At 41.8% G+C, this 70,799-nt stretch overlaps 5 protein-coding genes across 5 annotated transcripts; 2 read left to right on the top strand and 3 right to left on the bottom strand.

The window, feature by feature from the left end:
• The first annotated feature begins 21,962 nt into the window (after positions 1 to 21,962).
• Positions 21,963 to 30,377, top strand: LOC133005228 (prickle-like protein 2). Its single transcript, XM_061074837.1, has 8 exons — positions 21,963 to 22,106; positions 25,278 to 25,391; positions 25,494 to 25,631; positions 26,296 to 26,499; positions 27,470 to 27,656; positions 28,233 to 28,387; positions 28,515 to 29,316; positions 29,410 to 30,377. The coding sequence occupies exons 1-8, from the start codon at positions 21,975 to 21,977 to the stop codon at positions 30,357 to 30,359; spliced, it is 2,682 nt and encodes an 893-aa protein (XP_060930820.1). The 5' UTR covers positions 21,963 to 21,974; the 3' UTR covers positions 30,360 to 30,377.
• A 2,719-nt stretch (positions 30,378 to 33,096) lies between these two features.
• LOC133005227 (periphilin-1) lies at positions 33,097 to 43,576 on the bottom strand. The gene is made up of 7 exons (XM_061074836.1): positions 43,350 to 43,576; positions 41,533 to 41,613; positions 41,312 to 41,415; positions 41,006 to 41,211; positions 38,657 to 38,715; positions 34,849 to 35,007; positions 33,097 to 34,046 (listed from the first exon to the last, which is right to left on the bottom strand). The coding sequence occupies exons 1-7, from the start codon at positions 43,386 to 43,388 to the stop codon at positions 33,864 to 33,866; spliced, it is 831 nt and encodes a 276-aa protein (XP_060930819.1). The 5' UTR covers positions 43,389 to 43,576; the 3' UTR covers positions 33,097 to 33,863.
• Positions 43,577 to 49,560: 5,984 nt separating this feature from the next.
• On the bottom strand, positions 49,561 to 56,858 carry LOC133004915 (transcriptional regulator QRICH1-like). The gene is made up of 12 exons (XM_061074472.1): positions 56,673 to 56,858; positions 55,471 to 55,763; positions 55,280 to 55,375; positions 55,049 to 55,189; positions 54,183 to 54,959; positions 53,911 to 54,088; positions 53,655 to 53,809; positions 53,443 to 53,557; positions 52,466 to 52,574; positions 51,976 to 52,124; positions 51,793 to 51,883; positions 49,561 to 50,645 (listed from the first exon to the last, which is right to left on the bottom strand). Exons 2-12 carry the CDS (start codon positions 55,726 to 55,728, stop codon positions 50,459 to 50,461), a joined length of 2,256 nt encoding a protein of 751 aa, XP_060930455.1. The 5' UTR covers positions 55,729 to 55,763; positions 56,673 to 56,858; the 3' UTR covers positions 49,561 to 50,458.
• An 822-nt stretch (positions 56,859 to 57,680) lies between these two features.
• Positions 57,681 to 66,352, bottom strand: qars1 (glutaminyl-tRNA synthetase 1). Its single transcript, XM_061074437.1, has 23 exons — positions 66,172 to 66,352; positions 65,604 to 65,754; positions 65,040 to 65,149; positions 64,875 to 64,950; positions 64,375 to 64,439; positions 64,214 to 64,267; positions 63,906 to 63,969; positions 63,744 to 63,818; positions 63,520 to 63,605; positions 63,277 to 63,363; positions 63,085 to 63,184; positions 62,928 to 63,006; positions 62,607 to 62,846; positions 62,430 to 62,522; positions 62,197 to 62,334; positions 61,893 to 61,980; positions 61,643 to 61,789; positions 61,425 to 61,526; positions 61,225 to 61,317; positions 60,606 to 60,733; positions 60,456 to 60,522; positions 58,456 to 58,581; positions 57,681 to 58,314 (listed from the first exon to the last, which is right to left on the bottom strand). The coding sequence occupies exons 1-23, from the start codon at positions 66,280 to 66,282 to the stop codon at positions 58,264 to 58,266; spliced, it is 2,331 nt and encodes a 776-aa protein (XP_060930420.1). The 5' UTR covers positions 66,283 to 66,352; the 3' UTR covers positions 57,681 to 58,263.
• Positions 66,353 to 67,370: 1,018 nt separating this feature from the next.
• On the top strand, positions 67,371 to 70,157 carry ogg1 (8-oxoguanine DNA glycosylase). Its single transcript, XM_061075045.1, has 7 exons — positions 67,371 to 67,590; positions 67,693 to 68,021; positions 68,122 to 68,301; positions 68,836 to 69,014; positions 69,098 to 69,245; positions 69,338 to 69,387; positions 69,466 to 70,157. Exons 1-7 carry the CDS (start codon positions 67,481 to 67,483, stop codon positions 69,682 to 69,684), a joined length of 1,215 nt encoding a protein of 404 aa, XP_060931028.1. The 5' UTR covers positions 67,371 to 67,480; the 3' UTR covers positions 69,685 to 70,157.
• Positions 70,158 to 70,799: the final 642 nt, after the last annotated feature.

Raw genomic sequence — 70,799 nt, 5'->3', positions numbered from 1 at the left:
AGAATAGATTGCAATCATAGTGATGATGGTTAATTCAATCTTAATAAAATCTTATTTCATTGAATAAGTTATATTTGATGAATTACTATTCAACAATTCCTCAACCAGTCTGTCGCACTTCAAAAGCTTTTAGCATTATAAAATATTATAACTTAAAGTTGGCCCTGCTATTAAAACTGAAAAGACAGGATTGTTACCAAACTGTGATTATTGATGTTAAATTATATTTCAGTTATTTGAGAAACATTGTTTTGTAATGTAATGTGACGCTAAAACACACACACATTTTTATTGTTTCACATTTAAGAAATATTCAAATATTGAGATTGTAGCAATGACAGGGTTTACTTACAATCCTAAAATTTCAAATATATGCAGACTATTAATTACAAGGGTTTTGAAGGACCTTCCCTTGCTGGGAGCCTGGGCTCTAATGTCAATAATCTCCCCCACTCCCCCTGAGATGGAAGAGAGTCCTCCCTTCCTCACTGTCACACTGCTTCAGGTGCTAGAACATAAAAAAAAAGAAGCTAATTAAAAGGACGATTAAACCTACATCATAGAGAACGATTGAGAATCACCATGGACAAAATAAAACTGTCTTCTTGAAGATCTACTGTAGGAAGTCAAGACACGATCCTTCAATGACACAGACCATTGGTTTGTATCAACCTGAGCTACGAGGGTAATATAAAGGCACAAAAAGCAAACCACAGCACCTTCGACAGTAACCTGCGTTACGATAGATAGCCATGATATTTCTGTTAATGTTTTCTGATTCCAATCCAATGTTTCCCGTTCCTCCCACGTTCAAGAAATGAGGTAAAAATATCCCAGATACGCACACTGCCATTTTGTTAATTTGTCCCCGGATTGGAGACGCACTGGCGAGGTCCTGCTGATACAAGCACTTGACCAATCAGTCTCAGTTGTCAATCATGATGCTACCATGATAGATTTCTCCAATAAGGTGGCCCTGCCTCTTGCCTGAGCTGTTTCTGCTGAAGCGGTGATGTAGAATATCTTAACACGTTTTGCTACGAGGAATTAATACAGATAACTTCTTTGATAATCCGCCCAGATGCTTGGAGGGAAATCTAAAATACACTGAGAGTAAATCCGATGAGTCATGCACTGTATAATATTTGAGGTGCAGACGTTGTGATTTGATTTCAAACGTGAAAAGAAAGGTGAATATTTAGCCTCCAACCGGTCGTTATCTCAATCAGGCTTCTCTTGAAGTGGATCCTGGATGATTCCCTGCAGCTGCCCGCTGCCTGATGACTAATGTTCTCCCAAGTGTCATATTAAAGCCCCTGAATTATTTTAGACTGAGCCAATCATTAACTTGCTCATTAAATATTATCGTAGTAATAATACTGAGACCCCTGTGACTCCGACAAAGCAGAGTTCTGTAATTGTTCCCAAAGCGCGGTCCTGTCCGCGACATTCTTCAGGACTCATCAACACCAGCGTCCTGACTCACTTTGGTTCTTTAAAGATTCCTCGGCACTTAGTGTCGGGGTGTTTTTGCACTAACCTCGCCGTTCTGGCCAAAAATTCCCATCTGGAGCCGGTCTCTCTGCCATCTGCTCCCCTGCTCTCTTATTGGACAGCCCTTTCGACAGTTGTGAGGGGTCTGCTTCAAAATGGCCCCCACACACAAGGATAAAAGAGGTGAACTGGGAGAAGAGAGGACAACAAGGAGGAACCGAGATTCGTAAAAGGTTGGGGATTAAATGGGATTCATCACGACACAGAGGCTCTGTGCGACCCGGCAGCTTCAACCCAGTCTCTGACTGACTTATGATCGGCTTCACCGGGAAAACAACATCCCGTTTTTGCTTAGTCAGAGAACGACAGTTTTCTTAAATTAAAACTTTCAAAGCCAAAGAGAAACAGAGGCTGCAGCCATAGTTCAGGTGTATGGATTATTGCCAGGGGAGAGTGACAGCCTGATGTAAGTGCTGCTGCTGCTGCTGCTGCCGCTGCTGGTGTTGATTATGGTGTGTTGGTTTGGCCTCACTGACGAATGATGAATATGAGGAAAGTTAACTCCAGGGGAATCGTCTGTGGTGCTGCTGTGCCCTGAGGTTCAGTACTCACTCCAGCCTCATACTAATGGCATCATTACTGGGCCTGTGAAACCAAAATGTGTGTACATGAACACGCACACACGCCACCGCGTAAACACATACACATACACACAGTGGATACAGGGAAGCAGACATTCACATGCAAAGAGTCACTGATGCACAAAAAATGCCAAACTTAATCAGACAGTATAAGAAATGTATGCGTCCCGATTATAAATGCACTCGTAATGAGATTTTACTCCATCCATTTTTCATTGATATGTAAAAACCAAGCGCTCCTCTGCTCTTCTGATCAAAGAACCAAAGTACAAACCATCAGTTCTTCACTTCTCTCTCTCTACGAAGCCTCGGCCTCTACCCATATCAAGATGACAGGAATGACATGACAGGGATGAGGAACCAACTCAATGTGCATCTGTCAAATAGGACATACGTGCTGAGTCAAGTGTCATCTGAAGTGATGCCATTTCGGTTAACAGTATACAACAGTATCTTTACATAGTAAACGTTGGTGTAGAGGCCTGTTACCTTCGTCGTGGAGGTCGTTTCCATATGCGATTGTTTGTCTGGTTGTTTGTTTGCTGACTTACGCAAAAACTTCTGGACTGACTGCAAATACCCCTCACATTCTGTAACTGATCTACATAAACAAGCATGTATTTTAAATTTCTTTTACATGGCGAGATAGGGCATTAGCCTTGGTGGAGGTATACGCTGTTTAAGCACCCTTCTAGTTGTACATTGATTTGTCAGGGCTTAGTAATATGATGATATTGTAAAGGGTCTCGGTAGATCTATGGGTGCATTGTTTCTTTCAGGTTGACGTGACGGATGTGAAAATAAGATACAAACTAGTACTGACATAGTTTTTAACAAACTGCTCTGACAGACTTTACCATTCATGAATCAGGGATTCTACTGCTATAATTAAAGGTTTGTGTTTTAACAGTAGAATATATGGTTTTGTCTTGCATTATTGTATAAATCTAATTTATCTTCAAATCAAAAAAGAAAATCTATTTTTTTCTCCGATGTATTGTTTTCACAGCTCCATCTGTCTCATGACTCCATCTGCAGTTCAAACTCTATACGTAAAACTAATAGAGTTCACAATGCATGAAAACAATGTAAAGTTTATTTTCGTCCCATAGCTGAATAGGTTTTCCATCTTGGAATAAAAAAACTGTTTACGATCGGGATGGTAGGGCTGATAATGTGATGCAATAAACTATTTGCATTAAGCGGAGGAGTTCATTTCCATCCAGATGATGAATGAATAATAAAAATAAAATGGCTCCACAAGAGGAGAAAGTTAACACTGCATCTGATCTTTCACTGTAGCTGCGGGTTTCAAGTGGCTGTTCAGTGCTGATGCTATTGCTGTAAAAAAGTAACATCGTAGTTAAGTCTAAATTTTCAGTGCCTTCATGATTTTGTTTTAGTGATTTAGGGACCAGCAGGAGTCTACTCTGCTAAAATTCACTAAACAAGCGCAGGGTCCGCTCTAAACCAGTCAGTTTGAAATGGGCTGTTTGTTTGACCTGTGGTGATGCTGGTTGAGGCTTTCTTTCTGAAACTGTAAAAGTGCAGAAAAACTGCTTCAGGACTCGGTCCACAGAAATCTGATGTCTCGCCAGCCCTGCTGCACAAACAGCTGTTCACCCGTTTATTCAAACTTCAGTGGAGCTTGACTCCCGAACCCGAGAATCAGTGGATGTTGTTGTGAAAGTGCTGATGTTGTGATTAACAGCATCACCTATTATGCTGAGTCCTAGCAGCTGCTGCTACAGAGCACTGGTCGCTCTTTTTGATAAAATTGTATTAATACAGAATGTACTGTACCATGTGCCCGAATCCCAACAAATTTGAAGCTGCACTTCCATTGCCCCTTATCAACAGCGTAAAGGCCGATAAAGTGAACAGTTCTCCGGATATGCAAGAAAAATACAGGGAGACAGAGATTTCTGGAATCACTAAATAGACGGTATGAAATGTAAAGTACAGTAAATGGTCACACGACAAAATTTAAAGTTTTGCACTGATGGTGGTGCCAGATGAAAAGTCAGAGAATTATCAAAATCATTCAGAAACCTTCTTTAGTGACCATGAAAGCCTGTGTATAATGTAATCAGCCCAGAGTTGTGTTCTGACCGACTAACCAACGCTGCCATCCCCAGAGCTTTGCTAAAGAAATAGTGAGAGATGTTTTCCACTCATAATTCAAGTTGATTTAATTTAGGATTTTCTAACAAGGCAAATTATGTTATGTATGTAGATGTAAAAGCAGCACTGCACGCTGGAGAGGATGTAGAAAAAGTCAACAATGTGTGTGTGTGTGTGTGTGTGTGTGTGTGTGTGTGTGTGTGTGTGTGTGTGTGTGTGTGTGTGTGTGTGTGTGTGTGTGTGTGTGTGTGTGTGTGTGTGTTCCATTACATCTTCTTTTCCCAAGAGGCCACAGTGGAATCACTCCATCACAGATCGAAATTATTTGTTTCATGTGAACTCTGCGTCACTCTAAACAACTTTGATGAGAATGTGACACGGGTGAAGCTGTTAACCATTACACCTTCTTTGTAAAGAAACAACACACATACACAAATACTCCTAACCAACAGATTATCCGTGTGTTACTGCACCACCTGGCTCCATCTCCCCCCTCATCAAGCAGAATCACATCACTGTTAATCCGCTCGTCTCAGCCCATGGCTCAGCTGCTCCCTCAGGGCTGCCCTGAAGCCAGGAGTACAGAATGGTGTTCACGTCCTACATATTCCCTTTTCTACCTCTCCCACTCTCACTTTATTTCTCCATGTGTTAGACACATGGTCTTTGCTCTTCACTCATATTCTGCTTTGTTTCTTTTTCTCTATAAAGACGACGTTACTGGACTTTGGAAAGTCAGGCACTTACAGTCCAGCAGTGGAAAGTACATTCGCTACGGGTTTTCACACCTAAAAGTCTCAAAAGTACAGACTTGTCGATTCAGCTATTGAGTTCTGAGTGCTTTGAATGGAGACCTCCTCTTTGATTTTGGTCTGTTGGTCCGGACCATGTTCCAAGACATTTTGTACACTTGTTATTTTTTTTTTAAACTGAAAAGTCGGAAGGTCTGGACCAAACAAGGTAGGTGTGAAAACGGCCTTAAGTAGCCTATTTGTACGGTTTGAGGTACTTGTACTTTACATTACTATTTCCATTTAATGCTATTGCTTGAAGTCGTTATTTGACCAGTAGTTTCAGATTTTACAAACAAAAATAACATTGAATCCCAAAATGGCTGAATTCATCTAAATAAACATTTTAAACCCATAAAGATCCAATCATCCCATGTTTTCTCAGATTTAATTAAAGTGCCAGAAATCAATACAGATTTTTGTGTAAGAGTTATTATTTTCTCAAATCCCGACACCGTTAATCTTCTAAATTACCCCTCAGATTAATCTTATGACCTTTTGGAAGCATTTTAATGCAGAGCAAGTAAAAACTTCTACAAATACTTTCCTTTTATTTTGCTGATAATACGCCTTCGTAATGGAAAAGTTTTACTCAAGTAAAGGGTCTGCGTGCTTTCCCTCAGTTGTTGTGGGTTTAATTTGCAGTGGCGACCATCCCATGAAAACCTGAGACATGTTTCCGTGTGCGCCCCCATCCAGCTGTGTGGTCACTCAGTCCTGTGGCACAACAAACCATTACCCCCCTGCATGTTCGTGTATTTGTTTACTTCTACCGCTCCCCACTGGCTCCCCGAGTGGTTTCTCTCAGTGTTTTCAAATTGTTGTGGTTTTGTCGATGGCGGCTTCTGATGCCGGCTCTTTCATCCTGCGGAGGGAACTTACGAAAGTGGGGGAGTTATAGAAGCTATTTTGGTGGCGAAACTCTCTGGAGGACCATCAGGGGAGATCCAGTACCAAGGAGGTAATTGAATTTGAGGTTTGAGCTAATGATTTTTCCAACAGCGGGATGTTCCCCTGTTCTCCTGGGCTCACAGTGTCATGCATGGCCTGCGCCGAGCCTCGCTCAGGCGAGCCCTAAATCATCCAATAATGGTTTTGGAGCTAAGTACCTCTTACTCTTATAACAAGCATGATTTAATGGTGCTTGATAATCCAACAACATATACAGAGCTCTTCAGTTGGTGTGTAGCCTTATAGGCTTCGCTGAACAGATGCTACACTACATTCATTGCCTTTGGAGAGCTTGATTGTTAAAAAACAAAACAGTTAGAGGCTAATTAGCTTAAGGATATTTTATTCTACCTCCACATATGAGTCGTCTTATTTAGATGATTGTGTCTTCAACTCTTTAGGGAATTAGTTCAGCTGACATTTATCAAAGCAGTTGCAGACGAGAACTTTCATCTTTCTTTTTAACAATATCATTCCTGAAGTGTCAGATATTGACATCTCTCCCTCAGGTCATGAGGTAATAATTGTAATTAGATTAAACATCTATAAGAGAAGATATGAAGGTTTTTATTAACTATCCTTTAAAGTCCTATCAAGGGTAAACTCCAGACAGATTGACAGATTTGAAGCTGCACTTTAATAAATCTTTTCTTCATTTGTATTTCAGTCAGGAACAGATACTCCCCACCCCGGACCCCTTGTCTCCTCACCTCCATTGTCATCTTTCATCCTTTTTAGGTTGCTCTACATAATCTCCATCTCACACACACCGTCTCTGCTCTTTTACCCAATCGGATTCAATTATCGGCCCGCTATTAAGCCGCCTAAAATATGTATTTCTGTTTCCAGCTCAGTCGTAGCTCTTATCTCTAAATGAGAGGGTCTCATAATTGTTCGTCTTATCCCATCCTGGCTCACTACACACACACACACACACACACACACAAACACACACACACACACACACACACACACACACACACACAAGCACACAGTAATGGTCCCTGGTGCTGTGCTCTAACCCATTTAGAAGCGACATCTTGCTTTTGCCCTTCAGTTGCACAGACTCACTGCTAATGGCCATCAGATTCTTTCTCATTAGTTAATCGTGTTTTTTGATAATGTCTACAGCTCGGAGCTGTTAGCTGAACAGCTTTTGGGCTAATGGTAACTGATCCCCTCTGCACACAGGCCAACACTGACCTTTTTTTCTTGCACTTGTTGCGTAGTCGAAACACGTCCATTATGAGCGATCATATTCTCCATTCAGCCACAAAGACAAGCTGGTGTTTATGTGGCTGAACTCTTCTCCAGCGTCTCATCACACTGGGGCCGTGGTCAGAGGCCAGTAAAAATACAGCCTGTGTCAGAGATAATGGCAGCGCCCACCTGTCTATATGTAATCATACTCTTACCGGCAGTCGCCGAATATAATTTTCCTCTGAGCGTGTCATTCCGGTTTTCCAGTCATGGAGGAGTAAGCAATTCACAGATTTACAAATTCAGTGGGAACACACAGACACACACACCCACACACGGCAGCTTCACACCGTCACACACACAGATTTGTTCTTTTTAAAGTCTTTGTCAGGATTTGACCTGATCCGCTGAGATTTGATCGATGTGTCCCATCTCATCATCTGCATCTTTTGTACTGTCACAGTCAATTTATATTTCTTTGTTCGCTTTGGAACGACTCTCGCATGAGTCATTACTTGTCCATTGTTGATTCGTCGCGGCACAAAACCACCGCTTTTCAGACAAAAAAAAGAGGAGCAACAATGATGAAGGGTGTCAAATGAATCATTCCTTCAGCGGCTATACTCTCGCCACTCTTTTGAATTTGGGCTGGTACCAAACTCTACATAGTAAGTATTGATTCCTTTTCTTTAAACCCAGTACTTAAACAGATGTTGCAGGTTGTTGATTTCCCACTAGAGAATCTCTCTCTTGATTTGCATGATTTTTTCCACGTCGCAATATTTAAACCAACATTCCGCCCAATTCAATCCTTCCGGGTCCATCTGCTGTTTCTTAGAATATATAATGTGAATATTTAAGAAGGCAATTGCTCCTTCACCAATGCTCCACTTATACTTTACTGCTACATGACAGAGGAGTCCAGAAGATTCTCCAGACTGAACACCAAAAGACATCTCTTTCTTCATACGCAGGGCACTTTACACATGCATGGGGAGCAGTAAATGCTTCCCATATGGGAGCATCCACACATTTGTCAGCCCATCTGCGTTGGTTTAAAAACAAAACGTTTGTGGTTCGTGCGCTGCCAGTAAAAGGGAGATTATGGAAATATATTAGGATTCATAACATTATTTCTGGCGAGAGTGCTGGGATTGGGAAATTAACACAGCGCTGTGGTATCCAAGCCAAATTCTGATCATAGATGTCAGATAAGAGAGAGGATTTCTCTGCTCAGCCCTAAATAAGTGGCCGTTTAATAATTTATCACAGGAGGAGACTGGTGTTGCATGTGTGTGCCATTGTCAGAGCTGGACACAACCCATGAGCATAGCTGTAGGTTGCATAACAACTCTGATGCAATTAAACTTGCCAAAGGAAGTAACCTGATTACTTCTTAAAATGTTCCAAAATAAAATTAGCTCATGTTCATGTTACACATAGTTCCCTTTAGGATCAAACAGTATTTGAACTGCAGTGTTTGATGCTGCCTTTTTTCAAAAGCCAATAAAACCATCAAAGAAGCAAACCTGTGTCTTAGAAATTAAGTTTGTGTACAACTACACTGCAACTGCAATGCATTTCACACGATTCATACTCACTGGTTGAGATGTGTTCAGAGGGAACACGTTTTTTGGCAGAACAAAGCACTAGATTTATTAATGCCAGTGGAGCAGCCATGTGGTGGCTCTCCTACAAATAGATATTGTACTGCAAGTACTGCAAGTAAAAGCCTCAAAGAAGCAATCAATTTAGTCCAAATCACAATCTTTTCGCTGACCATAACTCAGAACCGATATTAACCAAAACCATTATCTCTCCCTAAATCTAACCAAGTGTTTTTTGTGTCTAAACCATTGTGTTGTCAGGTTGTAACAGAAATGTCTTGTGAGTCTCTTAGAAAACTCTTAGAAAAAGGTTTCATGCTTGGTTAGGTAAAAAAATTAAATAAAGGGTTATTGATAAGTAAAATGCAACAAAGTGCAATGGAAAAAGACTTGGTTAATAAATCATGCTGCACTTAAAACATGTGACCTAAATGTCCACAGAGGTGAAAACATCAGATAAAAGGGATGGGAAGATGTTTCCATTTACATGACACAAACATGAATTGCCATTCTCCACCATTCTAGCAAAGCTTTTACTGTTTGACTGGTGCTCTTCCTCTCCAACGATTTGTTCGGAAACCTAGCACCCCCTACTGTTGCTCTTGATCAACCACCTCCTAATATTGTAAGTGGATGGATTCCCACCCACTGACACATTTTATAAATTACATTTTTGAGAACTTAGAGCATATAACTAGAGAGATTGTTAGATGGTTTATTTCTGCAAACCCTACATTTTACTTTATTTACAGTGTGTAGGAGAAAGGAGGAAACCAGTGTGAACCTGGTTTTTGATCCATTACATAATTCAAAAGTTACATAATAACCCTTAAAGTAGAACCCATCACCGTGGGATAGGCTGATAAAAAGCATAGTGCTTTGATTCAACGGATAAAACTTCAACGGACTTCCCTGGCGCTGTAACCCTGGAATCCATCGGAGTAATGGAACAATCTTGCCAAACAACAGGCAATTTGAGGGGGTTCAAGCCCTTGTCCCTCGCAGCATTGAGACGATGCAGGAATATGACCGAGTTCAAATCCTGTGCTGAGGCTCTCAGGGCTGTTATTGCTCAAGTGTTGTTGATCACCGGGAAATGGCTCAGCTACAGTATATACGTGTTCAACTCCTTTCTGCTGTGATGCTTCATGTGAGGAGACCAGTGGGAGGACATGCACAAAAAAACAACGCATAGCAACAGACTCTTTCTCTTCTGTTTCGCTCTCTCTCTCTCACACACACACACACACACACGGCACATTTACACGTATATGCACATGCAAAGACAAATAATTAAACCCCTCTATAGATGTGGCATGCATGGTACTCTCTCATCACCACCACCACCACCACCACCCCCCATACCAGCCCACCCCCACAAACACAAGCCACTGTGGGATAATAATGGTCCCATATTGAAGATTTACACCCTCAGGCAAGTGATGTAAATGGCATCTCACAACAGGAATTAGCCTCAGTTTGTGAATCGGCAGCAGCAGCAGACGAGGAAGAACATCCACCACTGCCCGCCCAGCTGCACTCACAAAGGTCATGGGCTCAGTCTGGAAGCTGATACACTCCGGGGTGTGTGTGTGTGTGTGTGTGTGTGTGTGTGTTTGTGATGCCATTATAGAGTCACACTCCCGTGGCAGCCCACTGCCCCGTGCACAGTCTCCCCTGTCATCATACCTGATCACGCCTGTCTGTCAAATCAGTTGGTGAAATTCCCACACCGATCGGGGAGGCTTACGAGTGCAGCCAGTATCTGTTTCCCCCCCTCGCTGAGACGCAGGATGGTTGCCCGTGCAGCGGCATGGCGCGCTATTCGCTTGTTGAAACCCTGCAATTCTATTTCAGGCCATCCCACACACAGTGGGAGAGGAGCAGGAATGTGTCACCCTTTAATTGCAGCTTTTCAAGTCCTTGTGAAATTTGGTACATCTGTAGGTAAGAGAGTCGTTCTTTGGGTTTCAGGAACACACCTCCAGCAATTAGCACATCAGGGAAGTGAACAGTAGCGTGTGAGAGAGTGTGTGTGTGCGTGTGTGGTTTGAAGTAACCATTTTCCTTTATCTGTTTGTACCTTTGGGAGGCACAGCTTCTGCACATGAAAATAACGTCCTTCCAGCTATTGATGACAGCAGCGCATGAGTAATGCAGACGGCCAATTTGAGTGCGTGTTATGTTCCCAATTATATCAACAGTATTGTCACCCACTCCGAGCGATTCCCAGTCTGTTCTGCCAGCTGAGCCACGGAGCTTTATTCCTATAGAGTCAACCCCTTTCAATTAATTTCTTGTTAGTCCTGATCCAAATAAGCTGCAGTAAGAATTTAATCCTCATAAATGGATTATGAGGTGATTGGTGCTACAAGAGCACTTGTTTGTTATTGAAATGAAGGGTTATGTAATTCTGTATTTGAGGGCGTATCAGCGGCCAATCAGATCCGATCGGTTACTGAGCAGCTGTGTCGTTGAAATCAGAAAGGGAGAGGAATACGATTCGTCCCCTCTAACAGGAAACGACATCTAACAATGTATTGGCTGTTTTCACGAGTGTGTCCTTGATAATGATTTTCCATGCACACACACACACACACACACACACACACACACACACACACACACACACACACAAACACACACCTCCCCTTCTGTACACATTGGGATTAAGAAACAAGATGGAATGAAGATCAGTAAACCTGCTAGAAATCTATTATATTCAACACACACACACACAGACTCACACATTTAGCTCTCATCTCCTGCATCTATTTCGTACACTTAGCTAAACAAAAAGGAAATTTCCTGTTGAGCCCGTTGCTTGATTGCCTTGCAGTTGTTACTCACTCCTCTCATGGATGTATATCAGAGAGAGTTGGGCACATGTTACCTGACTCCATGGCAACAGGCTCCCGTGCCTTTACCCTGTACAGAAGGTTTCTGTGCTCTGGCTCACTCGCTCCTTGCTGCGTGAGATCCTTCTGCCTCCGTCACTGGTGTGATGGAGATCTTGTGAGCTGCTGGGGGAAGTTTCAGGGGAACCGTCTGTCTCAAGCAGAGGCATTAACGATTCATCGAGGAGAGAAAAGAGAGAGACGGGTGAGTTGATGCTGTTTAATGTAAGTTTGTCCTCTCTGCAGGAGCGTGTTTGTCACCTATTCACACAGGTGTGGCAACAAAGCGTGAACCTGTCCCTGAGCTGTAAGGCTGCTGGGTTATGATGAGATCCGGCCCAGACTCTAGTCTCGGTCGATGATTTCTTTATGACCTCGGTTGCCATGCCAACGGCCGTGGGGGATTGGGCCAGGTGGATTCCACAGCAATTCTAGAGACAGACAATGATCAATTACTTTTAGTATGTGACCTGCCTGTTACTACCTAAGGATATAAAGAATACGATTCTTACACAACTGAGGGACAGACTATAGGAATGCTGAGAATGTTTGAGGACTGAGAGGTGTGTGTGTGTGTGTGAAGGCAATATTTTACTATGTCTGTTTATTTATTATTGATAAGCGATGACTGTGAGTTCAGCAGGGGAGGGGGAAAGGCCAGGGGTTGACATTTTGATCTGTCGTGACACACCACTGTTAATGTGGCAGTAGGTGACCACTTCACTCCTGCCCACATTGCTTTGTAGTGTCCCTGTGAAACTGTGGAAATGTTCGTAAAATCACAAAATGGCTGAAATATCATCAGCCTTTTAACCTCAGGATTAATCAGTGTGCTTCCCTGTCCGTGCCTGGCAGTGTTACTGGATGTCTGTCCAGACTGTACAGGCCGGGGCATCTGAGAGCCATTTTCATCAGGAAACTGATGGAGGTGAAGAGGACGATGCCAGAGTTCCTCCATCTGTTGTACAGCAAAATTGATTATATCAGTTGATTAGTGTGGAACGAGATGAACCAACAAATTAGATCCGTAGTGTAGCCCTGGGAGGCCGCACATATCACATATCAGCTTAATCTACCATTTTGTTTCGTAAAAGCAAAACTATAATCTGATAAATATCCAAATCCTCTTGTTCTACTTCAAAACGCTGCCAGGTTTGTCTTTGCAGATGTCAAAGGCAGATAATTACTATTAGAATCATGATTAGAGGAATATTAAAGGTACAGTTTTTAAATGTCTTCCACATCGCGTACATTGGAGAAACACATCTGAACTAGAAAGAGCTGTCTCAGTTTTGAATGATAGGCAAATGTGCACGACAACTACACAATTTAATAACAACAAATATAGATCTGGATCTTTATTTGGATCCACACTTAATCGCACACACTCATCCGTAAGTTATTCACTGAGAAATCTGTGAAAATGTTTTAAAACATCTAATAATATGAAACAAAAAATCCTGGATCTTTCCCCTGAGCTGGATCCGAACCAAAATGTAATGATATTTTCTCTGACTCGTACCACATCTCTCCACTAACTTCTGTCTTTTTCATTTTTGTGTAATCCTGCTAAGAAACAGATTCAATAGGTTTCTTCATGAAAATCTGATCAGTAATCCTGCTTAAAGACAGACAAAATTATCAAAATAGCAAATATAAACTGCTAATTTTGTATTGATATGTATTGGTTGAGTATGCTGATGTCTGTGTATAACTGTATTAATATGTATTTTGTACATTGGCAGTATCTGTAAAACTAACAAACAGATAAATGGGACAACTCATTGCAGAACATCAAAAAACATCCCTTTTCTCAGTCTCCCACCAAGCTACACTGCTTCTCCCCTGAAAAATAAATAAAAATTAACATTTCAAATTTTCAGTGACTGACCTTTACTGGATGAACCGTGTTGCATCATGTATTTGTGTGCCACAACTCTCCCAGGGGAATATTGTTGAAGTGTTTGATGTTTCGCAGAGAAAGCCCGGGGCCAAACTAAACCACTACCGCTTCTTTATTATTTGGAGCATGTGTTTAACCACTACACATAGGAGAGTGAGCAGAAAATGTATTGCCTAAAAAAAAACATCTTCAAACCTCCCACTGTACTCTGGCTTTAATATTTCATCAGATGTGCTTAGTCTTTGAGAATGTGATGGAGTTGAAAGTGGTAAAGTGCAGCCATTAACAGTGGGCAGGAGTGAATGATATCTCTCTGTTGCATCTGATTTCCCATGTTTCAGGCGCAGAGTGGATAGTTTAACAGCGTTCACATATCCTGAGGAGTTCCTCTGCCATGTTGCTCCTCACCATGCGGAGATGATTAATTACACAGTGTTTGTTTACGATTAAATAATTGCATATTAGCTGAGAACCGAGAACCTGTTGAGACGATTAGTTTTCCTCTTTTGTTGCACTTGGGCCAATTGGAGCAGATGCAATTCAAGACTCTTCACTGGCTTTTTCAGATTACAAATTAATCTGATTTAATGATTAAACTCAAGGCATCAATTTTTCATGTTAATTTGAAATATCAGTGAAGGATTTCGGCCAGTGAAATTGGGAATATACAGAGCCAGGGAATTTTTCAGCTAGAGGAAATTGCAATTACCCCTGACACACTGTATAGAGGTAACAGATTAAAAGTTGGGTTTGCCCTATTTTTGCCGTCGTGTAGAGCTGATGTTGGTTTCGATTGGTGCTGCTCTCACTGTGAAGAGTTAAAAGAGCCCTGGTCAGGCTCTGTGCTTCAGCTGAGCACCTCCTCTCATGTCAGCTTTTACATAAATAAGAGCTTTTTCTCTCCATCACTCCCTCTCCTTCTCTTTCTGTTCTGCACACCCACACAGAGCCTGTCAGAGGCACATGAGGATGGGAGGAGGAAGGAGGGAGGTGGGTGAAGCATGACACGTGAAAAAGGAAACGCGCTGCTCTTAACAATGCATCTACAGCCCTCTGTCTATTGTTTCTCCATATTTTCTCCCTCCGACGTTTTTTTCGGAAACCGTATGTATCTGCCTGAGCTAGGATCTATTGTGAGCTCACACTCGGAGCCTTTTCTCTTTGTTCTCAAAATTACCCCATTTGCTCTGAGGATCTTCGCTCCCCGCTCCATTAATCTCAGTTAATTTATGTGCAAATTAAGATACCTTTAATTGGATCTAACCGAAAGAGAAGCAAATTGTGGGAAGACTAAATTCAGATTCAGTGATGATTTATGATCTGTAAAACATGATATGCCTTCAACATAATCCATTACATAACTCTGTCATAGTGTGTGTAAAAAAAGAAACAGGTCGGGCTTCTCAACAAAGACGGTGGTTGAAAGAAAATATATTCTATAGGTGTCTCTGCCCGTATGTTATCGTTTACATGTGATGATGCATATTTACTGACAGTCAGAAACGTGTGTTGTTTGGGACTTTGGACACTAATCAGTTACCATGGCAACTCGCTGAGTTTTTCCAACTGACCTACAGTTGGGTGGGTGCTGCCTCACCAAGGTTGGGGCTGGATGAGTCGTCTTCTCCCCTGTATACTAGTCACCCTGCAGGGTTAAAATAGCATCCTTGAAAAATAATTGCATTTCTAATTAAGTAAAAACTGAGCAAACCCGAACTGAGCTCATCAATTATCATGGACTCTGACAGCAGCAGGCTGCTTCCAAAGAGGTAAAATGACATGAAAGCAGATCTCTACATAGGGGCTTTAATTAATTTAAAATGTAAACTATATATATTGGATATTGTGTTGTATAATGTTAAGGCATTTATATATATATATATATACAACATAATCATCATCATAAAGAATGGGACATAACTGTGGAATGGATCTTTGTGTAAATGGACCGTGGGCTTGATGCTCAGTGACATTGGATAATTCTCATATTTAGTTTTGTCAGATTTAAAACAAAACTCTGTTTAATTGGAAACCTCTGAGATGAATCAAAAGCAAATGTAAACTAATGATTAGGAAATTATTAGGTGTATGGAACAACTTCAGTTTGATTCAACTTCAGTTTCAGCAGCTGCAGAATCAAATCTACTTAAATTTCATATAGCACAACAATAAACCATGAGTGATTTATGCCTGTTGAGCTGCAACGATAAGTCGATATTCAGAAGCTATTTTGATAACAAATTTAATTATATAACTGATAAGATGAAACTTACGCTGTTTCAGCTTTTTCAGATAAGGGACTTTGCCTACTTTCTTTGCCATTATTAAATTGTCATCACACTGCGAGTTGCCACTCGATGTTTGAGGTCATAATATACAAGAAGGCACATGACGGTTTCCCCTTTTCTTCCCGAGAAAAATGTCAGACATTTTTATCGTAGCCGCTCTGACCCAGAGAATGGCTCCGTTGTCCCCGACGTTAATTAGGGTCTCATTGTGGTTTAAAGATCGAAAATTGAATAAAAACTGAGGCTAAGTCAAAATGGATTAGAAGGTGTTTGTAACGATTATAGACTTCATGTTCGGAGGTCAGCCTTTTCTTCCGGCCACACTCCTTTCACTGATTAGTTTCTCCGACCTGGTTCAAAGTATTGATTGGCTGTAAAGACTTTTGGTGCTCGATGGCAGTTGATCGCCTATTTCTGCAGTGAACCTTTGTACAGTGTTAATTACAAAGTCCTGATCCTTTCACAGCTTTAAACTAAACCCATCACAGAATTATAAACCTCGAGTGAGCTTTTCAATTTATATTTTACTGCTTTTCACCACATGACACGTTGCGATGAAGAAATACATTTTGATGCTTAAAATAGTTTTTCAACATTTGAACAACGAACATTGCTCTGGACATGAACTGCTAAAATGGCAATTACCATTATGCATTAAAGAGGAAGACTTGTCCTCCAGCCCATAATCTACTGTGATTAGCTGAGAGATAGACAGTGCAATCAGCAAACTCAACAATCAGGCTGATGTGTTTCTATCAAAGGTATGTGAACAATTCCCTTCCTGGAAATCAAACTAATTATAGAGAAATAGGAAATTACAAAGCAGGAAACAGTGAAACAATTCTTTTCTCCGCAAATATATTACCACTTCCCTCTGGAGCATGAATTACCCGGAGCTGTGCCTCCTCCAGGAAACACAAGTTCACAACTTGCCTCTCCTCTCTCCTTGTGTTGCTGGGGAAGAACACAAGAGTGTGTTGTGTGACTAATCAGTCGGCCTGGCGAGTGTGTATTACGTCAAAAAGTCACACGCTCATCAGCAGCCTTCCGTACCAGCTGAACGTGTGTTTCACTCAAAAGTTAGATTGGAAAGAGGCCACGTTACATTGAGACAGTGTGACACTAAAGCTGTGTCTTTGTTTGACAATGCGCAGCAGAACAGTGCATCTTGATACGGGGGGAGGGGGGGGGGCAGGGGCCATTAATGGAAGCAGCGAGGCACCCGGTGACGCTGTCACAAACAATGTGTGAGCAAAATGAATTCCACATGCTTCATATTGTTTTTTTACTAACACTGGATTAGAGAGAAAGAGGGTGAGCGCTGCCTACAACCAACTGGCTTCTGTATGAATGTGTAGTTTCTCCCAGGGGCGGATCTAGGAGTTTTTAAATCAGGGGCCATAAGGGGGCTACAAATTGGCCAATTTCAAATTCCTGATTCAGTAACGTGCACATTGAAGTTAGCGCTATAGCTTCGAGCAAAACCACACATCATTGAATATATATATTTATATTATATATTTCTTCAAACACATTGTGTTCTTCAAAAATACAAAATCTACAAACTGTCCTACGCATTGTTAGTATTATAAGAAAGTGATTAGTGTATTTAAAGAAATAATACTTACAGGACAGGAGCACTTTAGGGGCCAATCAGATTTCAGCTGGGCCCAGTGCCCCCCTGAAGCCACCCCTGGATTTGCCCCTGGTTGCTCCTCCTTATTCTAAAGGGAACTTTTCATAATGGACTCCTGCAAACTGTCAGCCTTTGCAGATGGATTCTTTTTTACAGTGTTATTAAAGCATTAATCATGGCTCTATTTCCTTTATGTGCAACACTAAGGGGTGTTACTGAGTCAGTGTGCACCTTACAATGGACCCAGTCATAATTCTTGTTACTCATTACACCTGCGGGTCTCCTGCTATGACAAAAATGTCTGCCTTTAAAAAACAGCTAAGAAAAATTATGTTTCGCCTACGAAACCTCAGAGGTGAAACCTGATCCATTTAAAGAACCATTGTGCCTTCATTTATCAGAATACAGTAATTGGGGAAATTAATTCCCAACTGCGAAAATTTATGTGAATGCCATCTCAAACAAATTCAAAAAGTCTACAAGTTGTCGTATCGCTGACGTCATTACTCATAAACCAAATGACATAGTTTTACAATCAGCTCTAAATAGCAGCTTTTAACATGAATCTATCAAATGCCAGACTTTTGTCAATTGCAAACTGCATCTCCATCTCCCACAAGTGTCCAACAACACTTATCAGCCGATACAGAGTTTTTTTAATGATTAATGGGTATATATTAAAAGTTATTTGTACGCCTGTCACACTCACTTATTTTCGTTGTTATGCACATGTTGGGAATAGGTCTCAAGGTGCTGTTTAAATGCTCTAAACACATAACCACAACACATTTTGGTTTTGCACGTTTTGCCCCCAAAGCACATTAACACACGTTACGTTACGGGAACCTACATGCTCTGGCATCATGGGAGTCATGTGTCATGTTTTGCCCCAGCTTAGCACAAAAACTGGAAGCGGTGCGCAACATCTTAATCCACCTGAGGTGACATCCAACATCTCTAAGGCTTTACATAATCCATCGTGTGTGTCCAACGTGTATAGACTAATTAGCACTTTGTTTATTCGGATTGAAGCCGTTTCTTAACGAGTGAACAGAAACAGCCTGCTCCGGTACATTCTTAATGAACATGCTGACGCCGCTCATTCCCTAACTGAACAAAACCCAGGTGATTGTAGCTAGCTTGTTAGCATAAAAGAAACAACTTATAAATGAGACAAAACTGCAGATGCTGGAAGTTATGTTTTCTTATTTTAATGAAGTATAGCTCCTGTTTTCAGTCTTTATGCTAAACAAGGTTAATTAGTGATTATCTGTATGATCTGTATTTATATAGCACTTTTCTAGTCTTGAAGACCAAGTGCTTTAAAGTACAGTTTTTTGCCATTCACCCATTCACACACAAAATCATACAGTGCATCTATGGGCAGCACTGATTCTAGGAGAATGGCACAGCCGTTAGGGGTTCAGTGGTTCAGTATCTTACCCTTTGACATTGGGAATGGGGAAGACTGGGTTAGGGTTAGGGTTAGGGTTAGAACTTCTGCCCCTTCTGTTCGCTCTCCCCCCTGCGCCACAGCCGGCAAGTCACAATAGGTCAGATATTTTCAACAAATGGACGACAATGAGCAACTAGGAGCATCGGAGCTGCACCAACTGGGAACTGAAAGTGCCGCTGTATCAAGTCAGATCTTTAGTCAAAGTGCTTTTCAATTTTTGTAAAGGAACACTATATTAGTAAGGATGGTAAAGAGAGTGCAAGAGAAAGATGCAATAAAAGAGACATAGGATAAAAGCAAGTGAGACAAAAGTGACAGAATAATAAGATAGAATCTGAACCAAAAGCTGGATTTAAAAAGCCGGATAAATTATCAATAGTATGACAAGGAGTTTAAGGTCAGCAACAGAGAAAAGCTTCACCTACTGACGTATCTAAAGGAGAAAGGGGATTGACCCAAGTCACCTGGAGGCACAATGTGGGTTCAGGAGATTAGTGAATTAGTGAGGGGCAAGACCACTGAGAGCTTTGTAGACAAGGAATCAGTTCAAAATGGTGTGGTAAGCAACTTCATTTAAAGACCACAGGAACCTTTCTTTAGGCCTAGATTACAACTGAACTTCTTCAAAAAAGATTTTACAACAGAAAAAGACGACTGTCAGAAACTGCAGTGTAACATCACAGCGATGCCATCGTTTATACTGCTGCTGTGAATTATTAAAGAAGCTGAATGAGGCCTTCTTGCAGAGACAATATTTGATTAATAGTTTGGTATTTTGGGAAACACACTTATTTGCTTTTCTCGCCAAGTTTGTGAAGGACTATGTCTTTGCCAGGATAGTCTAGCATATAACCTTCAATGTTGTATTATCATTACACGATAGAGATATAACCTGTGAGCTGGTGAGTTTTAAAGGCTCTGGTATGAGGACTCTTATCTTTAGATGGAACCAGACTCCAGTGTTGCTAAGCTACAAGCTAAATAAATATGGACAATTCTTGTCCAGAGAGCAAAGGGTAATCTTTAAAAAAAAAAAGGGTGTTGTTCATTTAACCAAGCAAAACAATGGAAATTAACAAAATGATTTAGAATTTATACCTCAAATATTATTCTTGTCATGTGACGCTGCGCAAGACAAGACAGAAAATCAATATAAATGGTCCACTCATTGTCAAAATTGTACTTAAGTTCTTTTGTAGCTCACAGCTCTGATTTCATAACTGACGTTTACACTTATAAAGTGGCCCATCAGGCCGCAGGCTCCCCAGCAGGCCCTCTCACACCAGGCCTCCTCGCTCTAATGACCGATCGCCTCAGGCCAGGCCGGAGGTTCAAGGTTACATACCTGCAATCTCTCCTCACAAAGAAATCAGCAGCACCCATCTTAGGCAGATAAACAGTACTCAGCTCTGCTTGGATGGAGGCTGACTCACCGGCTCAGTCTGTGGAAATGTCTGCTGTTGCGTGGCCACTGCTTCAGCTCTGTTTTTCTGTGATTTCTAATCTGGAGGAAATAGAGCTGCTGCTGTTTGAAACTGCCCGAAAAATGACCTGTCTCATAGATTGGGAGAAATCCTCTTGAATCAGAAATGTCACGACCTGGTCACAGATGCTCACCGACCATTAAACAGTGTGTTTTATTTTTGAGCTGTGATCATGCTATGACCTTGAGATGTGACCTACAGACAGAATAGAACATCTTGTCCGTCTGTCCTCGTCGATCAGATTGAATTACGACAACCTCTGAGTTTTTTTCATTTTTATATTGGGCTCTGATAATGTTAGTGTTTCCTTCCACTTCACACTAATTGACTCTAGCATCTCTCCAGTCATCAGCTTTCAGAATAACGAGCCGTGAGATGTATACAGAGCTCGTTCTCTTGCATCGCTCGCTCACTTTGTATTCTAGTTGCCTGATAAAGTTGAGTAGCATTTCATTTTAATACTTTGGTGTTAGAGGCGATACCTGGGCCTGTTAATTATTCATGCTTCAGTAATGTGTGCAGCTGTTCTCCCCTCAGACAGACAGAAGGAGTAGATCGATTCTTTCTCTAATCTATACATTCGAGGGAAGCAGTTAATGCACATATTTTCAGATAATAAAGTCTTGGGCACTGCATTGTTAAAGTGATTTTGTGTTATATCAGTTTTTTTAATATGTAGTTTTATCTAAGTTTGCAGATCTGATGTTTTTACCTCCATTGCTCTTGGGTTGGTGATGTCACTTGGTCAATTGATTCACCACTTTGCTCCGAACTGATTAATGGACAGATAAAATGTGTCAACCCGCTGCGATGTCTCCCATTGGTTTTTGAGCTGCCGTTTCGAAGCCTCGGGTTGGACATTTTGTTTTATTGGAAAGGACTTGAAACTAGTGGGCGTGACCATAAACTCTTTAACAAAACGTTTACTCCCCAAGTAATGTCGGCTTTAAAAATCAAATGAGAAGTAGATTCACTTGGACTCATAGAATTTTGTAGACTGGCTTCTTTTTGCAACCAGTGGAGTGGCCCCCTGCAGGTCATTTGAGAGAATACATATTTCAGGCACTTTCACATTGGCTTCACTTTCCGCTCCTGGAATCTACGTTTATTTTAATATAAAGTCTATGTTAAAAACCTAAATTACTGAACATACTTGAAAACAGTTGTATATTATTGATATCACTCTATGTTTGCATTTTACTGTCTTTTCTGTCTACACAACCTGTACATAAAAATAAACACAAAATGTTGCCTGCCTTTCAGATTTTTGTGTGTTTTTAAAAATAATTAAATCTTCTTTAGTTCTCAGGGAAATGTTAAGACTTCTACTGTGATGGCACCAAACCCTGGTTCATGGGTCTCAGGGGGATATGTCCTCTCAATACGACTCTTGTCTGAACCTCCAAATATTCTTCTTTGAATTCCAATCCTCGTTTTTTTCCTCAACAGGAATACCTGTGTCCACTGAACTGGTTTGTGTAGAGGAGCATGTTGTGACAACCATGTCTCTGGAGATGGAGAAGACCATCACCAAGCTGATGTACGACTTCCAGAGGAACTCCACCTCTGACGACGACTCTGGGTGTGCGCTGGAGGAATACGCCTGGGTCCCCCCCGCCCTCAGTCCTGAGCAGGTACACAAGTTCGACATCCTTCTCACTCAAGTCACATATCTTCGGATGGCCCATTGGAACACATGCTCACCCACATTCTAAGTGCTTCATTAGCTGATGCTCATTTTTGTCAGACACAGACAGACCGAATCGAATTAAACGGAATCATTCAGGAGAATTAAATTATTTGGACGTTTAGGCATCGGAGGCATTTTGTAATCCGGAGATGGAAAATTCCCTGATTGGAAAACAAGACAATGGATGATTGTTGTCTTGAGATCTCCTTCATGGTGTTTTAGTCTCTCTGGGTTGGGCTCCGGGGGGGTGTAGGGGGCTGGAGTGAGGAGGTGGTGGGGGGGCGGGAGTGACATACAAATCACTGAGACAAAGCTGTCAGACATTTCCTGGAAGAACGATTATTATTCAGCTCTCAGTCTTGAAAGTGACACTGTGTAGGACCCAAGTTCACAGTGAGACAGAATGACAACCATAACCTGGATCATGAAAAGGAATCACACACTGATGAGCTCATTGCTCTGTTGGACAAAGAGAGGTTAATCGATTTATAAGATAGAGGATCTGTGTAAGATAGTTTATATTCAAGTGTACAAGGTTATATTTATCCACGACGACTAAAAGAGCATTTTCCTTGATCACTATTAAGGGTATGATTACTTATTTCTAAAAAGAATATAGATACATTCTCCACAACTACTGAATGTGTATAATTTCATTTTCCCTTTAATGGTGCTGTTGGTAACTAAGCCTCATTTTGTTCTGCAGTTTAGTGCATCCTTGAAAACCTAAACCCAGAGGGATGGAAGTAATTTGACTGTTTGGATGACTCTAATTGAAAATGTGTGGCGTTGTGTTTATGTGTGCAGGTTTCATAATCCCCTGTCTGCACTCATTTGCAGTTTAAATGCCTTTTAATTGCATGAATGACCCAGCCAGTGTAATCAACTGTGCACATCCTGACGAAGATACTTCCCCGTCATTGTTTTTTTATTATGTCCATTGTTTTTGTCCTTTCTGACATGAGATAACACGGTGCCGCCCAACTACATTTGCAATAAACACTTCGGTCCTAATTTAGTTAGAGCGGCACTCCAGTGCACTCGGCCTCTCAGGGCTGTGTTAACAGATGACAGGCTGGGCTGATAACAGTCATTTTCACCAGTCAGCCATCTTGACAGGATGCTGAAAGAGGCTGCTGCTCCCCTCTGCCAACAGGAGGTGCAGGCGATTGTGACTTCTGCCTCTTCTCCGCACAATGCTATTAATGTGACTCACATTTTAAAAAGAAAATCCTCATTCCATGTAGTTACAGTTCGTCGAGCTTTCAGAGCTGAAAAGTTTTGACTTGCAGTTGCAGTGAAAATAGGCTTCACTTGTGTCAGGGCTGACTTGTTGAAGTGTTTCTGACAAAATGTTCCAAATGTGGTGTCCCTGGCAGAACCGTTCACTTCTGACCATCTCTGAATTTTTTTGCAGATAATGACTCTGGTCATTATCTACTTGTACTGCACTGCACTGCATTTCAGAAGGAAATACTGCACATTTATTCGACAGCTTCAGTTTCTTTAGTTTCAGATTTTTGCATACAAAAATATGAAGAGTTTCCATGAAATTACTACATAAAACACAATAAGGCTGAAAAAATTATCTGACTGACAAAAGACGGTTTTAATGCAAAAATGATCGATATTTATTCTCAGATGTCGGGATTTGCATTTTCTTTTCCCGGGTATTGTTTGGACAAAAGAACCATTTTGAATTGTTCTTTTGGTAACTGTAATGGATACTTACAAACTAAACTATCACTCCAAATAATCAACTGTTAATCTATAATGAAAATAATAATAAATTCAAACATTCTATTAATCTATGTCTCATAATAACCTAATGGTTATTATGAAGGTGTCATCTTGGGCTTTGGGAAATCACCACTTGTAATTTCACCAGTGCAGAAGTAATGAATTGTTTAATATAGAAAATACTCTACAGATTAAATGCTCGTCAAAATATTCAGTTTGGGAGCTGCAGTATTTATATTTCTGCAGGGCTGCAAAATCTGCTGTATGAGTATGAGTGATATACTTCTTTAATTCTTTACCGGCTTCCTTCCAAGCTCTCACTTCCTCAGCCTCTCGCCTGCTGCCCCTCTGATTATGTAAATTGGATCACAACAACTTAAGCAAACTACATCTTCACACTGCAGCGAACACTAGAACACAGTTTTCCGGAAAACTCAGAGACAAGTGATGAGATTGCTCTCCTTACTTTTGAGTGTTTACTTCTCCAACACCAATCACGGTCTCTCTCTTTTTCACCAGCTATTTCACATGCAAATAAAGAAGAGGACGATTCATGACACGGCTATCGAGTCGTACTGCGTCATGAATTCTAATTGCTTTACCAGTGTGGATAACTGAAGTTTCCTTTAAGCAAAGAGAATATTAGCTGTTAAAAGTTTAAAGAAGCTGGTGCCGTTCAAGGTTGTGTGGCAGCGCAGAGCTCATCGAATCTCGTACTTACAATTCCACACACTGATTTTCCCAATGCAGCGATGGTGGAGGGCACGGAGACCATGAGAAAAAAACATTTAACCTGGGTTTGTCACCATGAATTAATAAAAGCAGGTAGATTAATATAAACGTAGCACCCAGCATAATGAACAGAGTGTCACTGTAGCTGCTTTCAGACATTCACAGAATCCTGAAATCCTCCAGTTGGGGCTTTACCTGTGAATATTAATGTCAGAGTCCATCACTCAGGACTTTTTCCAGAGCTCTGTAAAATGTTCCTGGTCAATCTCATGCAGCGTTTTTCATATTTGAAAGACAAACTCCGGCGAACGTCCACATTTCAGACATTTTCTGGAGTTCATGACTGAAAATACCTTGCATGAGTTGGTTGCATATCAAACTCAAATTTGCCACTATCAGTATTACTACAGTGTTGCATCTGAGCCCACAGGGATAATAGTTCAAATAATATCACCCTGTATCTGCTGCATGTGTTAATAGCAGACCGCTTGTTAACAAGTTCATCATATCAACTTCATAAGGAGATAATAATGTACGTCAGTGGTGTTTAAACGTGAAGTATTTCTTGTTCCCATAAGTGTAAAATTTGTCACGAATTGTAAATCTCCTGCATTAACACAACCAGGATGTGTGTTTGTTTCAGGTGCATCAGTATTACAACTCCTTACCCGAGGAGAAGGTCCCCTACATAAACAGCCCTGGAGAGAAATATCGCATCAAACAACTGCTCCATCAGCTGCCACCACATGACAACGAGGTAGAAAATTCTTCGTTTACACAAGAAGAGTTTGAATGTGACTTCCCCTCGTTCGGAGGAATTCTAGTTTTCGTGATGATCATGAGGAACTGTGTATTTCAGGTGCGTTACTGTAACGGGCTGGATGAGGAGGAGAAACGAGAACTGAAGATCTTCAGCAACCAAAGGAAGAAAGACAACTTGGGAAGAGGCAACGTCCGTCCCTTCCCCCTCACCAACACCGGAGCCATCTGTGATAAGGTGAACCTGACGACTACTGAAGACATGAAAGCACAACTCAACGAGCTTCCAGGCTTCTTTCCATCTTAAGTCATTTTTCATTTATTTTCATTTCTCTGTTCCATCTGAATAATTTAGATCGTTTTTTGAAATTGATATTCTCGTTTTTTTATGTTCCATCAGATAAATGACACAGATATGAAGTAGAAGACATTTCAATATTGAAGAGTCATTTCAAGTACCATCTGCTCACTCTTCCCCTCCATATCCATCAATTTGTCATATTTGTCATTTCCTCTGCTTTCTTCCACCTCCTTTCCTTTCCTCTGCTTCCTTTCCTTTCTTTCCTTACCTTGCCTTTCCTTTCTTTCCTTACCTTGCCTTTCCTCTGCTTTCTCCCACCCTCTTTCCTTTCCTCTGCCTTCCTTTCCTTCATTCCCCTCTCCTTTCCTTCCTCTACTATCCTCTGCTTTCCTTACCTTTTCTCCATTTCCCTTTCATTTCTTTTCCTCTCCTATCCTCTGCTTTCCTTCCCTTCCCTTTCCTTTTTTTCCTCTGATTTCCTTCATCTTTTACTTTTCTCTCTGTACAAATGGCTTGTCTGCACACCTTCCATCGCCTTCCTTCTTGTTTCCTTTCCTCACTATCCCTTTTGATTCATCTCTTCTCCTCTCCTTTACCACAGTGCGGTGGTCAGATAAATGGAGGGGACATCGTGGTCTTTGCTGCGAGGGCGGGGCATGGAAAATGCTGGCACCCTCATTGCTTTGTCTGCAGCATGTGTGAGGAGCTGTTGGTGGATCTCATCTACTTCTACCAAGATGGCAAGATCTTCTGTGGGCGGCACCACGCCGAGAGGCAAAAACCACGCTGCTGTGCCTGTGATGAGGTGTGTCTGTCTGGGCCTGGAGCCCTTCAGGGTTGGAAATTACTTGGATTCTGATGAAGCTAGTCTGGAGATGAAAGATGTCTCAGTATTCCTGCCAGACTGAGAAAGTCTGTTTGTTTTCTATTCATAATGTGAGACGAGCAGGCCAAAGATAACAATAATAACACTGGTCACACTTGTCTGAAGTAATTTAAGTCTCGTAAGGTTTGTTTACTTAAAATACAATAGGCAATGGTTCAGTGTCCATTTTTATTCAATATAAACCGTTTCCGTTTCCTTGTATAACTCATTCTGCTCTATCTGATACTACGTCAAGATTTCTGCCAAGACGTATTAACAATTTTGACAAACGTATAATTTGAAATCGGCAACATTGTGATCATCAGTGTGATTGTGTTAAATATAAACCCAATGTTTTTTTCTCAAGATCCAGATCAGGGGTGTTAATCAAGTCAGTTAAGTCCTGTGTTAAAGATCTTACTTAGATAAAGTACATAAGTATGTTACTATTGGATGAAGAACAAAATGTTCTTCATCAAAGTTTTTCTGATGCATGGATATACTATATATATATTGTATTATCTTTTCTCCAGTTCTACTCCAAACAATAATGCATTTGGTTTTCAGATTTTTCTCTGATCTTTAAAATTACCCAAACAAAACAAATTGAGATGAGAACAAATCACTCTTTATTGCTTACTAGTCATTGATATATGCAACATGTAGGGATGGGGTCCAAGTAGATATTCCTTCACTTTAAGGTCAAACAGATTGAGAACCATTTTCCTTGGGTAGAAAATTATGGGCCAAGGACTGAGCCCTGAGGGACCCCAGACATCAACAGCAACATTAAACGTGTGGTGTTAACAGTAAAACATTATTCTTGAATTAATTCATGACTTCCATTCCACCTCATGGACTCTCAGTGTTTAATGCCTCTGCTGATGAGTGTCACGTCTGGGTCATGCAGATAATCTTTGCTGATGAATGCACCGAGGCGGAGGGCAGACACTGGCACATGAAGCACTTCTGCTGCTACGAGTGTGAGACCACCCTCGGCGGCCAGCGCTACATCATGAAGGATGGACGACCACACTGCTGCAACTGCTTTGAGTCCCTTTACGCGGAGTACTGTGATGCATGTGGAGAACACATAGGTACGGCACGCATGTATTTCCTGAAGAGTTATTTTTATTGCTGCTTGAACTCCTCTGTTATGAACTGCAAACCAAACACATGGACATGTTTGTCTTACACTCACAGAAAACCTAACAGCCTTTATTGTAAGTGTGGGTGTTATTAGCTCTGTGTGCCACAGCTGTGAAGAGGCGGAGTCTGTGCAGTGAGATATGGATGGTTATTATCATCCCAGGCTCCAGTAGCAGTGAAAGAGTGTGTTTCAGAGGATGTTCCCATGTTGACTCCAGACGGGAGCTGTGAAAGATGATTACTTCCTCTGGCTGAGGAGAGGAGCTGGTAAAATGTATCTCAGAGATCAAGGGATCATGTATGGGCACAGAAACAAAAATGTTTTTGCTTTACTCAATTTTAGCTCAAACAGGCGAAATGAGCTGAGCACACTTGCAGAACACATTTCTACAGTAGTTTTAGAAATAGCTGCCATCACATTACCATTTTTATGCAGTGAAAGCTAGACCCCGTGTTGTGTTAAAAAATAAACTTGATTCTTGTATGTTTTGTTTTAAAATGATGTTTTTCCTGTTTTACCAAAGGCATCGACCAAGGCCAGATGACGTATGATGGGCAGCACTGGCACGCAACTGAGGAATGTTTTTGCTGTGCCCGTTGTAAGCGCTCTCTAATGGGCCGTCCCTTCCTGCCGAAGCAGGGGCAGATCTTCTGCTCACGGTCCTGCAGCGCTGGACAGGTAAGGGGACCCGAAAAAAAAACAATAGGAATTTATGAAATTGTTATTTTTAATCTCCTTGCAGATTATTCTGTATTTTTACACGGAAGCACTTAACAGTAGTGTCTGTTTCATTTGAATCCTTTAGGATCCTGATGAGTCCGACTCCTCAGACTCAGCTTTCCAAAGCGCCCGATCCCGTGAATCTCGCCACAGTACCAAGATTGGGAAAAAGGAGCGTAGGAATGTAGAGCAGGACCGAAGGAGTGCTGATGTCCGCCAATCCGCTCCCCCTCCCATGCCTGATCGTCTGTCTGCTGATAATGATCCCCTGTCTGTCCAGATGGACCGTTTAAGCCTCTCATCAAGCCAGACTCCAAGCAGGACTCCTAACCGCACACCCAGTCGCACTCCGAGCCGTGCCCCAAGCCTTAACCAGGTGTGGATGAGTCGGGATGAGGCCTATGTCCCTGCTGCCTACGAGGGCCCCCAGCGGGAGCCCTCCCCGACCCCTACACCTATCCATCTCCTGGGCCAGTGTAACCCCAGGCAGGGCTACAATCCCAACGCAAACGTTCATACTCCAGTCCAGAATCCTGCCAACCCAGGAAAAAGGCCCGATTCCTGGGGAAAGGATCAGAGCAATGCCAAGAGGACCCCTATGGCTGCACTGAGGGGCCAATCCTTTAATGAAAACTGGATCCACCACAGCCAGGACGAGTTTAGGCCCAACAAGCTACGCACTCAGATGAGCTTCAATGAGATGTCTAGCCAGAACCAAGGCTTCTCTGACAAGAGGAGCATCAGCCTGCACGGGTTCCAGAGAAACGGCAGACCCCCGCTGACCAGGAGGAACCCCGTCAATGCCATGAGCTTCAACGAGCCTCTTACTCCTCTAGAGCAGACTCCTCGTGGATCCATGGACTCCCTGACTATGTCTCACGCTACAGGTACAAAAATATAACTAAAATAGCATGTTATAAAATGATATACCTGATAATAAATGATCTGAAATTTGACATGTGATTTTGTGGTTTTAGCAGGTAACTCTCTGGATGGGGTCAGTAAGCGACAGGAGCATTTGTCTAGGTTCTCCATGCCCGACCTAAGTAAGGACTCAGGAGTGAACGTGTCCGAAAAGAGCAACATGGGCACCCTCAGTTCCTCTATCCAGTGCCACAGCACAGAGTCTCTGTCCTCCTCTCGTCCAGTCAACAACAACATGTACGCTCCGCTGAGAGTTGGCTACCCACTGCAGTACTGGGACGGCCCACAGCCCCCGAGCTTTGATGGTAAAGGTTGTGTTGGGTTGATGGGCAGCAGTGGAAACCTACGAATGGCTCCCATGAGTGACAGAATGCCTCGTCGTCGCTTAATCGGGCAGGAATCTGTGTCACAGCCACAGCAGCCGCAACCAAGAGTCCGCAAACACCATCGTCACCACGGTAACGGGCAGCACCGCAGTGGCCGCCACCACAAACGCTCTCGCCGTTCCCGTTCCGATAACGCCCTGCACCTGGTGGCTGACCGACCTGCTCAAATGGTGGAGCCGCCCTACCGCCGCGTTCAAGAGGATTATGACCGATTCCCCGCAGGTCATGCTGCTCGGGAAATGTTTGGTCTGGAGGCAGGTGGGTACAGGCAGCAGCCCCACCGGCCCTGCCCCCGCACCACCTCCGATCTCACCCTGCAGAATGCTGGCTGGCAACCTGTGGGGCTGGGTGGGCCGCGCTGGACTGATGGGCACATGGAGGCTGCTGACCCCTGGTGCTCCAGCTGCTCCTCTTCCTCCGAGTCAGAGGGAGATGAGGGTTATTTCTTGGGTGAGCCAATCCCTCGGCCCGTGCAGCTGTGCTACATCAACAACGAGGAGCTGCGCCATCGCTACAGCCCCTCTGGGATGGGCGCCCATCACGGACCTCTGCATGGGCCGATTCACGGCCAGCTGCACACTCGCCAGAGGAGGAAGAGCAAAAACTGCATAATTTCGTAGATCTAGAGCAAAGAGATGGTGAGGGTTGAGCAGGAGAAAGAAATGAAAGGGACAGAGGTAAGCGAGACAGTTGAAGCAACAGAGAGAAGGAACAGAGGGAGTGGGAAGGTGAGAGTGAGACAACTGACAGCGATGAGTATTTGTGTGTGTTTGTGTGTGTGTGCGCTTGTTGGGGTTGAAGAGAGAAACCGGTCTATTTTTTGTGCTTGTGAACTTACACAACTCTGCGTAGTGTTTGTGCACACCTACACAGAATGATCTAATCATAAGAGGAAGCTCAGCTGGCTTACACAACAGAAATGTTTACAATGACCAACGCTGCTCACGGCACCAGGAAGCACTGATGAATTTGACTATACTGTGGTCAGGGTAAATAACATGACGTATGTGTGTGTGTGTCTGTGCTTGTATCCATGATACAGAGGAGATCAATCAATCCATTTACAGTTTGAGAGGGGAGGAGCTAACACTGGTCAAACTGCAGTGATTGGACTGACACTGTGTTCATGCAGCTCAGTGATCCAGGCCCTCTGCGGTAAAACTTGTAATTCTATGTGGACAACCCAGAAATCGTGTTGGGAAAGTGACAGCTACGTGCTAGATTCCAAGCTACGTCATTGTTTACCTCAGTGGAATCCAAATGCTGCTGGAATATAGTGTTGGCTTGCTAGCCCTGTTATCACCTTGTACAAATAGTCTGTTGAACCTTGTGCTCTACATAGCCAGCTCTCCATGCTTTACCGAGGACAGAGCACCGCCCAGCCTCTGCTCCTCGACCATTCAGGCACAGTAACGTCAGGTATGGTCCCGTTTTATCTTCTGCTACATGCTTTGTTTTTATTTTGAGTTACCTATAGATGATTAAGAGTAATGATGATAATAATAATAATGCTAACAATAATAATAATAATAATAATGCAAATAATAATCATAATTATATTAAAGAATAATACCTGTTAAATGTATATATAGTAATAAACCTAATAAAGTAATGGATGTAGTGTGTAAATATGATGTACATATGGTCTTAAATATTATATAAATATATTTTGTAACTAAAGAATCATTATTTGTATAACATGATGTAGAGATAGGGAGACTTGCATGTTCATTTGTTGTTGTTGTCTCATACTGAAAATAAAGAGTAATTCAATGAACAAACAGGAAGTTGTATCTGTCAGTTGTATCGGGTTCTGACCTCTGATTGGTCGGCTTGACTTGGCTGCGTATAAATAAAAAAGAAAGTGAATATGGCTCAGTTTGATCAAGTGTCTTTCACTCAATATCATAGGAAAAACTGAATTTAAGAAAAAGTTCACAATTATTAGGAAGGAAAAACTGAAATATCACACGGAAATAAATATTCAGATTCTTTGCCATGACACTTGAAATTTAGCTCAGTTGTCTCCACTATCTCATGATCGTCTTCAAGTTGTTTCTACATGAGGATTTGAGTCCAGATAAAATCAATCGACGGACACCTTGCCTGTACGAGGTTTCACAGCTGAAAACAAAAAAAAAAAAATCATGAGGTTGGAACCTAGGCTATGATAGATGTTTCCCTAGAACCACATTGGCCTCCATGATTCTTAGAGGAAGAAGGTTGGAAAATGTCATATATCAGAGGAGAAGGGCCTGTACAGTAAATCCTGTGTGGAGATGGGAGAAACTTCCAGCAAACACTGATCACTGCAGCACTGCACTGATTGGGGGTCGAATGTGTGACAAGACCAGACTTTGAGTGACTCAGTCCTTCTCAGTGAAACGCAGATGACAGCCTGCTTGTAGTTCACAAGAAACCTAAAGGATTTTCAGACTGTGAGAAACAAGATTCCTCTGATGCGTCAGTTTCTCGTCTGGAAGGAACCAAACGCCACTCATCACCTGACAAATAACATCCTAACAGTGAAGCATCGTGCTGGGGAGGTGTTCCTCTGCGACGGGTACAGAGGGACGGAACAGGATAATAACCCTGAGTCCACAGCCGAGACAGTGCAGGAGTGGGACATCTCTGTAAATGTCCCAGAGTTGCCCAGAGCCTTCACTTAATCCAGCATCTGTGGGAAAACATGAAAATGACTTTCCACCTCGAGGATGAGCCGGTCATCCCCAAGATGACCCCTATGCCCTATCACGACTATATATATATATATTTAATAACCATCCTTCTTTATCTTTGTCAAGATGCAGTTTGGCTCAGTCCATTTGTTGTAGTTTTTTTTTGTTTGTTATTTTTTAATACTAAAATTTGTTTTACAAGTGGTTTAAACGGTTTACGGTTAGAATGTAAAGTCCAAAATGTGAGACCACTTTCTCAATCAAATGAAGGTGAATGTAGTCTCAGCAGTTAACGCCCTCATAACACAAAACATCATTCTTCAGAGAAAAATCTGTCAATTACGTTTACGGTGTGAAATCAACCAAAACACCTTTTATTAGGATTCATTGAGTGTGTTAATTTAAAGGGGCCATGCCTGTAGTTGAATGTGTCACTTCCATAAAGATGGAGACTGAGAAGGAAAATTCAGGATTTGAGCAGAAGTCGAGATATTCCAGCTTAAGGTTTCTCGCATAATTCAAGTTCCAAAAAACTAGATCCTACATTTCCCATAATGCAGCAGGAATATCTCCCATAAGACCCTCTGTGCCGAGTTCACACCTCTTTTTCTCTCCACACATCCAGTTTGAGTAGTGCAGCCTTCCTGTAGATTTGTGCTTCTCAATCCTGACACAGATAATCAGGGTATTTTTTTTATTTTTTATACTGAACAAAAAGCAGAAATCAGTCCCTGTAAGAACCGCGACCTTGATAAGAGCAGGACGTTTCACGGATGAAATGTTAACTCGGCTTCCTGAATAACCTCAAAAACATCTTTGACATTTCACCGCTGCCATTTCTTGTTTTTTCCATCTGCTGACATTTGCTGTGTTATTGATATTTCTATAATAAGTCAATATCTGTCATTCTATCAAACATAAAAAGAAACCTGCACTTACCCTCATTTTCAAAATACATCAACCCAACACAACAATGTGTGGCCCGGTTACCTACTGACCCATTAATGCATTTCCTGACAGGATGATACTTGTTTGGCAACAGATGAAACACTGAAAATATATTTTCAGCTATTTTTTGCTTAATATGCTGTGTTCACTTTTTGAATTAATGAAAAGAAAGAGATAATAAATTAATTAGGTCACTTTGATTGTCAAAATATTTCCTCATTGGGAGATTTAGAGCAAAACAAGCCAGTGCATTTTTCCTAATCACATTTTCAACATTAGAATCATGATGAAATGTTCCAATCAAAAACGTTCATTCTTCTCCAGTGTTGCTGGCATGAGGCAGAGCTCAGAGTGAGACTATTTCCAGGCAGCAGATAATAACGAGCAAACTTATTGCAAAAGAAATCCAAAAACCAGCATTGAATCACCTGATATGAAAATATCGAACATTTCTACCATGAGGATCTACGCTGACACGACAGGCGGCAGCGTGTGCGATTAGTGCGACGGCTCTCTGGAGTCGTAGTCCTCGATGAATTTCTCCATGGCGTCCACGCAGCGCTTGCCGATGTCTCGGAGGTTCTCCTGCAGCGAGGACTGGATGAGTGGTTCCAGGGACGTCTCCTTTTCTATGAGCATCTTTGTCACGAGGCCAAACATCTGACACTCCTGATAGTACACCTGTGGGACACACACACACAAATCCACGGTTTTAGGAGAAGGGAACAAGGTGTGTTAAGAAGTAGAAAAATGGGTGTGTTCGAGGGGGAAGAGGAGAGAATAACACAGAAGTGGATCGATGTGTTTCTATTCACCACTGACTGAAGAATCAGCAGAAATCCGACGTGCAGATTGTTCACATGTGTTGGGTGCTAGCTGTACGCCTGTGGACATGTTTTACATGAGCTACCTGTTGCCAGACTGCCCTTTTCTGCAGTGCAATCTGATATCCTGCAACCATGGAGACATGAAAAGCAAGAGGGCATCTTTTCCATCAAGTGGGTGGAAACACACTCGCACGCACTCTCACACAAGCACACTCTCACACAAACACACAGCCGATGGAGCACAGCCTCACGTGATGGCTGTCACATTGAAGATGGGGTTAAAGCACGTGTTGCAGCCTCTTGTGGTCCAGGTGAGCTGAGCTACACAGCCTCACTTTAACTTTCTGCTCCGTCACAAAAAATAAAAGACCAAACACCATCAATCATGTCTCGCAATGAATAAGACCCACTTTGTCAGGCTCGCCAAAGTGAGGATAACAATGACAGTCGAGATGCCTCAGGCTCAGCATTTCAAAATGGATGTTGACTTTATTTTCCTGTCTCCTGTCTCCCAGCACTTTCTAAGATCTTTACTCTGACGCCCGTTCTCTAATCCCAGCTTCTCTTATCTCCTCTCTTCTCTCCCTCTATCTGTTTATAACCATCCCCTCTCCCCAGGTATGTGTGTGCGTGTTTGTGTAATGACTCCCTCCCACCTCATCTATCTCTTTCCTCTTCTGCTGGATGGCTCTGTCTCGTGTCGTCGTCTGGCTCGCAGTTAAAGAGAGCTCCCGGTCTCTGCTTTGTTCCTTTTCTTTGCTATTACTTCCCCTGTGATCGCTCTTCTTGATGTGGCTTCTGTCGCTCAGACAAACCTAAGAAAAAAAAGAAACACACAAAATTAGGCAGGAGTTGGACATTAGGAATGAGACAGTTGGCTAAAAGCATGGGTGCAAACATTGTCGATGACTGAGCTGCTACTGACCAGGAGATGACTCAAGTGAAGATCCACATGTCCACTTCTTAGACACGCATTAGAAATTCAGAGTTTGTTCTGGCTACATATGTATTCAGTGGCAAAAAAATGGACAACAAAGACGCAGCACAAGGGCGATAAGTACTAAGAGTCAGACTGGTATGAGGAGCAGTTCACAAAGGTTTTATAAATCACAGACGCTGCCTTTATTAATGCTATTAAATCATGTGTTGAGGTAATAAACCACTGGCTATAAAAAGCATAACCTATGATCATCCGGCTAATGCACTACGCACAACTCCTTATTTATTGTCAGTGCTCTAATGTTAACGATGGCGTGCACATTTAAGGTTAAAGGAGTGACTCATAATGAAGAGACCACAGATCATTTACACTCAACTCTGCTGTTTCCCTTAGCTCTGCAGAGCCTTTCTGTGTATTTGAGCTCTTTGTCTTGGTTTATCTTTGAACCCTGTCGAGGTTATTTTTAACCCAATCCGTTTTTTTGTAAACAAGATTACCACAAAACATGTTTGAGGGACGTGATATGTGTCAGGGCAGAATGTCAGGGAGCATCCATCTCAACATTGTGTTTTTTAAAAATGTCCCAGAGAATATTTAATGGATCATGATGAAGGAACAGGCGCACACACACTGATGTGTATGAGTGTGTTATTTTCTGCAGCTTGGTCTACTGAGTCTCTTTTTAGCTGTTTCACTGCTCACATCAGTGTTTCCAGACGCAGCAGGCAGCTGTTTCTAGCAAAAAAAAACACTTGTGCATGCACTACCTGCTCAGCGCCAAATGGCTGACACACTAGAGACGGGGATGACACAAATGAGGGCAAAATCTGCTGTTTTGCCGAAAACATTGATCTAGGAAGCAGTGCAGCGGTGACCCAGCAGGTTACATATTAGCCTGTTTTACAGACATGTCTGTGGAGGAGGGGATCGTTGTTATTCCACCTCTCTTCGTCCCTGGGCTCCAAGGTTACACAAGTGCAACTAAGCACAACACCACATGAATAATGGGACAAAGTGCAGGTTGCTTATTTGCACAATGGTTGTTAAACAGTGAACTGTGACCAAGCTTTGACACACCCAGCGGCGGACAGTGACATCGCATCACTTCCTCACTTCACCATAGACTGTATAAAGATGGATGACAGGACAGCTCCCTAAACATGAAGCAATATCATCTTGATCGCCCCCTCGTGGATGGAGTAAGTAAAGGTCATAAACCCTGTCTCCTCCATGTTAGTGGATAGGACATGGACCAAAGGTTCAAGTCAAATACATTTTCTCAAAAATGGTTTCTCTAATTTTTTGTGTTTGTTCAGATGATCATTTCCCCAAGTTTGGTTATAATTGATTAATCGATGATATAAAAACAGGAAGTGGAACAGCGTTTAGCAGCAAAAAAGGCCAAACATTTCCTCAGGAGATAATGAGAAGCAAAAACAGAGATAAACAAGTGACAACTGTTCGTTGCATGGCCAGAAAAAATAACTCTGAATAATGTTATGTTGAACACATTTGCCAAATCAACTTTATAGGGTGATAACATTTCAATATTGTATTTGCATCTTGTTTCCTTTGCCTCCGAGTAACTCAAAGTTTACTCAAAGGACTAAAATAATCACTTACCTTCTAGTCTGCAGTATAAATATTTCAGAACTAACTACCATTGAAGTCAAAGAAATCCCGCTATAGAAGGACACATCTCACAACCCGGCAACCCACTTACTTCTGCTCTACGAAGCATGAGAACCATGTTACAAAGTGGCTTAGAGTTAGAAAAGTAAGTTGCACAGACTCGTTAAAACTGACCGTGGTTAAACGTAGACATAAATCACACTAAATAGGTTATATCTTTTTTTTAACCGATTACGCTGAAGAATACTGATCTGTTTAGTGCTGTGCTGGCAAAGTTGCTGAGGTGAAACATACTTTAACAGCTTCGGTAAACATGAACAACTAACAGGGCAAAAGAGGTTGCTGCAATAAAAGAGCCATTAATCACGGATGTGTACCTGTGGGCAGTTCACACTAACAACAACGCTGCTGTCTGAAATATCGACTGTGGAAAAACACTCAGCCAAACTTTGATTTCTTTTCGTCTCATCACTCCAGCAGTGACCAGCTGTGATTCACCGTGTGTTGCTCTTCTCCTCGCTGTGTTCAGGTCGGCCAAACAACGTACGTGAGCTTTTGATTTCAGCCTTTTCTGCAGCTAAGTCAGTCTTTACTCTTCACCCAGAAACATCTAGTAGGTTCTATAGTCATTAGTGGGTTCAGTTGTTTAGTTGATTAACAGAAGAAAATAATGAGGATCATCTTTGATTATTAATTGAATAATTTTTCAAGCAAAAATCATCCTCTTGTTCCAGCTTCTTCAGTTTTTTCTTTTATGAATCTCACACTTGAGGTTTCGACTGTTGATCAAACAAAATTAGACATTTCAAAATGTCAGTTTCAGCTTCAGATCATTGTTAAGGGGGTTTTCAGTATTCACTACGCTATGCAGACAGAAGAATAAGATCAACAACTTAATTGACAACTGTTAGCTGAAGCCAATATTGTGCGATCTTTTATCAGCGTGTATATTTCACATGACAGAAAGTGTAAACTACATGCACCACTAATATCTATTGTCTCTGTGAATGAATCTGCCAATTATTCTCTCATTTAAACATTTCATCTATACAACGTCCAAAAACTGAAAAATACTAACGACACTGACCAAACAGTGTCAGGGGAGGCTCAGTGAATGGAAGTGAAAAATTAATAATTTTGAAATCATATTTGTTAATACATTACAGTGAGAGATCACACAGACTAACCTAAATGTGCGTGATTTGGTTAAAGTGAGAGTTCAGAGATGTAGTTTTGTGTTTTTCCACTTTCTCTGAACCAGTAAATGAATAAGAGCCTAAGAACTGACTTTTCTCTGTATTTGAGAGTCAGAAATGATGTCAAACTGAATATTTCAGTATCTTTGCACAACTGTCAAATGTCTATGAAATCAAATAACATAATTTTGATGTATTAGGAATACTGACATGGAGCAAGGGCCGGCCCACAGTCTCCTGACGTCTATAACCCGTCTGAGCTCACATTTCATGATCAGTGAATCCTTACATTTGAAAACCTGGAACCATCAAATGTTTGGCGTTAGGGCCTGAAAAATGAAACCATGAACCAATGAAATCATTGCTGAATGATTGTGTTTTGAAAGAGCAGACAGGATTAGTCAGTTTAATTCATACTCTCTAATTCTCAGAGAAACTGGCTTTTCATTCCCATCCCTGATGTCTTTTCAAATGTTCTCCAATTTCAAAACGTTTCATCAGGAAACTGTCAAAAAAAAAAAAAAAAGCTCCTTTAAAATCCCAAGAGAATTGAGACTGTGTTGCCCTACATCACTTTGATAGTTAGAAAGGAAACATGGGATTGAGTCTTTTTCAAGGAACAGAGGGACAAGTGTATTTATCCACAGTTTTTAACAAAATGGAAAAGCAGAGTAATATTTCTGCTGGCAAACTTACAGTGAACTGCGGCTCCTGGTCTCTGCTGGAGACGGACCTGGGCAGGAACGGTCTGGAAGCTGGAAAACAGACAAACCAGAAGGTCAACACAACAGTACAACAAGAGATTGTGTGAGTACGATCTAAAAAAAGAACGACCGATACATGGTACTGGGGTTTTCTTATTTTTTTATTTACCACATCTATAATCTACAGCACTGATAGATTCTTCTTTATCACGTTTACAGCCTTAAAGATCAGATGATTTCTGTTTGTATCACACTGGAATATGTTTGAAGGTCCATTTTCCGCATAGGGTTTAAATTTTTGATGCCACAAAAACAGGCAGAATCATCAAGGTTGAAACATGAGACAGACTCTGGATTGGTCAAGCTCATGTTTTGACCTATAGCAGAGCAATTTTTCTGCTAGTGAACTCTGTCTTCTCAATGTTAGTGTATTGGACATGAACAAGACAGAAAAGTCAACTCAGATGTTTAATACATTTTTCTCAAAGTTGGTTTCTGTCTCTTTAGTAGGTTCTGATCACACCGATGTTGGATCAAGAGCTCGTTTTTCATACAAGTTTGTCTTTAATTAGTTATTCGATCCTTTAAAAACAGGGGCAAATGTCACGATTGACAGCTGAGATCGTCTCCCGATTGGCCGAGCATGTTTATCGACGGGACCTCGCTACCACAGCTTCATCCAGTCATTGCTACTGCGCAGACTCTGGCGCCAAATGTGCGATGTTGATATCTGGAATATTTCAGCTTCATTTTAAGATGGTGGGAGGAAGTGGAGACGTGTCATCCATCTTAATGTACGGTCTACAGTTTAAAATCAATATAAATTAAAGCAGAACCCGCTGATATTTCATCCAATTTGCATTGCAACATTGAACTGCAGTACTTCTATGTGAAGCAGTATCTTTGTCATGGCTCATTATATACTGCTCTCTCTTTCTCTCACTTTCTCACTCTCATATACACACAAATCAGCGATGAGTCACCATCATCACACCATCACTCAGGCACACACACAAAAAAAAACCTGTTCCAAACTCACACATACACAAACACACACCTCCACAGTGCTGCAGTGTGCGCACAGATACAGTGCCTGGATGCAAGATGAAAAACACACACGGACACACACAGTAGCTGCAGCTCAGTTGTGAAAACAACATAAGAAACCCACTTTATACCAGGAAAACACATCAACAAAAATCTGAAACACTGATTTCATGATTAGTGTAAAAACCAAAGGAAACATAATCAGATTCGAGCCCCTCCTGTTCCCTGACGAGGTCATTTTCCGGTGTAAAACAAATCCACCTACGACCGACTCCATCGCAGTTTACAGGAGATAACCTGACAGTGGGTTGACCGCTATCAGCTCCGACTGTGACATAATCCGTGTAGTGAGTCCAGGAAAAGCTGCTCAGTGATGGGCCTTATGTAACACTGGTTTGTTGCTACCACACTGTGACTATAACCACCACAAACCACAACGAGCAAAAGCCCTCCAAACATTAGTAATGCAAAGCGCTGCCTCTGCTTGTTTATACTGTCACCCGATGGCCGTTTATCAAAGTGCAAGTAAATACTGTCGAGCTTGTAGAGTATGTAAATCCTTTGGATAAGCATATATGGAATGTTAATATGTGAAGAGGTGAAAGTAAAAGTGATCATCTGTAAATGTTTGATATTTGTAGGAGCTTGTGAGAGTGTGTGAATAAAGAAAGAGAGGTGGATCTGTACGTCTGTTTTCTACTCTCCCCTGTTCTTCAGATTGTTTAAATGTGGATGATGTGCAAGACTGGTTTGGCGGTTTACATATGAAACATGTGAATAAGACAGTTATCTGGAGAAAACCTGGGAGAAGAGGGGGAAAAAAAGCTCTTCATCAACTCGACTTATAGATTTAATAATTCAGTTTTCTATGTGTTATACCAGAAGAAGATGAATGTGCTTGTAAATTAGGGATGCATTGTAATCCCAAGATGGGACGGCCCAGATGCAATAGCAAGATAAGAGTTATAGTTAACATCTAGTACATGCACTTCTCTTATTGTGTTTTTTGTTGATGAAATATGAAAATACAAAAAAGATACAGGAAACAAAATACATAAAATATGCAAATAATAAGAGATGGGGGAAAAAAGGAAAGCAAAGAAAAAACAGGACACAGACAGACTTGATCCCTCGGATCCAGGGCACTGACTCTTATAGAATATTATTTTGAGGTTTGTTGAGAATAAGTACTACACATTATTTCTTTACGTTGTCCTCGGGGGTTGAACTGAAACAGGTGAGTTTCTTCCAGGTGTGTGTGTTACTTTCACTTTTTCTGCAGACACAGACTTACCTTTGCCTTGTTTTGGGCATGAACCTCCGTCAGCGCTCTCTCTCCGCTCGTACCGGCCCGCCTCCTTCTCTCGCTCCCTCTGTGCGCTGTGGTGAGGTTTGGGCTGGAAGTGGTCTCTGTGGTTGAAATGGGCCCGGGGGTTGAGGTGGTGATGCCTCTTGTTGACAAAGCCAGGTTTGTAGAACGAGTAGTCATCCTTTTGAAAACTGCATTAAAAACAAAACGTTCATAGCATCCATGATAAACCTTGCTGTTATCATAGATCATTTTAAGGCCATTTTGTTATTTTCTTTGTGTCAGTCGCACCGAGGTTTGTAGAATTTCCCTCCAAACTTTGGTTTGTAGGAATTGGACGACCAGGCCCTGGGTCTGGTGGGACTCTGTACTCTTCTGATCGGCCTCGCCTCGCCCTGAATCCACAGAGGGTAAAACCATTAGAAACACTGTGGTGTTTTACAAAGAGCAGATCGATGGTACAGTCTAACAAAAGGTTGTTTTGAGACGTGACATGTAAGAACAGGACGTACCTGAGAGGGGGATACAGAGGTGCGGGTGGGCTTCATGTCCTCAGAATCATCCCCACACTCCCTGTGCCACACCTTGGGGGCCTGGAGGAAGCACAGTCAATAAGGTGTTAAACTTCAGGCAGAATATGATGTTATTGGAGCACAAATAATTTGTGGAATGAGAAAAATAATCCCAGACTAAAGATAGTTGTCTCCTATTTTGATATTTGCTTAATAAATTTGGTCATTTTTTAAAAACGGTCAATGCCAAACACTTCCTAGTTCCGTGAAGATTCACTGCTTTTCTTTATTTGAGCCTGCATTTATGTGTTTTTTGACTGTTTATCGGATAAAAGCAATTTGAAGACGTAACTCAAGGTAATGGGAATTTCTGAAATGTTTTTTACATTTTTTATCCTTATCAATAATTTATTGATAAAAAAATGGTTATAAGAATTATTATGTAAAAAAAAGGAAAAGATACAATCATGATAAGATGAAAAATCTTACGGAAACATTGTTGATTAATTATTTTCAGTGGTAAACATACATTCTGTACATCGATGCCCTGTAGCAGGAGAGTAATGTATTCCTACGCCACACGCTCCCTATAGAAAACCAGAATGATACATACTTCTAAAAATAGCCGACCACACGTTTCATTATGCAGCCTCTTGTGTGTGAAACTGCAGTGAAATAAAATGTATCATTAAAGCCCAGTGTCTCGAAGAATAAGATTGTAGCAACCAAACATCATTTTAATCTCAAAGGTGTGTGTGTGTCGTACTCAATTGTTTCGAGATAAAAAAAACATGTTAATTTCAGGCGATATTGATCATTATCAAGATAAATATCACAAAGACAGATTTGAGCTCCTGCGTGGAGGCTGTTCGCTTAAAGAACAAATCATTCTACACGTCTGAGGTAGATCTAGTGTTGCACCTCCTCAATGACTGTGGTAAATTTAGTTAATTCACTCTGGATCACAGGACTTTCATTTATGGACCATCAATAAATCCCTGTTTGAATAGTAAAAAGACAAAGCTTCCTATATTCAATATGATTATTAATCATGTGACTAACTGACTCCAAATCAAATCTGAATTGTTTTAATTGGCCTAGAAAAAGAAGACACACACCGTTTGACAAATGTTATATTATAATAGAAATAGAAATAACAATTATTACTGAGGATAATTAATGTATTTATTTATTTTTACACTTTTAATATTAATAGCCATTTAATTATCAGAAGCAATATACATGTACTCTCTATGATTGTTTGTGAGTTTTTATGTACGCTATGGTTGTTGGTGAGTTTTTATATACCCTGTATGGTTGTTGGTGAGCTTTTATATATGCTCTATGACTGTTAATGAGTTTTTATATACGCTCTATGACAGTTAGTGAGTTTTAATATATGCTCTATAGTTGTTGGTGAGTTTTTATATACGCTCTATGACTGTTAGTGAGTTTTAATATATGCTCTATAGTTGTTGGTGAGTTTTTATATACGCTCTATGACTGTTAGTGAGTTTTAATATATGCTCTATAGTTGTTGGTGAGTTTTTATATACGCTCTATGACTGTTAGTGAGTTTAAATATATGCTCTATAGTTGTTGGTGAGTTTTTATATACGCTCTATGACTGTTAGTGAGTTTAAATATATGCTCTATAGTTGTTGGTGAGTTTTTATATACGCTCTATGACTGTTAGTGAGTTTTAATATATGCTCTATAGTTGTTGGTGAGTTTTTATATATGCTCTATGACTGTTAATGTAAATGTATACAGTGTATTACTACATACGCTCTGTCTCTCATTCTCGTGGACTTTACCTTGTTCTGATGCGCGTCCTGTGCTCGTGCATGATCCATCTCTTCCTGTTTGTTTGTTTGTGAAGAAACCCAAACACGTGCTCCAACACACCCGGGAGTAAGTGACCGACCTGTTATCGTCGGTTCATCTCCAAAGTAAAACTTTTTGTCTTCAGTTCGAGCTGAGAAACTTCACCTCGCACTTTAAATGGCTCATGAGTTGTTGCAACTCAAACAAGGAAGTAGCGCAAAAAGGTTTCACTTCCTTTTCTCTACAGTCAGCCAATCAGCGTCAGGATGAGTCAGACACGAAGTAAATAAATACACGGATTCGTCTCATTGGGATTGGTACGAGCATGCGCAGTGCCAGCATCTGTCACACCTGTCCACACCTTTCTGACGCCAGACGGTGGCGCTCTTCAACATTCAGCAGAGGACCTGATTGACAAAGGCTGTGTCTGAAGCATAGACTGTGGTTTGAAGTCACCCGCTCATTTACTAACTCCTACTTTATTTGATATACTGACTATATTTCTATATGTATTTGATTGTATTGCCATTTATTTTTGTGAAGTACTGAAACCTTGCTATATAACTGTTATACAAATAAAGTTATTATTATTTTTATGTATTATTATTGCTGCTGTTGTTATTATTATTGTTATATAGTGATTAGTGAGTGTTTTCAGACAGCCACAATATACAAACCTGGTTATAATATGATGCTTGTCATATTATAGTGTTTGTCCAATGGAATTGTGTATATATGTATCCATATGCTTTAACCAATAAATGTATTCCTCCTGAGCAGCATACAAATGTACTGTATGTGTGTGTATATATGTATATATATATGTTTAATATACCCAGCATATCAACTGTTAATGTTAAATAAAACAATCCTGAAACCTACTGTGCAGCTCTCAGCAATATAAACTTGACTTGCAGAAATGTATAATCAGTGTAGAGTGTATGTTCAGTCCACGTGAGTATGTTGTAGGTTTATCCGTGCAGTGTCTTGTCTTCATGTGTTGAAAAGAAACATGTGTATCTCTGGTTAAAAGAGACAAAAAGCTCCATGTTCACATGACTTTAACTCGGCTCTGAGGACCTAACTACTACAACAGAAAACAACATCTGGACTGAGGGGATGCAAGAGCCTGAAAACAGTGCAGGTAATAATAAAGTGAGCACATAGAATAGCTGAGGCCACCGCATGCTGGGGTTTAGTGTTTCTGTCTCCACCCATTTTTCTCCACCCATCACAGAGAGAGAGAGCGAGAGCGACAGAGAGAGAGAGAGAGAGAGAGAGAGAGAGAGAGAGAGAGAGAGAGAGAGAGAGAGAGAGAGAGAGAGAGAGAGAGAGAGAGAGAGAAAGAGAGAGGGGTTGTCTGGTGTATTAAAACCAGACTAAGATGCCTTGGAGTAGTTCAGTCTGTCTCTTCGGTCTGTGGCAGATTTGAACCGTTCATCAGAGGTCGGTTTGTGAAGGTAAACCTGAAACAACAACATGACTGAGGCTGTTGGGATTGTCTGTTCTTCCGCCTCCTATTTGTGTTTGGGGTTGAGAACTTGCAGGAACAGGTTTTCATTCTTGTCGGGTCAGTGTCAGTAATTGTTGCGTGTGAATGCTGGGCCATGCTTGCTCTGTGGGCCTTCCTGTTATAATGAGGAGAGGTATAGTCGGCCTGAAACTACACCTTCCTTGGATTGACACAGTAAAACAGCTGAATTCAACTGCCGCATGGAAAGAACAAAGCCAGAAAAACCTGTGCCGTCACCTAACTTCATTACAGGTGTGTTTCCACTGGGTTTCTAGATTATTTTCTTGCGCCAAATGCCAGCGTGGACGAGGAAGAATTCAAGGGGGAGGGGAAAAAAGAGGCCAACACAGATGTTCTGCGTTTTTTGAATTGGGTTTTCTTCATGGCTGGTTTTGATTGACAAACTTTTCTTCATGAAACAGGAAATGGCATCTTTTTTTCAGCATCAACACTGATCTCACCCTGGCATCCTTCTCCCTCCTGACTCCCTGCTGAATCTCAGTTTGAAGCACCAGGTCGACAGGAGAAGACATGAGGTGAGGATGACAGAATTCCTATAGCATCAAGAATGAGATGTCTGGAGATGATTATCTATATTTTCATGATCGTCAAGAAATTCAATGACTAAAAAAACTATGACAACGTGTTGGTCTCTTGATATTTTCAAACTGCTGGTACGGGCTGAGTAAATCTTTAAAAAACAATACGTACTTTCGGGTTTTTAAGGCCTTATAATATCACAGCTGGGACAGTTAGAACCATTTGCATTAGTTTCACCAACATATTTATAGCATGGTATGTTATGGTACGGCATGGCATGGCATGGCATGGCATGGCATGGCATGGCATGGCATGGCATGGCATTGTATGGTTTGGTATGACATGGTTTTACTCCAAATAAACTATAGTTCCCATGTTCATTGTCATACAATTACTTTTTGGATCAACAGCAGAACAACAAACTCAATAAACCTACACAATCACCAGACTCATAAAAACTCTGCTCTTAAAGCCATCTAATGCAGCACATTTATGTTGTACAGGGTTCAAACCTTCTCGAGGGGGCAGATTCTACAGGAGTTTCGTTCCCACTGCCAGGCTCTGGCTGCCGATGACAACAGAGGCTTTAAAAAGGAGTTTGAGGTAGTTCAGAAATTGAACTTGCTTTATGAAAGGAGGCACATCTGCCATGAGTGCTGATGTCTTTTGTTCTGTAAAGGAGCTGAATGATGTTGGCAAAGACCTTCCCAGCAGAGCGGGGGAATCGGAGGTCAACAGAGAGAAGAACAGATACCCCTACATTCTACCATGTAAGAGCAAAGCGTCTCCCACCAGAACAGAGTCATCTATAGTGTCCGAAGCGATGATGTGTGAGTCTTTAATTTGCTTTTCATTTTCTGACTAACGCAGACGACCACTGCCGCGTGAGGCTGTCCATTCAGAACTCCGTTCCACACACTGACTACATCAACGCAAATTTTGTGCCTGTGAGAACTCGTTCACTTCCTCCACTGAATTGATTATTTTCACAACTCTGCCTGGCTGCTGTGCGTGTGTCTGCATGACTCATGATACACTGTGTATGTGTATGTATTCAGGGTGGAGGATCAGAGAGAGACTTCATCTGCACCCAGGGTCCTTTGCACAACACCATGGCCGACTTCTGGAGGATGGTGTGGGAGCAAAACGTCAGGATAATCGTCATGGTGACAGCTCTGAGACACAAGGACATAGTAAGAACGGCATTCTCAGTATGTGTGTGTGTGACTTGTGTTCCTAATTTCATTTTTGGATGGTGGTTTTGATCTTCTCATCTAATTCTTGGCAAGAGAATCTGGAAAATAATTTCTCAAGAAGTCAAAAATACCTTTAATATCTTTCTTTAAAAGAAATAACTTTGTCCCATATTTCTTTGTGTCCAGGTGCTGTGTGATAAGTACTGGCCTGTGGATCGAGGGACACTTTATCACGGGCTGATCCAGGTCACAACAATGACCTGCAAACAAGGTCCAGATTATTTTATCACCACCATTAACCTCAGACAGGTGAGAGAAACATTCATCCATCAGCCTGTCTGGTTGCTTTAAACTGCTGCTGTGCACTGACCGTACCAGTGATCAATCACAGAGAGAAATACGTCCTTGTGGTTGGATTTAAGGAAAGTGTTTGTGTTTCAGAGAGACTGTCCGACAGACAGGATAATCACACACTACTACTACCATTCCTGGCCGGATCAGGGCATCCCTAAAGAATCCTCCTCTCTGTGCGCCTTCACTGACCATGTGCGGCTGCACTTGGAAGGGATTCCTCGCCTGGGGCCGACTGTGGTGCACTGCAGGTCTGACCTCCGACTTCCACTACTTTGACTCTTCCATTGCTCACTTCTAATGATCAGTTAGAGTCAATCAGATGGTGCATGAGACTGTGTTTAAAGTCGATGCTGTCACTATGTGTTTCAGTGCAGGTGTTGGGCGCTCAGGGACGTTTGTGACACTGTTGTGGTTGATTCAGTTGTGCGCTCGGGGAATCCAGCCTGACATCCGCGCTGCTGTGGAAGATCTGCGGCTACATCGAATGTGGATGGTCCAGAATCTGGTTTGTACAGTCATGACACTCACCATCAGTAGAAGAAGAATTGAGATATTTTACTGGAGTAAAAGTAGCAATGACAATGTTACTACATCACTAGAACAGGAAAATATACTAAAAGTAATTTTGAAATATATACATATAACTATGTATAAATATTAGGGCTGGGCAAGTTAACTCGTTTTAATCGAGTTAACTCAAGTGATGAGTTAACTCGATTAAATATTATATCTCACATTAACTCAGGTTTGATTATTTATTGTTTTATTGTGAAAGTCAGGCTTTTATTTTGTGAAAGTCTGTTGCTGACTGCTGCAGAACAGGAAAAAAGAAAATAATTGGCGGATAAACAATCGAGTTAACTCATCACTTGAGTTAACTCGATTAAAACGAGTTAACTTGCCCAGCCCTAATAAATATGATTGTACCTCACTTGTGTAATTGTACTTAAGTGAAATTTGATGACGGGAGGATTGAAGTTATCATATGTTGACTTAGTGAACTGATATTCAGATCCTCTACAGATGTAAAAGCTCTGTTGACATACTTGAAAACAAGTATGTTTTTCGGTAAGTTTGCAAGAATTATTCGTGAAATGTGTCAATAATCTACAGAAACATTTTAGTTATATCAGTAAGACTCAAATATATTATTAAATTATTACTTGTGTAAGGAACATGTGAGCAGAATCTCACTGATATAGCCGGTGGAGCTCATCAGGATTAATAAGCTTAACATCAAGACTGGAAGCCGGGAAACTAGATCCAATCTTTATGCTAAGCGGCTGATTGGAGTTTTATATTTAATGGACACACAAGAACGGTATAAATCTCATCATTGAGCTTTGGCAAGAAACCAAGTAACCTCTCAACATGTCCAACTAAATCAAAGCATTAAACTCATGCCCTCGCCGTGAAATAATGCTGTTAATTTGAGGAGTAACTACATATTCTAATAAACTACATTCATACAGTATGTATTAAATTTGATGTTACACTTGTTGCTATACGTGGGCAGCGATTCTGTATTATTGTTATGACAGGCGACTAGCTTGGTGACATATTCTGCTAATTTAAAAAAGCCAAATATATGTAATATTCTGTTAAATGAGCCATATTCAAGTTAGGATTGCAGTTATCAGTATATTATAAACGCATACTTGTAATTCCCTCACTCTCATGAATCAAATTGCTCTCCATGACTGTCGTAAATCTATCATCTCCATGCTCATTAACACTGTGCGCTCACCATTACCTGCTCATTCTTTGTGTCATCAGGAGCAGTACATATTTGTGCATCAGTGTCTGCTGCAGTGGCTCATGGGAGGAGCAGGGAGAACCACAGCAGGGTGAGAGAACAGAAATAATCTCTCAGCCGGCACCGGCACACACCACATTCAATTTCAGCACCGGCAGCATGTTATTAGTCACTGTAACGTATGATGACATTTTAATTGGGCGTCTTCTCTCTCTGAGCAGCCCACAGATTCAGGGAGCCGGTTCGAAAATCAACCCCCCCGTTCAGGATCAGCCTCACAGCTCAGGACGGGGCGAGCGAACAGGGAGGAGACGACAACACCGCCACAGACAGAAGCCTCCGTCAGAGCCGCAGCAGAACACAATACAGCAGATGTTAAACCCTGGGAACCTGCTGAGGAGACTGCTGCCCTCCTCATCCCTGTTAAACCCAGGCTCACACACCCCCTGAACTCACATACCGTTGAGCTTAAGGTACAAAGACACAAACAAGAACAAAATGCTGTCATGCAGCACCTGAGCCACGAGGAAGGGCACTGCAGAAATAGTGCTGAGTGCTGGATGAGGACAGGCCCTGCAGGCAGAAAACTGGTCTGACGACATGCAGATAAATGCTGGAGAAACCAAAGACGCAGCGGTTTGTACGTGCACCTCAAGGGAAAATTAAATTACCACCTGCCTTTCAGGTCCAACGTGTTACCATGCTGTGGAGTACTTACAAGATTCATGGGAACAATGAGACGTTATCTGTGAACAATAATGGTGCAAGAGCACGAGTCAGGTCAACTCAAAATGTCTTGTGTGCACCAAAATGTATGTTTTTTAAAATATTTTTTACCTCCATTGCTGATAAAGTGATGACTTTTATTCAGAAAATCATTGTGCATCTTTATATATTTCACACGATGCGGTTTGTATGTCAGGATGCATGTGCAGAATATATACTGTACTTGCTAGAAAGGCAGACACATGGTATCGTGGCTGTACAAAAAGGTCATGTTTCAAAAACACACAGGCACTGCCATTCTCCTTAGATGACTGAAACCCTATACAGTACATGGAGCTATGAGTATAATACATTATAGAACATTAAGGGCTATCCCGCTTCTTAAGAGTCTTTCATTATTTAATAAACATGTATGATACAATAGAATCACTCTTCAGGTTGAGTTCTGGGGTTGGTGATGAGTGGCTGAGGAGGATCCAGCAGCCGTCATCAACCTTAACCCTCCTTCTGCCACATCACCACCATGCGGCAAGAGCTAGTAGCTGCAGGTCAAGTTCATGACACTGTGTAGTAAGAGTCCTTAACAGTGAAGTCCCGATGAGCTGCAGTGCTGCCGCATGTGCGACCTCAGCTCAAGACATACGAGTGAAATACAAAGAAAGTTCACACAAATTACTTGTTCCAGACTATTGGTGAGTCGAGCCAAGAGTTAAAATTACATTTAAATTAGAGTTCAGGTCCAATAAAATGATTAGCCGCCACATCCTTTGGCCATAACCGAAAGGGAAAAGAGTGAGCGATTGCCTCCTTAAGACAAATTATTTTCCATAATGTTGGTATGTGTATTTACAGTCCGTGGTTAAGATATGCGGACACTGAATGTTTATAAACAATTACATGCCACCCTTACAGACCACAAGAGGGTGTGAGAGAATAGAAAACTACTCGATTAGCAGTCAAAGGCTGGGTGAAGAGGAAGAGTCAGAGTCCGTTTACAGTTCTCCTCCAGTCACACTAGTGCATGCTCTCTGACATGTTAATGGCTTCCTGGATATCGCGGATGACGAGGATGCGGGCGAGCATCTGCTCCAGCTGTTCTTTCGAGATTGGCTGGGTGGAGTACCAGATGGGGCTGTTGGGAGCCACCACAGGCTCGGGAGTCAGGTAGAAGGTGTCGTTGCGACCTTTAGCACTCTGTGGACTGACAGGAGAGCAGATAGAACACAACGTGAGGACACTTCTAGGACGTGCCTATTAAACAGAGGATGAGGTTACAGTTTCACCCAGTCTCTGCCTGCAAAACATTATATTTAATACTTTGTGAAGGAACTGAGGTAGGAAGTGTTCTTTTATGTAAAACATCTAATGGCTGTTTAAGGCTTGAGACAGCAGGTAAGAGTCAGTGGAAAACTTTACTCTGCAGTAATATTAATCATTACTGCATCATATAAACATAGACTGAGTGCCCATTCAATTAGATATGTCTGTTGGACATATCTTTTTTTTTTTACATGTTCATGGAGGTATGGATTGAACTACATGTTTTAGAAGGGATGTCATAGTGTTGGTATGCTCCTGGACTGTATTATATTCAGGTAAGTATTTGGTTATTTATTATCTTCTAATAATCTGCCTTTCACATGTATGCAAATGAAAAGGCCCAAAAAAAACATCAAAAAAGGACACCTTCAGTATGATCAAGTCTAGCACAACACCACTTTTACTTTTGACTTCAGTAAACATAATTTTATCTACACCTTTAGAAAATTAAATTGATGAGTTTTAAAAGAGTTCAGGGTGGACCTGTTGGATTTGATCACAAGACAATACAGGTGCCTTACAAATGTGTTGAGATCTTAACATTTAGGATCTTAACACCAGCAAAAGCCAAAACTAAAATCCGGCCATGGTGGAGGTGATTACTGACATGAACAACCCTATCTGTGTTTTTTTCTTGTCAAGGCAGCAAAGGCCAGACAGGTTATTTGTCTTTATTCCTTGACATAATGTTAAAACACACACACACACAAAAAATCAAGGCTTTTGAGGAGAAAAAAATATATTCGAAGGCAACCATGTTTTGTCAGTTGCCTAGCAACAGTGCTTTCACAAGTTGGTGCTTGAACATCAACTGCACATGTACTCCACCTTGCATGTCAATAAAAAATGATTTTATTCGAAGGTAGCAGCAGCAAGGTAGAGTGACTACAAGGTAGATTAGATATATTTTTTTTCTTACCAATTGTTGATTCTATTTCACACCAGCTGAATTAATGCTTTTATGACATAAAGATTGTGTCTACTTAATAAAGACACTTGACAATCGTTTAATCATGTTTGATATTTACCATTTGAAGAGGTAGAAATCGTAGAGTTTGATGGGGCAGCGCAGTGGGTTATCTGGGTCCTCCAGCTGCTCTGAGTACATGTCATCTGTCACTGAACAACAAAAAGGAAAAGGATTAATTATCTTTTAATGTAGATTATCTCTCAGACAGCCCAGCACAAATCTAATCCATGTATGTTGTTACCTTTCTGTCCTATGAACCTCTCTGTTGACTTGAGGTATCGGATGCTGGTGCTCTTGTCTTTAGGATTGTTGGGACTTTTTCTGGTGTGCCGGAGCACCTTAGAAAAGGCAACTTTTAGATGCTGATCCACTGTTTTTAGGTGAAAATACCTGAGAAGGAGTCAGGGTCAGTCGTGTCATTAGTCAGTGATATATGGCTGCAGAGGGGTGATACACAGTAATTATAGCAATGCCTTTTGTAGGATTTTTGGCAGATATGGGAGTTGGAAATGATTTGTTCAAGATAAAGGGGACTTGAGGTGCCAATTATGTGCATTTCTGCATGTCTGTAAATGAACACGATAGTGTTGTGGTGCTGTCTAGATGAAAAGATAATGATTTGCTCTTATGTCCAGAAGTATATAATGACAGTACTGTGCACAGCTTTAGAAATATCATTCTCATGTGATGACAGAAGAAACGTTCACATGTGGGAGCACCGTGGAACTCACTTTGTGTTGAAGAACATAAGAGTTGTGAGCAGTGTTGAGGGTGAATGAGCTCCCAGCTGTTTACATTCCCATAGCATCTCCTCCGTCACATGACTGGGTATAATGTAACCTGGTATGAGGTTAAGAGCAGCTGATGAAGAACAGGCAGTTTATGAAACTGGGCAAGTAACACAGAATATATTAGTTACAAGGAAACACACATCCTCTTGCGTTTGTCCACATGTCGAAATATATTAAGTAAGTTCATTGTGGTTGACCAGAGAGGCCTCCCTCCTTTAAAACTGTGTCATCCATTGGTCAGTTTAAGAACACATAGACCTATGCAGAACAGATTAGCAGGTATATAAACTGAAGACCAGTATTGAGAATATTTTCTATAGAGTTGTAAGATAAGAGAATATTTTCCTAAACATAAATGAGAAATTTCACAAAACATAATATGTAGAAAAAAATAAAATCTAACACTGAGCTTTGCCTTTGGTAACAAGTACTGGCTAATGATCCAGCATCTCCTCGACTGTCTCCACTTTATCAGATGCATCAGACCAACTCTTAAAAGCAAGAAAAGATGCTCTTTTCATTGTGCATCTCTTATCTCTTTTGCCTGCCATTTCTTCATAACATTTCAAGCTGAGAAGACGACTCTGAAAATGCTTTCCCATCTTCTTATAGCATTCTCCCGCTTTGTGAGCAACAATTACTTTAATTTTTAGAGTGCTACAAAGCATAGTGCAGACCAAGGCTGCTGATATTTTGGACATGGTTTAGGTAGTATTTAAAATGCTTTGAAAATTGTCCTTTCCTAACCAGGATTATGACCAAACAAAACCTCAAACAAATTTGTCTCTTAAATGTGTATCGTAACAGAAATTTTGACCGGGTGTTCCCAAATGCATCATGCCTTAAGTTTTAAGCTCATTATAGAGCAAAACACATTAATGATCCATGCTATATTTGCTAAAAATCTTTTCTCTAACCTAGCGGATGAACGGATGGTCTCCAAGGCTCCAGGATCTGGTGCAGCCTGTGAGCGAACCGGGTGTAGTACTGATCCGAGAAAACGTCATCCACACGGCCATTATCGAACAGATACTGGAAAGAGAACACACAAGGAAAGATGCAGTTAAACAGTGTTTCTACACCACATCCAACAGTAAGTATGTTGTGTTTGTGAGGATAGTGAACTTACTTTTTGAATGCACAGAAATACATAGTAGAGAACATCAGAGTCGAAAGTCTCCCCTTCCAGTCCCCGAGCGTCTGTTGTCATCATAGAGAGACCCATGCAGAGCTCAGCGACTGCACTTGACACCAGGTCTTCCTGGAAACGTAGTACCTGACGTCCTAAAATACACACACTCATCAGTGATCGGGTTGACATGTGAGACGCCAGAACATAAATTATTATTTTGACACTCAAATAAACACTGTGTGTATGCACTTACGGCCAATTGGGGCCAGTTTAGTACTGTCTGATTTCTCAAGCTCTGCATTTTTTCGTTGAGCCCAAAGTCGCCATACTTCTAGCCCCTCTTCAGGCTTCAGCGTGGCTGGCAGCAGGAGCTCCTGCACCTGCACTTGCTGTTGGCCATCTACCTCTGCTACCACCGTCTGACCCTGCAACTACACAAACAACATGATAAACTAGTGCAATTAAGATAAAAATGTTTACTGGTAGATATGTATAAAGACCAAATGGTTCAACAAATGCTATTACCTGTAGCTGCTGTGCTTCCTGCGCTGACAGACCCTGCGTGTGCAACACCTGCTGCTGTGGGTCCCAGATGAGGGACTGAGTAGCATTGGAATAACCCTGTACAGACACCGGGATGTGAATGTTTCCGTTCATCAGCTGGGCAGGGAACAGCGTGTTTGCAGATAGTGTGTGCACAACTTCTTCCTGGCCCCCCATTCCTCCAGAGCTTGTTATACTAGAAACCGCCTGCACTGTCTGACTCTGACTGACAGGGATTTTCAGCTTGTCACTTTCAACAGTGACATGTGTTGGCATTGTGGTCATTGTTGTAGTGTTTGCCCCTGAAACCTGCACTGTTCCATAAGCCTCCTGGGGGATGGCAATGTGTGTCACCTGCTCCCGGCCTCCAGGCCCAGCAGGAGCAGAGTACACAGGGATTGTCCAAGTCTCACCTGTAGGACTGGTGATTGTGCCTGTGGCACTGTAAAGATGGGAACTGTCCACTGTCAGGAGGTCCGGCCGAAGTGACACATAACTTTGCTGCTGACCCTGTCCCTGAGGGATAGCCAGGACTGTGGCTACCTGCTGACCAGGCAGGGCATAGGACACAGTGATGGGCATGTCCACCTTACGCTTCTTGGCTGGCTGGAGGACACCTGCTCCCTGGGATGTGGCAACGGTAGTTCCCAGTATCCTTCTCTCTGCATTGTCCTGCAGTTGTGTGGGTGAGAGGGCCCCCACTGTCTGGATTTGGATCTGCTGTCCTCCTGCAACAGCTGCCACCAACTGGGCTTGCAGCTACGACAAATGGGAGGGAAATGATAACTGGTAACTGGTGACAAATTAACAATGCTGCAATTGTTGTGCATGTGTGTGCAGAGGTATACTTGTTGGTGCTGCTCCTCTGTGAGATCCCCAGGCTGAATCAGCTGTGCAGTAGTCACACCCTGTAGCTGTTGATGTGAACCAGAGGGCAATTGGAGAACCTGACCCAGCATCTGACCTTGTTGATGTCCCTGGATCTGCACCTGAAAATAGAGGCCAACATGAAGTTGATCAACAATATATATTGGTTAAAGACTAAGTGACAAACAACATTAAGGTGCATTAAAACAAACCTGAACTATCTGTTGCTCTGTATTCTGCTGAACAGATTGTTGCTGAGACTCTTGTATCTGTATCTGTTGCTGCTGTGGCTGGACCTGCACCTGGACCTGCATTGTAAGACAGTGTCTGTCAAAGAAACTAATTTCAAGAACAAAGCCTTTTCACAAATTGCTTCTTAACAACTTAGAACATATTGATTTACCGGGCAGGCCAGTTCCAGCAATGACCCCGCCACCTCTGTGCTGTCTGTGTAGATGCAATTAGCTTCTTGCTGGTAGACCATAGTGGTGGTGGTGGTGGTTGTTGGGTCTCCACTTGACTGGCTGAACTCCTGCAGAGCATCTGGACCCTTGCTGGCCAAGGACTCCAGGAACTCCTTCATGCGATGCTGAGGGATGCTCCGCGCTTTCTGCCTCACGAGCTCCTCGTAGGAGCCGGCCCCGTCCAGGGAGTTATTCATTGCTGCTTAAAGTGGCCGCCTCTGTAAAGGGGAACCTGCGGAAATGATAATTTATGTAGAATTATTAAAAAATGCTCTTGTGCACGTATGATACAAAATCTGGCACATTTTGCACTGGTCTTTAGGTTTTAATGCCATCTTTGTTTATCAGCTTTTGTGTGTTATATCCTTGTAGTGTTTTATAATTGAATGTGATTTAGGGCAGGTGCAATATTCATCTCACTTTTATTCTGCATCTTAGATGAAATGTCCTTGTGGGGTGTTTTTGTTGTTTGTGACACAATTTGCTGATCCGCAGCTGCTGTGGATCTTTGGCCCAATAAGAAATTCCCCATGGGGACCCAAAAAAATATATTCGATTTGAAAACCTGTTTGTAAACACCAAATCCAAACAAGGTGCAGGTGCAATGTGCATGAATTATAAATGAAAGGGTAAAACACAGAGGGCATCAGTTGACACCTCTGCGTGTTTACAGTCCCACACACAAGCTCAACGTCAACTTTCCACTAACAGATGCTAGCACGAAGGGGTTAATTCTGACTGAGGGTGAACGAGCTGGGACAAAAGCGCGGTCACTTTCCAAATCCGACGCAGTGTTCCCAGCGCTGGTGGAAACTGCAGCGGAATCGAACTCACGCCATTTTTCACTATGAACACGGTGCAGTGGGTCAAGAGGAGCTAATCACACAGCGGATGACACAACGCGCTAGATTAGCCAGGTACCAGGCTAACAAGCTGCGTGTTGTGTGTGTGCGGGTACAATCCATCACAACAGTGTAGAGCAGCTCACACTAATGCAGCGTGTCGATGCGTGACAGTGTGTTCACTTGGTAACACATGTGTGCGTGAGCTCAGAGCAACACAAAGTGGCGTGACCCTCCCCGACTGTGTTTGTGTTATCCTCGGAGCTAGCATGCTAACGTTAGCAGGCGGTGTTAGCTACCTCTTTTCCTCCTCAGCCGGGCCGAGGGTCGAACCTCTCTGCCCGCGAACCAGCCTCTTCAGAGCCGCGGCGGAGCGAAGAGCCGGAGCTGCGTCTCTACGGCCGCTTTATTCTTTATTTATTGTGAGTTATAGTCAGAAGGCGAAGTGTAGTTTTCTTTTTTGAAAGCCACTCATATTTCGCTGGGCGCCATCTTACAACAAGGGCAGCTGACCAATGAGAGAGCGAGCTGTGACTCCGCCGTGTTCTCGCGATGTTTCCGTCGCATGTTATCGCGAGAAGTGGCGATGGAGGATCGGAGTCTTAAAGGAGCCGCAGGCCCAGGGGCCCGCAGAGCAGATGAGGAAGATGCCAGTCCACCTTAAAACACAGCTACAGCCGGACACCAGCTCCTAGTGGTTCACTGGCGTCTGGATCTTTTAAGGTGGTCCCGCCGAGATGAGCTAAATACCTGAGTGGTGCTGAAGCTGCTCCGGACAACTGAGAGTTAATTCCCACGAATTTACACCTCAGCATGGTCTGTGTAAAGTGACAAGTAATATTTACTTTAACTTTATATTTAGTATTGGGTTGAAGAAGAGGATAAGTGAGCTTTATTTACCCCAACTAAGATAAGATAATCCTTTATTAGTCCCACCGTATAATAATTGTCTGTACTGATATGTCAGTAATGATAAGTAGGTGTAATAATAATAATACTTAAGTGTAAGGAAATATTTTTAAAAAATGGAATAAAAACAAATGTATGGTGTTTGATACAAAACTACACATACTAATTTTAATTTCCAAGTATAGCCAGAATCCAACAGAACTGTTACATTGGTCACTTGAGCGGTCAAATGATCAATGATTAACTTGCAACAATTTTGATAATCAATTAATTTGATCCCCCCCCAGATTTGTGTAATATACTAAATCAATTAGATAGAATATCACAGTTGGGAAATTGTTTGATATTCACATTGGCTTCAACAAACACAAGCGTGTATCGTACGTCAGATTATTACCACAGAAACACTGGAGTTTTTTGATGTTTTATTTATTTTTTGTCTCTTGTCAAAAAAGGTCACATGTGCACCCATCTGAGTCTTAAAAAACACGCACACACACACACACACTCTGTGGTTTGGCACTGATCCACCACCCGTGTAAGAAAGTTGTGTATGGCATGTGAGAGCATCTCCTCTGTGTAACACCAGCTTGGAGCCAACATAAACACTACATACATTAGGTCCTTGTTGAACAGTAAACAATGTTGCATACATTCAACAACAAAGAGGAACCATAGTAAGTAAATATCTTTGCAGCAGATAGAGAAAAAATTAAACCAGGCTCTGACAGTGACTGGCCGAGCTTGAGATTGGTCAGTGTTATCAGAGTCGTTTTGATAAAGTTGACAATTTACGTTTCCCTGTTTCAGTCAGACTGAACCATAAACGAAAAATGCAATAACTACATTGTCTGATTTGGACTAATCTAAGCGGAAGCAGCATGTGCCCTCGCTGATGTTACACACTGAGCGATGCAAAACAATTTGGGCATGTATCTGTTGGCTCATGGGAAGCAGCAGGTGCGACTTGATCTCAGTCAATCACATCTTCCCAGGGTCTTCTTTCAATGTGACTGTTCTGTTGAAGACCAGCTGTGATAAAAATAAGAAGATTACAGTTACATCTCTTGCTCTTATTAATGAGGCGTCAACATGTTTTTCTAGTAGATTAACAAATGACTTCTCAAATGAGTATTTATAATGTAAAATCAAAAACACAAGCATGTAATGTACCTTGTCTGCAGTGCTGTCTGGGTCCAGGGAGAAGTAGCCGACTCTCTCAAACTGGAATTTGTCTAAAACCTTTGCTCCCTTGACTGAGATATCGACTAAGGCACTTTTGATCACCTGGATTGAATTCTACATAACAAAAAGAAGAAATCAAACAATCACTTCATCAATTGAAACATCTTAAAGGTTCAGTGTTTAGAATTCAGCGGCATCTAGTGGTGAAGTTGCATGCTGCAGCTCAGGGGCGGCTCCTGGCATAGGCGAAGTAGGCGGTTGCCTAGGGCGCAAAATGCCGAGAGGGCGGCACAAGGGACTGATTTATCATGACGTGACACATGCAATATAAACCAAAACATTCACATCACAACATCATCTTCTAAACCCGGGGACGCACCGGAGATAGAAGCGCAGCGAGGCGCCACGAAAGCTGTCCGCTTCCTTTCCGCGCCCATGTTAAATAATTGGGCTGTTCGCACCGGCAGCGTTGTGCCGGGAAGCTGCGGGCAGCGCCGCGGCCGGCTCGCGATCTGCAGCGAGGGTTCCGGGGTCTGTTCTATTTTTTTCGCTCGCTGCGAGCAAATCGGGCCGGAAAACACACTGAAAATTGATATATTTCAAACGATCTATCATGTCATTACAGATATGATGTCGGAAATGGCAACAGTGTTGTAAGTGCTGTTGTGGCGATCTCAGGGTATTCTGCTGTGACTTTAATCCAGGACACCGGCAGAGTTGTTTTCTCAAACATACTTTAAGGGCCGCCGTCATTTGCGATCTCGGGCAGCTGATCTTTTTCTTAAACACACCTGCTGGATTCACCTGGTTTGTTGACAAATGGGTCCGACAAATACCGTGCTGGTTTGTGGTCAGCGAAAAAGTGACGTGACCGAGACGAGCGTCTTGACATGCATAAAGCATGAGTCATAACGCAGAGGATCCGGTAATTTTTCAAAATAAAACGGTTTTATTTTGAAAAACTACCGGATAATAGATAAAACAGAAAACATGTAAAATGTTTATTCTTTCTGTGCGGCCCGGTACCAAATGACCCACAAATGGGCCTGTTGCCCTGTTGATTACAATAAATAGGTCTAAAAAATATATGTATTGTGTTTGACTGTTCAGTACTGTTCATATTCATTACATTTAAAAAGCAGACATAAAGGTAACTTAAAAGTTACTTTCCCTAGTAACTAATTACTTTTGATATACAGTAACTGGTGGGGTAAATCAATTACTTTTAAAAGAAGTGACTAGTAACTGTTACTAATTACTAATTTTCAGTAACTTGCCAAACACTGCTTAATCCACACATTTGTCAGTTGTGTCTAAACAGACAGAAACACACAAGCACATACTCTCTTGTATGTGTGTGTGGGGAGGCGTGTTAGACTGTGGTAAGAGTTGAAGATGAGTCAAAAAAGGATTAAATTATCAGGTGCACGATTCAGAAAGCGCAGCAAAGTAGGGGAGGAGAAGAAAGAACAATTTAGAGGTAGAATCACCCCAATTCATCATTAATGTTTATTTTTGTCGACATGACATGATATGCTGTCAGTACAGCTGAGTTAAGACTTTTTTATATTTTTATTATATATTTTTATTATTTTTTATAGCTTACAATTTTGTCTGCCTGTGTGTGCATCTGTATACAGTCCAAAAGTTCTTGGGGATGCATGACAATTTGCGTGTGTATGTTGGGGGGGGCGCCATTCTGAAACCCCGCCTAGGGCGCCAACATTGCCAGGGCCGGCCCTGCTGCAGCTAAATACCCCTCACCTCACCCTCCAAACATAAAAGAAAACCTACCGCCTTCAGTCATAAAACTCAAAAGCTGTTTAGTTTATCCAGATTTTTCTAGGTGATAACACACTAGTAAAAACATCAGTAGGATTATTTTATATTAAATTTATGCCAATAGAACCCTTTCACCTTAATCTTGCACACTGAACCTTTAATAAAATCAAAAAGGCCGTCTGGCACAGGTGTGCAAAATTACTCACAGAATTGATGTCACTCAGGAAGCCGCTGGGCACCTCAGATGGATCCTCTGGGTGTTTGTGCAGGAATCTTAAGACAGTGAGAAGTTTACGTTAAGTGTTTTTTCCACATGAAGTACAAGCTGTGAGTGACGGAGGTCGTTTGTGACTTACAGTCTTTCATAGAGACGCACTTCACACACCAGCGGCTGGCTGACCCAGTGGATGAAGGCCTTTGGTTTCTCTCCGGAGTCAGAGCTGCAGCAGTTTACCTCCAGCTCCACCACTTTCCCCTGAGCATCCTGAGAAATGAGCAGAACAAAGAAGGACATGTTGTGAGGACACGAACACTAGAAGGAAACATAGAGATATCTACAGAGAGTATAAACAGGGTTTCTGTTGAGTACATCAAGTTCGATTTCAGACGTTATCAATATCACACATTGTATTATCTGTATCTTTAAACTGTTTTACAGTTATGATGACTAGAGATCAGTGAAAACTAAACTAAAACTAAGTAATTAACTGACATTTTACACTTTTGCAATGATTGTCCGAAAGTAACGAACAAGAATTCCTAATAATATCATTGATTGGTCATAAAGCGTGGTGAGAAGCAGAGAATGAGATGAAGAAACAAGTAAACTGCCTGCCTCGGAAAGGTTGAGCTCAAACCTAAAACATTAGATACATTTATGTAACCACCCTGAGTTCAGAATGAGTCTTACAAACACCATTTCAAAGTTGAACTTGGATAATGTATTTTCAAAAGGCTACTGAGTTAAAGGCTTACCTTTATAACCTTCTGCACAGAGATGACATACCCAGCATGCCTCAGCCCCACAGGCTGTTCTGGGGTCAGACGCTTGTAGCCCTTTTCCATCACCTGCAAAACAGAAGGGGTCCATCATCATGTACACAATGAAGAAAATGCACAAAGAAAGTCTGATTCTTGTATAGTTAATGAGTGTTTATTTTGTTTCTCTCTCTGACCTCTCGGAAGTCGCTCTGTTCAATGAAGATCGTGCGAGTGAATGGAACCGTGTGGCTGCCTCTGGCCTCATTGGCAGGGAAGTCTGGTACACGTACATCTGACTGAGGGAGAAGAGGAGAAAACATAACATGATGTTAATGATGCTTTGCTAAAGACCAAATATACACAGCATAACAAGTTCTCAAGGAGAAGTTTGTAATGTAAGAAATGTACCAACCCGTGAGTTCTCTGGGAGGTTAACTATGGTGATTTTAAGTGGCTCCAGCACAGCCATGACTCTGGGTGCTGTGTCATTAAGCACGTCCCTCACACACGACTCCAGCAGGTGGGGCTCTGTTGTGGTCTGAGAAACGGTGACTCCGACCTGCCAAGAGATGCAACGCACTATTACACGACATGATCGCCCCATTACATTTAATAACTAGTTCTTCCATGCACCCATGTGTCCTTTCATCCATCCTGCATACCCGTGCACAAAAGTTGTTAATAGCCTCTGGTGGGTAACCTCTTCTTTTCAGCGCAGTCAAAGTGAAGAGGCGGGGATCGTCCCAGTCTCTGTAATGAGATGGATATTGCCCCAGTTACCCAATTGGTCAAATGTAGCATGTAGACATCACAAGAAAAATGCTGCACACTAAAATCAAATTTACAATCCAGACCACAATAATTTGAGCAGTAACACAATTTGTTTGTTCTTCAGGCTCTGAGCTTCAGCACATTCAATTAAAAATAATACCTTAGAAACCACAACAAACAGAAATGCTACTTCACCTGACAACGCCAGCCTCTACCAGTTTGATGATCTTCCTCTTGGACACAACAGTGTAAGTGAGGTTCAAACGCCCATATTCCCACTGCACAGGGCAGTACAAGTCCAGAGCGTTAACCAGCCAGTAATATGATGAACGCCTGTCGATCAAATAACCAACAGACAAAGCCAACGTTAACAACACATTTGTTTGCATACAAGACAGAGTATAATGTAGAACAGAATACATGTATACCTGGCCTGAAACTCTTTGGTACACAGCGAGTGTGTGATATTTTCAATGGAGTCACACAGACAGTGGGTGTAGTCATATGTGGGGTAGATGCACCTGCAGAGAGATAAGTAAAAGTAAGTAAAACGAGATTTAAACTGATCTACCTTGGTGGAAGATGAAAGCAGCAGATTTTCCTACCATTCATCTCCTGTTCGATGATGAGGCGTGTATTTGATTCTGTACGCCACAGGGTCCAACTTCCCGTCTTCCATGACCATCTTCATCCTGAGTGTGGCCTCTCCCTCTGCATAAAGGCCCTTCTTCATCCTCTCAAACAAGACCAGGGACTCTTCAATGGGACGGTCCTTCCACGGTGACGGAGGAGCATTATGGCCCTTCAGGTCCTCCCCCTTCTGGTGGCACACATACGCGTGGCCTCTGCAGGACGACAAAGAAAAGAAACATCAGATCATGGGTTGCGCACAATTACCAACATGTGTTCATAGTTCCTAATCTCACCTGCGAATTAGATCCACAGCAAGGTCATAGAGTTGCTGGAAGTTGTCAGATGCATGAGTGACTTCATAAGGTGAGTAGCCTGTGGAATGAACTCAAACTGGTAAGTAATCTATTTAACAAAGCTTTAATCAGACCGAAACAAACATATCAAACTCACCAAGCCACTCCACCATGTCCCTAATGGCAGTGAAGTATTTCTCCTCCTCCTTTTCGGGATTTGTGTCATCGTACCTCAGGAAACAAATACCATCGTTTGCCTGCAGGAAGAGGAGAAGTTTAAAGAGAACATCTACGTTAGAGAGGGTTGAACAGCCTGTGTGATGGTGAAAGACGAGATAAATACTCCTACCTTAGCATAACCAAAATTGAAGTTAATAGCTTTGGCGTGTCCAATGTGAAGGATGCCGTTGGGTTCTGGAGGAAAACGGGTACGAATCTGAAGGAATTCAGGAAAACCAAATCACAAGATCACCTTCAAATCGCAGCTACAAACCATTAGTTAACACACATGTTATTTTAAAGATTCCAGTGATCACTTTGTTGGTCTAAAATTAAGCTGTTTTCGGACATGATCACTTATTGAAATGTGTACCTGTCCACCAGTGAACTCCAGGTGCTTTTTAAGCAGGGACATGGTGTTTGGTGTAACCACATAGCCCTCAGTCGTGTAGTTCTCTCCTGTAAGATTGAAGGACAGGATATAAGTTAAACATATTCAGTAGCTCTTGTGGTTGAGTGTGTGTGTGTGTGTGTGTGTGTGTGTGTGTGTGTGTGTGTGTGTGTGTGTGTGTGTGTGTGGGGGTCTTCTCTTCTCACCTGTTTTATGGAACTTAAGGGATTCTCCTCTGAGCTGTTCCATGAGGGACTTTCCCTGCTCAGCCTTCGTCTCACCTAAACAAGCACAAGCAAACCGTTGAAAACAATCCACAGACGTGTACAGGTAAATTAGCTCCAGTCTAACATCCCCTCGCTGCTTACCATTCACTGCCACCTCCTCTTTCTTTGGCTTCACGTCACTCTCACTGACTTTTGTTTTCTGGGCCTGGATGATCGTTAGATATACAGATGACATAAAAACATTCAAGGTGAAGGGATTAAAAGACTAATTTGACATTTTGGAAATCAGCGTATGTGCTTTCTTGTAGACTTGTTTGTTTAATCCACAAACAATATAGGTTTTAAAATCTCAAGTTGTAGTTTTAAGTGGGTTAAATCCCAAATTATTGACCAGGTGCAGAAAGAAAGCAAATAACCAAATTTCCGCTGAAAATAATGATGAGCATTACCTTAGATTTCTTCTCCAGATCAGCCTCGGTCTTTGGTCCTAAGAGGTGCAAGACCTTCAAGATGAAAGCCGGAGTTAGACAGGCTATACAGTGAGAACAAACCTTAATTCAAAATATTCTGTTACAGAAGACGGACATAATATTTTCCCTTCCCAACGCACCTGAATGTCGACCTCATTTTTGATGACCTTCCCATCAGCCCATTTCATGGCAGCACGTGCTTCTCCTGTAATACACAAAAACCTCAGTGAGACATGCTGTCTGTCTGTTCGGATTTTCCAAAAACATTTAAATATGTTAGGGGCTATGTAAGTTTTCTCTACTGTCGAACGTGGTTGTTTTGTCTTTGTATATAATAGCCTCTAAAATTCACCAAGAGTGATGATGTATTTTTTTAACACGCGACTGACATGAAACTGAAAAAAACAATATAAATATCTAAAAAGAGGTGTCGTACATGGAGAAGGTGGCGACGACGATATCAAGTTAGAAAAACAATGAGTTTGACAGCTTTTGGTGATAAGGGCCAACGTTGGTGTTGCTGTGTCGTAACCTAACTCCAGAATAACTCTGGACCTAATTTTCATGAAATGTTTCCACAGTTCATGTCTGTAATTGGCTCTATAATTATTAATTAAGTAATTTAAGTGTGAGGTCATACCCATTAGAAGTCCCATGTTGAAGTGGTACCTCTCCTTCAACAGCAGTTCTTTGTGCTTCTTGATCACAGACTCCACCTGCGAAACATTCCATGGTCAGTGAACACACCCTGTTAAGCTCGTAAAAAGTCACTTTACTTCTGCTGAGCGTGAGCTTGTGCACTTACTGCATCTTCAATCTGTTCAGGTGTTATAACCACGCCCACTCCACACGCTTCCTCAAACTCCTTCATGTTGATGGGGTCCTGACGATGACTCTTCAAAAAGTCCAGGGCAGCTGCAAAACATCAGGTTGAAAAATATGTTAGCTGATGTATTTTCTACATTGTTTAAAACTTTTATATAATTGGTTGTATTTGTGTTTTCACTTATCTATAGTAAGGTATTTGATTAATCCTTAAAATATCAAGCCTCAACTACATACCCTTGTCATAAGGGTTTAATAAAAACATCTTTAGTGCCATTTGTAATGTCTTTATATTGGCTGATGTATTGATATTGTTTTTTATATTTTTAAACTCCCTCCTATCAGTATAGGTACCGGCCCCTAAAAATATATATCAGTCAGGCTCTAGAATACAATATAATGACCTGCTAAAACTAGTTTTCTTGTTTTGGGAATTAGTCTGACAAAAAGACCTGAGAGAGAAATTAAAGTTAAAATGTTTCCTGTTACGCAACATCCTTGTACTTTGTCCATGCTCACACAGTTCGGGTCCCTCAGGAATTACCTGCCAGTTGCAGCTCTGTGCAGAGTTTGCGCTGAGCTATGCTGACTGAAAGGAACACCAGACGATTTGTGTCTTTGAGGCGAGACGCCATACTGTACAGCAGCGTGCCCATGGCTTTGTCCACTCCTGACGCCCCATGGATACTGTGAGCCTGATGAATACAAGGAGACACAAGTTGGAGAAAAAGACACCAACACAACATGGGCACAGTTTTACTTTAAAAATACTTTTTACACCTGGATCCACTATGACAGCTACCTCTTAACAGACATGTGGTTAACTACTATCATTACTGGGTAAAGCCTTTGGCCCCCGGGTGTCAAAGGGAGTTTCCTTGTTATCTTTCCAGCCATATTCCCTACGACCCTCATATGGAAAGTGAAAACAAAAGTACAGAGACAATACAACTACTTAAAGTAACGGTATTTAAAGAGTGTGATCTACTAATACATATATACATATCTAAACCCTTATGTAGATGAGGTGCTTTGAACAAGGGGGCTGCAGACAGGAATACCTCAGCTGTCCCTCCAGGCTCTTTAACTTTCTTCCACACTCCGGCTCTTACCTGGGTGATCGCGTCCTTCAGGGCCGAGCTAAGCGCTTCATTCTTCAGCGTTTCTTTCGCCTTCTGCTCGCTGAGCCCAATGGAGGTGAAGAGTGTCAACATCTCCGCCATTTTCCACACAAACAGCCGGTCTGACTGGAGCCACACGGACACACCACCACCAACGAGACTGTTCACCCGGCAGAGGAAAGGAAATGAGCGAGTGTGACTTCCTGTACACCATGTAAGAAAAAAAATTAACCAATGGGACACGGAGGGAGCGAATGGTATTGACCAATCGTGAGTGCGTATTATAACAAGTCACCGCCTACTATGAGTAAGGAGCCAATCCGCGGCTGTGCCACTTCTGTGAGTGAGGGGCTACCGGAAGCTGTAATGTTGCATCAGTTTGACGGTGCTGTCGAAAAAAATCAATAGTTCACAACAATAACAAAAGTTTTCCTTGCACGGTTGCTAACGTCACAGACACAGAAAGATGGCGGACGAAAATAAACGTTAGAATAATTTGAGAAATGCTGCAAAAAAACCTATTACATATAATTTCCCCTGCATTTGATTTACTGTAAGCGTGCACACGTAGAGTGGCCTAGATGAGTAAGAAAAGTTAAATATTAGCAGCAATTTTGATTACAGGTCATAAAATAATAATTCATCGGAAGTAAATGCTGAGAGTTATAAAATTCCTTTAATAAACACACGAATGGAGCGTGACATTCAGTAATTTATTGTGTTTACGGACAATTACTGAATAAATAATAAGTTTAATGAATATAATATTTGAATTTAACTACGTTTTAAACTACAAGTGTCCACATTTTGTATACAAAACATTTGATTTTCGTTTTATAATACAAACATTTAAATTAAAACAAACAATATATACAGAGAGAGAGATGTAGTTGGTTAATTTTTTTTACTTTATATTTTCAGTTTCACTTGTATTTATATGGTCTAAAAGTTATTGTCATCTACCATAAAGCTTGAAGAAGAGAAGAGAGAGAGAACATTGTAAAAAAAAAACTGAAACTGTCGCTATTGAAATATAATAAACAAAGAACATTTAATATCAGGATTAAAAGAAATCGAGGAATATACATCAACTTCTAAAAAGAGAGACATCCTTACCCACATACCAGCTGGTGGCGGTAATGCACCGGATTGTTGTTTTGCAACCACCACTCAAACCCAAAAGAAGAAGAAGACCGGTTTAGTTATGAGTCTACGATGAGTTTAATAACAACAGGAAACTGCCACAGTTCGCTAAACTCTGTATAAGCTGAAGAAACCAGCAGGCAAAGTGTTCGCATCAATGGCCAGACATGCGGTGTTATCATCGGGGAAACAGGTGTGGAGAAGTCTGTCCTGTGCGAGGTCCGAGCTGCGTCTGGAGCTCACTCTTGACTGTGGACAATCCTTCCGGTTGGTTGAGCTCAATAAGAAAGACTTTTAACATCAGGTGCAACAACACTGGTGCAGATTAAATCAACAGGTAACAATAAATGAATAAATCTGAACCCACAGATGGAAAGAGACCGCGCCAGGCCACTGGACAGGGGTGATGGGGGGACGAGTGTGGACCCTGACCCAGACAGAGGACATCCTGTGGTACCACGTTTATCACAACCCAGGAGGGCGGAGGAGGGGACCGGCTGGGGTGTCCTCCTCAGGGGACAGTGAGTCAAAGAGGGGAATGAAAGGAGCTGTGAAGAAGGAAGAGGAGGTGACGGACACTGAGGAGGAAGAGCAGATGCTGAGAGATTACCTCCAGCTGAGTGTGAATCTGTCGGAGCTGTACACACACTGGCAAACAGCAGACCCCCACTTCAGGCAAATCGCAGACATTTTCACGGGTACGTTTTGTGAATTCACAATATCACTGTTCGGTAGCTTACAGCTGGGTCAGTGTTTGTTTTGATGAAATGTGAGTCATGTGGTTTGGTCTCGCCTCAGGTCTGCGGATGCTGCGCCAGGACCCCACTGAATGCTTGTTCACCTTCATCTGCACCTCCAACAATCACATCTCTCGGATCCAGGGCATGGTGGACAGACTGTGTCAGACTCTGGGAGCTCCACTGGGTCAGCTGGAGCAAACCTCTTACTTTGACTTTCCTTCCCTGACTACACTAGCAGGTACTTTGTTCTATCCCTAAAGACCCCAAAACATTCCACTCATCCATCAATAATCTGTAAACCCATGTTTGAGAAACTGAATGGGGAAACCAGTATTTAAAACTATGTCAGGGACCTGGGTCAGTGATATAAGTCCTTGATTCGATTCCCATTTTCAACTTGAGTCATGTTGCAGAATAGAGAGGAAGCTCACAACCATTCCTTGTCATTGATGGTTCAGATGAGCAAATACTAAATTGTCATATACACATACGACATGCAGGTGCATTTCATTTTTGTCATGTTACATGAGTTCTATAGGCTTCACAGTCTATTCAACCCTATAAAAATAATTATTGTTATAATCAACGTGTTATGTCATAATCTTTGAAGAGCTGTAAAGTTAACCAATAACAGCAAAGAAACCAAATTGTGAGTCATCCTCAGTAACTATCTGAGGTTATATTCAGTGAAATCTTCATATCCAATTAAAGAGGTGCCACATTTAAAGCGGCGCATGCTCACAATCGTTTTTTCCCGAAATGTAATTGGCAGACAGCAGCACGGAGGCGTGTCTCAGGGATCTTGGTTTTGGATACAGGGCTAAGTTCCTGCAGCAGAGTGCCAAGCAGATTCTGGACACCCATGGGCTCAGGTGGCTTGAAGGTCTACGCAGTGTCCCCTATCTGCAAGCCAGGGATGCCTTGCGTACTCTTCCTGGTGTGGGCACTAAGGTACAGCAGCCATATGTTTTAAAAAAATAAATATTTAGTGAACTTTTTTTCACACGTGATGAAGGATTATTGTCGTCCTGTAGGTGGCGGACTGTGTTTGTCTGATGTCCCTTGACAAGGCAGATGCTGTCCCTGTGGACACACACGTATGGCAGATCGCTAAGCGGGACTACAATGTTACTACTGGCAATGCACAGAAGAGTATCACAGAAAAACTTCACAGAGACATTGGTTTGTATTCACACATCTCAGTAGTTTAAAGTTGATTTAAATTGAATATTTGTAACTCTTAATACAAAGACTACTGTTATTTTTCAACACAGGGGATTTCTTCAGAAAACTGTGGGGTCCTTACGCTGGTTGGGCACAGGAGGTCAGTGTTACTTCAAACATTCAATCTGTTGGTCAGTCTCTGTCATGTCTCCTCACACTCTCTATCTTTCTGTTTCAGGTGCTGTTCTGTGCTGACCTGAAGAAGTTCCAAAAACTGAAAGAAATGCCACTGATCCAGCCAAAGAAGGAGGAAGAGGATGAAGAAGAAGAAATTGGGGAAGAAAGCAAGAAAACAAAGATTAAGACGCAAGCAAATGTTGCTGTGAAGCGTTCGAAAACCAAGTCAGCATCTCACAAGAAAGCGAAGATGTCGGTCAAGACGGAGCAAGATGTGTGAGGTAAACAAGCTTCGTCAGGACTACATTACATTACATAACATGTCATTTAGCTCACGCTTTTATCCAAAGCGACTTCCAATTAGTGCATTCAACATCTATGAGGGGCCATTCAGGGTTCAGCATCTTGCCCAAGGACACTTCGGCATGGGCTGGGGTTGAGCTGCCGACCATCTGGTTGGAGGACGACCGCTCTACCCCCTCAGCCACAGCCGATCCACACCATATTACAAAAAATCACACACGGATATTTCAGATTATTTTTAAAACCGAAAACGAAATGATATATACAGGAGAAAATACAGGAGAATTTTTTTACCGGAAAATATGAAATGATTATTATAGAAGAATTCTTATATTTTATATTGTATGATGATCCTCACTGTTTGTATTTAACTGTAACGTGTCCTATGTCTTCTTTCCCATAAGTTCACTGTAATGATTGCAACGCAGGGTTGTTTTTACAATAAAGCAAAAATACTCCATGCACTACTTTTTACTTCTTTCTATTTTAAAAGAAAATGTCCTTATTAGCACAGTCATCAATACAGACACAGATAGTATCTTTAAATCCAGTAAAACCATCAGGTAATTCTGCTAAATGTTGCCAGAAGTGGTCACTAGATGGCAGCATGCTTTGGAAGATTTTGCCCTGGGAGATAACGTCACCTAATGGACCATTTGCTTTAGCCTATTTTCTTTCTTTTTAGGGGGGGTTGCACTGGATGAATGTTTTTAGTTCAGACCTCAGGCTCGTGCTACACTATGTACACACACACGCCATGGCATTTGAGTGCATGTCTGAAAAGGTCATAGGACAAAAATGGTACTTCTTCTTAGTTTCCTGATTAAAATAGTGAATCTGTCGGTTGGATCATAACAACATGGTGTGGGTGGATGGCTTTGGAGAGCTACGGTGTTTGTATGTTCATCTATAGGCAGAAGTTGACTGTGTCAGCTGATCTATTTATAGCAGGGCTTGCAGTTATCTGTTGTCACTGCTCAGGGGTTAGTGTGACTCTTTCTGGTGACAGCATGGTCATGTCTCGTGTCCCATTTGATTCATTAATGTCCCTTTACAGCAATGATGAAGTCTTATTTTAATGAGTCTGAAATA

Source organism: Limanda limanda, chromosome 7, assembly GCF_963576545.1.
Source record: "Limanda limanda chromosome 7, fLimLim1.1, whole genome shotgun sequence".
NCBI lineage: Eukaryota > Metazoa > Chordata > Actinopteri > Pleuronectiformes > Pleuronectidae > Limanda > Limanda limanda.
This window is presented reverse-complemented; position numbering and strand designations above follow the sequence as displayed.

Excerpts from the sequence above, each read along its gene's own strand:
- LOC133005228 (XM_061074837.1), top strand. The coding sequence starts at position 21,975 with ATGTCTCTGGAGATGGAGAAGACCATCACCAAGCTGATGTACGACTTC. Across the intron at positions 26,500-27,469 it reads GCTGCTGTGCCTGTGATGAG|ATAATCTTTGCTGATGAATG; the intron begins GTGTGTCTGTCT and ends TGGGTCATGCAG. Across the intron at positions 29,317-29,409 it reads GACTATGTCTCACGCTACAG|GTAACTCTCTGGATGGGGTC; the intron begins GTACAAAAATAT and ends TGGTTTTAGCAG.
- LOC133005227 (XM_061074836.1), bottom strand. The coding sequence starts at position 43,388 with ATGGATCATGCACGAGCACAGGACGCGCATCAGAACAAG. Across the intron at positions 41,614-43,349 it reads AGGACGCGCATCAGAACAAG|GCCCCCAAGGTGTGGCACAG; the intron begins GTAAAGTCCACG and ends TGCTTCCTCCAG. Across the intron at positions 41,212-41,311 it reads GGGAAATTCTACAAACCTCG|TTTTCAAAAGGATGACTACT; the intron begins GTGCGACTGACA and ends TTTTTAATGCAG.
- LOC133004915 (XM_061074472.1), bottom strand. The coding sequence starts at position 55,728 with ATGAATAACTCCCTGGACGGGGCCGGCTCCTACGAGGAGCTCGTGAGG. Across the intron at positions 54,960-55,048 it reads CAGAGGAGCAGCACCAACAA|CTGCAAGCCCAGTTGGTGGC; the intron begins GTATACCTCTGC and ends CATTTGTCGTAG. Across the intron at positions 52,575-53,442 it reads ACCATCCGTTCATCCGCTAG|GTTACATTATACCCAGTCAT; the intron begins GTTAGAGAAAAG and ends ACCTCATACCAG.
- qars1 (XM_061074437.1), bottom strand. The coding sequence starts at position 66,282 with ATGGCGGAGATGTTGACACTCTTCACCTCCATTGGGCTCAGCGAGCAG. Across the intron at positions 64,440-64,874 it reads CAACATGGGACTTCTAATGG|GAGAAGCACGTGCTGCCATG; the intron begins GTATGACCTCAC and ends TGTGTATTACAG. Across the intron at positions 63,606-63,743 it reads CCTTAAGTTCCATAAAACAG|GAGAGAACTACACGACTGAG; the intron begins GTGAGAAGAGAA and ends TCAATCTTACAG.
- ogg1 (XM_061075045.1), top strand. The coding sequence starts at position 67,481 with ATGGCCAGACATGCGGTGTTATCATCGGGGAAACAGGTGTGGAGAAGT. Across the intron at positions 68,302-68,835 it reads TTCCCTGACTACACTAGCAG|ACAGCAGCACGGAGGCGTGT; the intron begins GTACTTTGTTCT and ends TGTAATTGGCAG. Across the intron at positions 69,246-69,337 it reads AAAACTTCACAGAGACATTG|GGGATTTCTTCAGAAAACTG; the intron begins GTTTGTATTCAC and ends TTTTCAACACAG.